The sequence below is a fragment of the Papaver somniferum genome, chromosome 5 (assembly GCF_003573695.1).
Source record: "Papaver somniferum cultivar HN1 chromosome 5, ASM357369v1, whole genome shotgun sequence".
In the NCBI taxonomy this organism is placed as follows: Eukaryota; Viridiplantae; Streptophyta; class Magnoliopsida; order Ranunculales; family Papaveraceae; genus Papaver; species Papaver somniferum.
In genome coordinates this window covers 180,199,197-180,271,285 of record NC_039362.1, presented here as the reverse complement: position 1 = coordinate 180,271,285, position 72,089 = coordinate 180,199,197, and the positions used below count along the sequence as shown (strand labels likewise).

The 72,089-nt window shown below is 37.9% G+C and overlaps 1 protein-coding gene, 6 long non-coding RNA genes and 1 other non-coding gene across 50 annotated transcripts in view; 3 read left to right on the top strand and 5 right to left on the bottom strand.

The window, feature by feature from the left end:
• LOC113283839 overlaps positions 1-3,118 on the bottom strand; it is a 5,793-nt gene extending 2,675 nt beyond the window's left edge. For 2 of the 4 annotated variants that reach the window (XR_003327701.1, XR_003327699.1), the window contains exons 1-4: positions 2,705-3,118; positions 2,269-2,458; positions 1,176-1,510; positions 1-782 (exon numbers count right to left, since the gene is read on the bottom strand). The exon at positions 1-782 is cut by the window's left edge. This is a non-coding gene — a long non-coding RNA (uncharacterized LOC113283839). Of the gene's footprint in view, positions 783-1,004; positions 1,532-2,268; positions 2,459-2,704 lie in introns of those variants that run through there. The other 2 variants (XR_003327700.1, XR_003327698.1) reach the window with 2 other exon arrangements.
• Positions 3,119-4,170: 1,052 nt separating this feature from the next.
• Positions 4,171-7,484, bottom strand: LOC113283838. 2 transcript variants are annotated; one of them, XR_003327697.1, is made up of 4 exons: positions 7,119-7,484; positions 6,768-6,960; positions 5,402-6,407; positions 4,171-4,683 (listed from the first exon to the last, which is right to left on the bottom strand). It is a non-coding gene; the product is annotated as an uncharacterized LOC113283838 (long non-coding RNA). The 2 variants fall into 2 exon arrangements; XR_003327696.1 differs by having other exon boundaries at positions 4,171-6,407.
• An 18,461-nt stretch (positions 7,485-25,945) lies between these two features.
• LOC113278257 lies at positions 25,946-28,522 on the bottom strand. Its single transcript, XR_003325394.1, has 2 exons — positions 27,797-28,522; positions 25,946-26,465 (listed from the first exon to the last, which is right to left on the bottom strand). It is a non-coding gene; the product is annotated as an uncharacterized LOC113278257 (long non-coding RNA).
• A 322-nt stretch (positions 28,523-28,844) lies between these two features.
• Positions 28,845-30,161, top strand: LOC113278256. The gene is made up of 5 exons (XR_003325393.1): positions 28,845-29,008; positions 29,136-29,205; positions 29,482-29,543; positions 29,641-29,699; positions 30,051-30,161. It is a non-coding gene; the product is annotated as an uncharacterized LOC113278256 (long non-coding RNA).
• Positions 30,162-31,492: 1,331 nt separating this feature from the next.
• On the bottom strand, positions 31,493-35,176 carry LOC113278255. Of its 2 annotated transcripts, XR_003325392.1 has the most exons (6): positions 35,020-35,176; positions 34,779-34,851; positions 32,844-32,917; positions 32,418-32,552; positions 32,133-32,224; positions 31,493-31,831 (listed from the first exon to the last, which is right to left on the bottom strand). It is a non-coding gene; the product is annotated as an uncharacterized LOC113278255 (long non-coding RNA). The 2 variants fall into 2 exon arrangements; XR_003325391.1 differs by having other exon boundaries at positions 32,133-32,552.
• A 14,249-nt stretch (positions 35,177-49,425) lies between these two features.
• LOC113283837 lies at positions 49,426-55,667 on the bottom strand. 38 transcript variants are annotated; one of them, XR_003327670.1, is made up of 14 exons: positions 55,160-55,667; positions 54,738-54,794; positions 54,519-54,641; positions 54,242-54,289; positions 53,563-53,717; positions 53,354-53,447; positions 52,835-52,860; positions 51,900-52,726; positions 51,705-51,762; positions 51,476-51,585; positions 51,223-51,306; positions 50,629-51,067; positions 49,810-50,279; positions 49,426-49,641 (listed from the first exon to the last, which is right to left on the bottom strand). It is a non-coding gene; the product is annotated as an uncharacterized LOC113283837 (long non-coding RNA). The 38 variants fall into 38 exon arrangements; XR_003327672.1 differs by having other exon boundaries at positions 50,629-51,306; positions 51,900-52,004; positions 52,190-52,726; XR_003327673.1 differs by having other exon boundaries at positions 50,629-51,306; positions 51,900-52,004; positions 52,565-52,726.
• A 2,924-nt stretch (positions 55,668-58,591) lies between these two features.
• On the top strand, positions 58,592-58,663 carry TRNAD-GUC. The gene has a single exon. It is a non-coding gene; the product is annotated as a tRNA-Asp (tRNA).
• Positions 58,664-60,470: 1,807 nt separating this feature from the next.
• Positions 60,471-62,061, top strand: LOC113280226 (cation/H(+) antiporter 15-like). Its single transcript, XM_026528876.1, has 2 exons — positions 60,471-60,911; positions 61,000-62,061. The coding sequence occupies exons 1-2, from the start codon at positions 60,471-60,473 to the stop codon at positions 62,059-62,061; spliced, it is 1,503 nt and encodes a 500-aa protein (XP_026384661.1).
• The last annotated feature ends 10,028 nt before the right edge of the window (positions 62,062-72,089 follow it).

Here is a 72,089-nt window from a genome sequence, read left to right as displayed (position 1 = left end):
TGCTGATCGTTCGAAATTATATAAATCCAATTTCCGAGTACGCTCTATATTATCCAAATCTAACACAATTTTTTTTCCTTTTCTTCCTCTTCTTGTTATTCTGAATCTGAATCACTAAGAACTCAAATTTAACAACTTCTTCTTCTTGTATCTTCATCTTCCTTCCCTTAATCAACAGATCATCTCTAAATCGGATTTTGACGTTTCTACTGGAATATCAATTTTGGAGGAGCAAATCGCAGAGCAGACCTAAATGGAAGAGGGGTTCCTTTTGGGATTGGAAAGTGAAATAGGGTTTTGGGTCGATTGCATTTACTATTTACACCCCAACTTGTTTTGATGGATGTTTAGTTTACATACCCGATAAGGGCAACTCATATGGTATCGATGTAGATTAAAAAAAAGAAGTCCCAACTAGCCCATGGAGGACCGAATATTCAGTAAGTTGATACAAGAGTTGTCATGGACTCATGGGGGCTGCATAGTTCTGACTCATCTTTTTTTTTGATACAAAGACAGAAATTTTATTAAATGTTGGAAATAGTTGCACCATTCATGTCAGCATGTAATGCTTCCATTATAAAGTTTGGTGGATGCTGAATCCAACTTCTACTAATCTGGAAATAACCAAGCTCTGCAATTCCCATCTGACTTGCTGGTAGTCTCCTTTAGCTGCTGCCACTACATTCTGAGCATCCAACTCAAAACACACATGTTGCAAGTAGAGTTCTTCCGCCCATAGCATAGCCTGCATAGTTCTGACTCTCTTTGGTAGTATGGATCTGGATAAACGAGTTGTCAAGTCATAAAAATAGTTGAAGTATCTAAGCGCAGAACTAGAAGATTATGATGAAATGGAGAATACGTGTGTGTCGTCGACAGATGTTAAAAACAAAGAGCACATTCATCTTGCAGAAGGTACGGATGAATGTAGAGTCTTATAAAATTGAATTTGCAAAAGTTGTGAAAGTCTGTAAGATAATGTGCAGCAGATGGTTACAGAATAAAACGAGAAAAGGGATAAAATTACTAGCTAAAGAAAAATTTACTTGTTACTTTTCTACACAATTCAAATTACTTGTTATTTTGAAAAATTTACTTTTCTGTCAAACAATGTGCAGCATCAGGTCTCTCTCCTTTAAGTACTTTTGCACATCAGCTATGGAAGTAGTAACCTGAATTGGAAATGCCAAGTGAGGAGGCTTGTAGCCGTACAAGGCCTGAAAAGGTGACATCTTGGGACTTGTATGGTAGTTGATATTGAACCACCACTCTGCCAAAGCAAATAAGCAATCCAATTAGTCCACCGCTTTGGGGTACTGCTAGTCATGCATCTGAGATATTACTCCGGACAAGCACTTGTACTTTCAGTCTGCCCTGTGCTCAAATGTAGCTGAGTACCCAATGTCCCAAAAAGCTCCCGCCAAAAACTGCTCACAAAGATTTTGTCCCTGTCAGAAACAATTGAGCTGGGCTCACGCTTCATGGTTTGAAGGGTAGGCTCTTTCACCTGCAACCACCACCATTATAACTGTAATGATACAGATAAAGGATCAGGCTTAATGTAATTGTAATTAGTTAGCATAACTGTTTAGTAAAGAATTTAAACAAGTTAAAACCAGAGATTTCAAGTTGAAAAGTAATAAGCTAAACAATCGAAGATGTTTAGTTTAAGATCGAATGTATAGAAAAGGCAAACATGTGATAATTATGCTACACAATATATATGAACCCCATATCCCATAGAATCCAACACACAAAAAGAAAAAACAAGCAATAAAAAGCAGAATTATCCTCTAGTCTCATGCAAAATCAAATAACTACAGCCCTTAATAACTGGTCTTTTAAGGAATTTTAAGTTGGTAGGTAAAGAGAGAATTGGAGGCGCAAAATGCTAAGAGGGTCATGAACCTCTCAAAATATTGTGATGCACCATAAGAAATTGTGACCATTCTTTTATTTGGAACTTACGGCTTCAATGTTTTGTTGGACCCTGTTAACGGGTCCTTCCTCACCAACCAAAGAAATGATGCGCCTTCATGGCGTCATCTACAAAGGAAGTACATGCTGATCCTTCGAAGTCTAACTTACTTGAAAATTATTCAGTTTATCCACAAGCTGGGATCTAAACCCTCATAATTTCAAATTGTGCAGGAAAACACAGGATGTGATTTATGTGGATATGACTGTTTTCCAACCAAAGTTCTTACAGAAAGCTCTTGCAGAAAAACTATGAACATCAAAGTAACATTAGCATAAGATATTCACCTGCTAAAACAGCATAAAGCATCTTTGTCAATATACAACATGTGTGTTTTGAATTGTGCTTTTCCATTTCCTTGTTCTTCTTACTAGTATTAGCCTCAATGACTTGTTCTTACCGCCCCTTTTATGACGAGGACTCCTAACCTTTAGTTAGATTTCTTCATGTATGTGTATAATTAACTTATCCTTGAGCCTACATATATAAATTAGAAAACAATATACATACATCAGAAAAGGCGTATGAGCAATAATCATGTTACTCAAAATTCAGAATCTCTGCCAGCCATACCCTAAATAGAGATATAAGTAAATAAAAGAAACCAAATCAATTTGGCGACTAACTAACTGTTCCATAACACATAAAAAGCTATTATGACAACCAATTTAGCAATCAACTAAGAGCAGAATGAATATATGGTCCAATAACTACAACAATCACCTTATGTTGAATGGATGTTTCTGGCCGACCATTTTGTACAATAAGATCTCGAAATCTCTTGTACCGCAACATCCATCTCGTCCACTATCAGATCCGGCAAAAATGGCGATGGAAAGCTGAGAACATGGGATGACCTTATTGAAACAAGATAGGATTACATAACCCCATTTCCGAGTCCGCTCATACCGATGATTATCGAAATCAAACCACTTTTTCTTATTAATTTCTTCTTGTGATTCAGTATTTGGATTTGAAGGGTTAGAATAATTGAATAACTTTTTTTCTTCTTGTTTCTTCATCTTCTTCCTTGATCTACAAATCATTTCAGAAACTCAATTTTGTAATTTCTACTACTAGAATTTCATCTGGAGGCGCAGAATAGAGACCTAAAAGTGATTTGGCTTTTCATTTGTGTGAACTGTTTTGGCTTCTCATTTGCGTAGCCCTTTTTAAGGGTTAGGGTTTTACCCTTTAGGATAGTTACCTTTACACCCCCCTAGTTTTACACGCTATATTCTTGTTTGATATTTATCACTGACTACCAGATAAGGGCAACCCCTATCTATGGTAAATCAAGCAACGGACAACAGCTGCCTAGGGGTGTAAATTTTGCCCGGCAGCCCGAGGCCCAGTACCGTCCGCCCTGTCCCATGACAGCCCATGGGTGACCGTGGCCCTTTACGGACTGGCCCGACCTAGCCCATTTAAATAAGAGGGCGGGCACATGCCACAATTCAAATTTTCTTTCCCGGCCCAATATCCTCCCTATTATCCCGTCAATGCTACCCGCCATGTTATCCCGCTAGTGTTATCCATTTACCTAACCTAATTGACTGTTCTCATTTGTTTTATCCTAGAATATACTTGGTACATATACTTAATACAGTCAACCCTCATAGTTTTCATATGTATTTCTTAACCTTTATTCCATTGGAGTCTAATTTTGTTAACCATATACAGAAAATATTGAGCAAAACTTGTGTATTATTACCACTTTCTTTTTATTTATAGGAAGTTTGGTTTATCTTATTCCCATCTCAATTCTCGTATTTGATTATTAATTTTAAGTAAAACTTGTGTATTATTACCACTTTCTTTTTATTTTTAACAATATATATGTATAATATATATATATATATATATATTTTTGTAATATTCAAGGCCCTCCCGGCCCTATCCGCCCGAGCCCAAATTACAAAACAGGTTTGGGTAGGCCATGGGTACTAACTGTAGATAAATAACCCTGCCCGCCCGGCCCTTTTAATTTCATGGATAAGAGATGTTCCGGCCCGCCCTATACCGTCCCATTTAATAAATAGGTCGGGCTGCCCGGCCCGGCCCAATTTACACACCTACAGCTGCCTCGCACCATTTCGGCTCATTTTTACCTGCGACCATAAATGTCATTCACCTTGCACGTTTCATGGACATTGAAGAAAATTGAGAACTCAAAGGGATTTACAATGTTTAAACAAATCCAAGCCATTAAGTTTAAACAACGTTTTAAATTCAGTATGCTTCTCCCCACAAGGATCTAAGCCTTGTAATGTGTCTTCATGAATGACTCGAAGAGTTTTTCTTTTAAAGACAAAATAAGGTAACAATTGGATCTCCATGAAATTTACTATTTACACACACATCATAATCTCCATTTTCTCAAAACCCTCCAAGAGCGGCATTTTTACATCCTTGAAATGACAGACAATCAGGCTGGTATTTCTCTTTAGGAAGTATCAGTCGTCGTTTCATTCTTCTTTTCTTGGACTTGTTCTTTCGGACGTAGGGCTGTATTAGGCTGCACAGACGGAGGAGGAGCACATTTACCCAATTACCATCTTCCGCGGCCTTAAAAGTCAGGAGACTTGACAGAACCACCGAGAGAATAGTCTTCAGCGGCAGCAAAAGCAGCTAGAGGCCTTCTCTCTCCTCTCTCCATAAGATCGGATACAGTGTGATCAAAACTTCAATTATACAAACCTCTGACAGGGAAATCTAAAAATTAAGGAAAAACAAACTAACGCAAAATAGACAAGAATTTGAAGGAGAAAAAAAAGGAAAAAGAGCTAGCTTAAAAATTATTTGATGTCCAATGCTAAAGAGAGAGAAACCACCAAATATCCTTCTGAAATTAGATGAAATCTGAGCCAAAAATGTCTAAAACACATTGGTCTATTGATTCTTGGAAGCCGGGACGCATTAGATGAATATAATGCTGTAACCAAGTGAACTAGATTTAGACTCCAATGACTACTGGAGGGAATCCAAAAAGTCTCTGGCGCTAATAAAGTAAATCAAGCTCTTTGGTTTTTTACTACCTTGCTTTATTTCCACTACAAAATTTGGTGACGCATGATTTCCTAGATGGTCAGGTACTATTAGCTCTGGCCATAACTGAGCTCAAATCAATGTACTATCAGTGTATCACCATACAACTATGGTACATTTGAAATCACCTGTGAGAGATGGTTTCTCAGTATTGCATATAAAAAGAGCCACAGCAATCAGATTGATTCCTTAGAAGGGCTAGGCAAAAGATGAACAAAATGGTCCAAATCAAAAAAATTACTAAGTGATTCTTGTATTAGGTTTCCAAGAGAGGTCACCGAATCCCCTATAGTCTGTGCGTATGACTTCCTTTTCTGAAAGCTCTTGAATATGAGATATTAACATCAAGGCATATTGGCATAAGATATTCACCTGTTAAAACAGCATCAAGCATTTTCGTCAATTTGGGCATGTTTGTTTCAATTATGCCATAATGCTAGTTGCTTTGCTTGTTCTTATATGTTCACCTCTTCTGCTTAGCATTACTAGCCATTACAACCCCCTTTTATGACGAGGACCCCTAACCTTCAAACTTCAGGTGTATAATTAGCTTCTCCCAAAACCTCCATGCACATTACAAAGACACACAGATATCCCCAAATTCGGATCCTCCACTAGCCATATCCGACAGATAAAATACAACTGACAGTAAACCACATCAATTTAGCGAGCAACTGTTCACATGTGTTCTAGCAAGATCATGACAACCTAAAAAGCTAAAACAAGATTGCTTCGGGATCGTGTCAGATTAGGTCCTCCCAATGGTTCCTTCCTAGACGATTAAATGTATCAAGTCTGCAATTGTGAACTAACAAGGTTCAATATGACATTGGTCTTGAAGCTAGGGTCCAATCCTAGAAACACTCTTGGGACTCCGCCAAGCATGTTAATCCTCATACTAGCCATTTTTCCGACGTCAAAGATCATTTATCAACATGGTCATCAAGTTGCCACTGCATCGTTTACTTCTAAATTTCGAAAGATACCATTATTTTGTATTATCTATTGTTGTTGTGGATCTGTAGGCAATTACCTAAACATATCCCCTAAAATGGCTTGTGTGAGAGCAAGAGTAATCGAACTAATTCCGTAACATGACTAGACATAAGACGAACAGAGTGGGTCGTATTTGAACAATTACCAAGTGATTCTGCTCATATGTTTGCATCTTCTGCTTTATCATTAGCCTCGACGACTTGTCCTTACATCCCCTTTCACGATGAACATTCTTTCCTTCACCACTAAACCCCGAGACTAAAGAGTTCTTTGTCAGAAGAGTAGCTTCGGCAACAAAGACTAGTTCTTCAAGGGATTTCTTATATCAAGCAATAAATTCACCACTGTAATTCAAGTGCAAGCCAATGAACAGTTTTGGTGCCTGCACAAAAGATATCAAAGAATGCTTATAGCCAATACTTGAATGCATTTTAATGTAAAAAATATGCTTAACGCCTAATCTGACACTTCATAAGGGGAAGTGTTTGGTACCCATTATTTTACTTGACTATGGGTCTTGTAACTGCTCGGTACCGTCATAAACAAAGAGTAACCAAACTGATTATGTAAAAGGACTAGACAAAAGATACACAAAATGGTTGACATGTTACTAAGCAATTTGCATTAGGTTAATTCCCTTGTAGTTTGTGGGTATGATTTCTTTATTGCAACCACACGTTTTACTAAAAGCTTTCATGGAAAAGATATTAACATGAAATTGATATAAGCATAAGATCTTCACCTGCTAAAGCAGCATTAAGCATCATCATTGATTTAGGACATGTTTGTTTGAATTGTGCTATTTCCTTCCTACTTATTTGTTCGCTGCTTCGGCGTTGGTCTCAACGACTTGTCCTTACAGCTCCTAACAAGAGGAGGACCCCTAACCTTTAGCTGTATCCCTTCAGATGTGCATAATGAGCTTCTCCTCAAACCTGTATACATTAAAAAGACACACAGATATCACGAAAGATATACACGCAGACTTGCACTTCAGAACTATTCACGCATGTTCTGGCAATATCAAATCAAGAAAAAAAGGCACAAAGGTTAAGCAATAAATTAATTAAAAAGCGGAAGGAAGAAGAATCACCTGACAAGTTTGACATTCAAATTCTGACAAGTTTGACATTCAAATTCTGACAAGTTTGACAAGAAGAATCACCTGACAAGTTTCGATCAACCTTCAACCTCATTTTCCAGTATTTTCAGAAGACGCAATCTTGAAATCAAGGATGAACTACCACAGGCAAGCCATATGAAAACCCCAATTCCGAGTCCGCTCGTACCAATAGATTTATCACAGTTCTTTTATTTCCTTTTCTTCTTCTTGTTCCTATTAATATGAATTATTAAAAACTTCGATTTAACAACAACTTCTTCTTCCATCTCTTCCTCTTGATCTACAAATCTTCTCTCATCTAAAAACATGAATTTTGTGTAGGAGGTACAGTTTTGCCTCCTTTCTGAATAGAAATGAAATGAGATAGTTAGGGTTTTTAGGTTTATAAACACCCCAATTTTCACTCCTGTGTGATATTTACCATCTTACTAACAGCTACGGGCAACTCCTAAGCTATGGATGGACTAATGGTACGGGCGGATGGCCCATGGAAAGGAAAGCAAGGGCCAACCGGGCCGTCTGAGCGCATATAAAAAGGGATGTTATTCGGCTGTTGCTGGTTATCTTATTTTGTGCTTTCTCGATGCCCAGAAGGACTGGATGTATTTCCTGAATTTCTCAGTTTGATGACATTGGCCGGTGCATGAAAGAATCGAAGAACTCTACTATTACCACGGGTACAGAGCCGGGCCTAAGGGTGTGCAGGGTGTGTGACCGCACAGCGCCCGACTCTGGCCAGGGCCATTTATTTCAAAATCAAATCCCCCTTTTTTAGAACTATAATTTTGGGCATACCAAAATCTTCCAAGGCATACTGAATGAAGACAAAAAAGGTTGTGAAATAGCAAAATCAGATAACCCCTTAACCCAAATTTTTTTAATGGCAAATCTGCCCTTTACGTATTAGTGTTAATAATCTTGATTAGTGATTAAATATTTTGTTTAGTGATTAAAATAATTTTCAGAATTATAAGAGTTGTTTAGATGAAAAATTTGAGGAAAAAAAAAATCAAAGTTTTGGTTTGGTAAGAAGGAGAGAAAGAGAAGGAGAAAGTGAGAAAATTCTAATTCTTGATTCAATGAAGGATGAGGAGGGTCATCATTCATCTAAAAAACCTAGGAAAATACATATCAACTACAACAATGATCCAGAAATGGCTGATTTCTTAGATTATGAGAATGATTTTACATGCACTCAAACTCAAGCTCAAACTCAAACACAAACTCAAGATGATGATTTTTATGAGCCAAATCCTGATGATGAAGACATTGATGAGGAACCCAATGCTTCTAATACACAGGTACACTTATATCCTATACTTAATCTCACCTCTATAGCTCTCAATTATCAAAAATTAGGTTTTTTGAATTATGGTTCGGCGAAACAGGTTGAGGTTCGGCTCACATCTATGAGCCGAATCTACCAATTGATGAACGGTTCGGCTTACTGAATCTGTTTACTGCATGCGCCGAACCTATAATTTCCAGTTACAACCCTTTTGCTAGACACTAGTTCGGCTTATATGGAAGTTTCATAGTAAGCCTAACAACATCCTGAATAGCCCGGAATAGAATCATTACTAATTCGGCTTACATATCCAAAATCGTATGTGCCGAACATAATTTTTTAATTTCTGGGTTGAAATATTGTTACTGGTTCGGCACATATGGAGAATATCGTATCAGCCGAAACCTCTTATGTTCAAGGTTCGGCACATAATATGATTATCGTCTGAGCCGAACATGAATTTGTTAATTTTCGGGTTAAAATATTGTTTGTGGTTCGGCACGTATTGAGGATATCGTATAAGCCGAAACTTGTAAATGTTTATAGTTCGGCACATAATGTGATTATCGAATGCGCCTAACCTTGTTATTATATTCCCTTTCTAGTGTTTAACCTTGTGATATTCTTTGTAGATCGTGCTTAGACCCATGGAAAATCAAACTGATCCAGTATACATAATTCACGAGGATACCAAGGATCACGTCCAAAATGATTTGGTATGTAAGAACCTTTTGTTTACCTTAATGTTGTCGGAATATTCCAAAGTTTTTATTACAAATTACTTGTTTTGGAATGAACGTAGATATGGAAAACTAAACCAGAAGTTCTGGATTGGCTTGAGGAACACGTGATGAAGATAAATTATGTACTAGTTAAAGGACAACAAAGCCGATGGGTGATGAGTGCTAAAAAGTGCATATTTCTATATATTTTTCTTGGCATTTAACTCATCTTTTGTGCATTAATTCTACATTTTATCCCATATTCTGTGTTTTCGTTGTTTTCAAGAATAAATACTTTTCTTAATTAATTTTGCATTTTTAGGTACTAAATAAAGCCTGGTTAACTCACGGAGCGAAAAGAGCAAAGGAACGGCAAAGACTCTCGCTAGGAGGAAGGGAAGAATGATGTTTGCAAGAGCCGGATCAACGAGAAGTGGGCTTGAAGAGGAAGAATTGTTCTTAAAGAAGATATGGGCTTGGCATACCCAAGGCCCAAAACCCTCACCCAAATCCATTTCCTATATCCATACTCGTTTCCCTTTCTAGCTGTCAGATTGGATCATCTCAGCATCCTACGGTCGCAGCATCGCCGTACATCAAAGTCTGAAACTCCTGTCTAACACTACAGCACCTAACTCCATCTGGATCCGTCAGCTTCGTTGTATCACTTAATCCAACGGTCGCTCAGAGCCTTCTTCTATCTTGCCGTCCGATTCATTTCATCATCTCATCATCCTACCGCTGAGCTTCGCAAATCATCAAAATGGATGCGCCCGCTCAACACCTAAGAATCAAACCCATCGACCCAAAACAAACACCCACTCTCTTCTTCCCCAAATACACTTCCCCCAAATTTCTCCTCTTCCCCCGACCATGGCAGACACTGCCATGTCTGCTCCGCCGTCTCCATCTCCACCACGACCACAAGGACACCACCACCATCACCTACCTCTTCCCTAGTCGTGTCTGTCTTGTTCTTAGCATTGATTTTTGATGCTACCAAGAAGACAAACATAACCAGGGTTTCACCACAGTGAAGAGAAGACAAAATTTGGGAGAAATTCGAGTAGAGGATTAACAGAGGAGGAGAAGTACAAGCATGGGTCGAGTCTATTTGCATCAGAGAGTGAGTTAATTTTATTTATCGAAACCCTAATCCTGCTGATTTGGGGATTTTCAAATTAGGGTTTGTAGAAATTTAGGGTTTTGTAAAATGCTATGCAGTGAAATGCAAATGCTATGCAGATGCAAATGCAAAAATAGCTAATAAAACACACGAAAAACAAAGCAAAAGCAACAGAAAACAACACAAGAATGAACCAAGACCTAAGGCCAAGGGCAGGGTTGTGGAGAAACTGACATGAAGCAATACTAAGGCAAGAATACAGGCAAACATATAGAATGGGAAGAGAACTAGCTTGCTCATTGTCACTGATGAGCACTAGTTTCTCCCCACTACTCAAATAACACTATGCAATAGAGTTAAGCAATTAGATGGAGTGGGAAGAAAATTAGCTTGCTATGAGCACTAATTTCTCCCCACTGCTCAATCAAAACAGTGCTTTAAAGGCTTCTAGCCTAGCATTCCATCAAACTAACATCACAAGACAGTGAATTGGAACAACAAATGAACATTTAACTAACAGTGACAACAACAGTGAGCTAACATGACAACATTGCAATACTAACAGGAACAATGAAAATGAACAGGAGCATCACACATTAAAGATTAACAGTGCAATGAAACTAACAATATTGAGCTAACTGAACATCAAACTATGAAACATCAAGACATTAACACTAACAGTGAACAAGGAGAAAAATATGCAAATGGTTAAAATTGAAAGTGAAATTAAAATCAAACCTAACCCAATTAGGGGGAAACTTGGCTAGTCCAAGAACAAGTTTTAACATCTCATACACATCCCCTTTTATACCCAAATTAGCAAATTAGGGTTTACACCCATTTTCCCCAAATCAGAAAATTAGGGCAATTTTAAATTACATAAAATTTACCTACAAACTCCCAAAATTTGCTCGACCCATGCTTCTTGATGTCCCTCTGATGCTCTTCCTGCTCCTATTGTCCCCTAATTTCTAGCTATTTTACTCACCCCAAAACCTAGGGTTTCAGAGGTTGTGAGATGAAGAAAATAGCTAGGCTAGGGTGTTGTCGGGTGTTGGAGATGGTGGTGGCAGTGATGGAACTGGTGGTGGTGAGGGAATGGTTGCGGCAGAGGAGACAGAGGAGGAGGTGGTGGAGTTGCAGAGCTCTGCAACTGTCGGGTGAAGGAGATGAAGTCGAAGTTTTGGGAAGAAGGGAGTGTTTGGGTGGTAGTATAGGCTTCGGTGCTAGGGTGTGAAGCGGGATTATCTGAAGTTGATGCGCAGCGATCTGGTCCGTAGGATGTGACGATGGTAGGTGGATCCAACGATGAAATGGGAGGCTGTGGGTAGCGACCGTCGGATGGAGGAATGCAACGAAAAGGACGGCCCAAGATGGAGATGGGCGTTGCGATGTAAAGCGGGAGCTTCGGAGTTTGATGTGCGATGATGGAGCGACCGTAGGATTCTGAAATGCTTCGATCTGACGGCTGAAATCCGATACGGGCTTGGGTAGTGGAAATGGGTTTGAGAAAGGGTTTTGGGCCTTGGGTATGCCAGGCCCATAACTTCTTTAAGAACAATTCTTCCTTCTTGAGCCCACTTCTACCCTCTTGGTCTTGTGCACAACATTCTTCGCGGCTTCCTTGCGTAATTCCTCCCGTCTTTTCACTACTTTTCTGCTCTTTTTGCTCCGCACTTCATCCAGATTTTATTTGTTACCTAAAAATGCAAAATTAAGTAAGAAAAATATTTATTCTTGAAAACAATGAAAATAAAGAATATTGGATAAAATGTAGAATTAATGCGCAAAAGATGAGTTAAATGCCAACAAAAAGGGATAAATATATACAATATTTGGCACTCATCACACCTAACTCCATCTGGATCCGTCAGCTTCGTTGTATCACTTAATCCAACGGTCGCTCAGAGCCTTCTTCTATCTTGCCGTCCGATTCATTTCATCATCTCATCATCCTACCGCTGAGCTTCGCAAATCATCAAAATGGATGCGCCCGCTCAACACCTAAGAATCAAACCCATCGACCCAAAACAAACACCCACTCTCTTCTTCCCCAAATACACTTCCCCCAAATTTCTCCTCTTCCCCCGACCATGGCAGACACTGCCATGTCTGCTCCGCCGTCTCCATCTCCACCACGACCACAAGGACACCACCACCATCACCTACCTCTTCCCTAGTCGTGTCTGTCTTGTTCTTAGCATTGATTTTTGATGCTACCAAGAAGACAAACATAACCAGGGTTTCACCACAGTGAAGAGAAGACAAAATTTGGGAGAAATTCGAGTAGAGGATTAACAGAGGAGGGGAAGTACAAGCATGGGTCGAGTCTATTTGCATCAGAGAGTGAGTTAATTTTATTTATCGAAACCCTAATCCTGCTGATTTGGGGATTTTCAAATTAGGGTTTGTAGAAATTTAGGGTTTTGTAAAAACTATAAATAGGAAACGATGTAGAATGTTAAAAGGGTTCTTGGGTCATCCGAGAAACCCCCTAATTGGGTTAATCTCATTTTTCAATCCAATGCATATCTTCTTCTTATCCACTGTTAATGTCTGTTGTGTTAGTGTTCACTGTTTTGTTAATGTTTAAGTTTCAAGTATGTTCTGTCATGTGTAGTTAACTTTCTTGTGCTATTTCATTATGTTCTAAATCACTGGTGCTAAGGTTGAGATGAAATTTAATTCCTGTTAGGTGGTAAAATATTAGGAAGGAATTCTTGTAGTGATCAGTTGCCTAGGGAAGTGATGAACTTTGTATGTAATATCACCTGTGATTGAGTGTGCCTTAAACAGACACTCAATGCTAGGGGTGATTGAGTAACTTAGCTCATTAACTTTCCACAAATGCATACCCTGGACTAAGGAAGGCATGAACCTCCCCCTTTTTCCATTAGGGACAAGAATATGAACTAGAATTGCTACTATCTAGCTAGGTATAAGATGGATTCAAGACCTTAGTGTTTTACTTCTTTGTCATTGTTTTACTTAGAGAACTCACTGCTCATTGCTCACTGTTATTCATTGCCTTTGCTTCTTTGGCTCACTGCCACTGTGACTTATTGTCACTGCTTAGCTTAGGAAACTTCATAACACCCCAAGTCCCTGTGGAATGACCCTGTTCTTGCACACAAGCTACAACTGACCCTGTGCACTTGCAGGTATAACATGTAGGCTGTCTTTGCTCTTATTTTCACATATTTAAATGCCTACCAAGTTTTTGGCGCCGCTGCCGGGGACTTGGTGTCGTGTAGTGAAGTCTTTGCATATTAGTATAAGCATTTAGTGCATCATAACTTGCATTTTCATCTTTGCATAATTTTTCATCTTTGCATCATTTTCCCTTGCTGTTCTTGCTGTTCTTGACAGCTTCTGTTGAGCTTTCCAGGTGCTCCTGTTGCTGTGCTGTTGTGACTCTGTTTTGCTTGGCTGAGCCCTTGCTGTTGCTGCTGATTGAGTTGCAGCTGGGCCTGCCACTTGCTGCTACTTTCTTCCTCTTTCCTGTTGCTGCTGCCAGCCTCTGCTGCTGCCAAGACTACTGCTGTAGCTGTTGTGGTGCTCCTGCTTGTGCTGCCTCTGCTGTTGCTGGTGAACTGGTGGAACTGAGGCTATTAGTTTCCGTGTTGCTGCGTGCTGCTGCCTTCTGCACCTGTTGCTGTGTGACCTGACCCAAAGCCTGCTGTTGTGCTGCTGCTGCTGATCTGCTCCTGCTGCTAGGCCTGAAGTGGTGCTGCTGCCATTCATAAGCCAAGCCCAACTGGGCCTCAACAAAGACAAAAGCTTAGGATGATCCAAAGCCCAACTGGGCTTTTGCAACCAAACTGAGCAGCTGGGCTGTGCTTAAGCAAGTAAGCCTAAACCCATTAAGAGAACCCAACCTGTGAGCTTCCATTTTTCTTGTGGGCTTGTAATATTAAACCCAACATTTGGGCTTATATTTTCTTTGGGCTTGTAATCTTAATTACTTGTGGGCTTGTTTGTTTAATTGTTTGTGGGCTTGTGGTGTTAGATTGATTTGGGCCTGTAGTTTTAAATTAGAAAAACTGAACTTTTGAAAGCCCAACTGGGCCTCAGACCAAACAAACAACAGTTGGGCTATTTCAAAAGCTACCTTGGGCTTCAGTTTGCATACACATTGTGGGCTTAGTTCACCTTCCCTTGGCAAAGCAATTTCTCCCACCAATGTGGGCTTGCTCCCAACACTAAAACCAAAATTCTTGCTCCCAATACTAAAACCAAAATTTTTGCTCCCAATTAAAAACCAAATTTTTCTACCTCTTTAAAACCAAATTTGCTCCCATCAAAACCAAAAGCTCCCAAATGGGCTTTGTCTTCAAAGTCTAAAACCAAAGTTTTCAAAACCCAATAAACCAAAGTGTTTTCTTTTCCCATTAGGTCCAAATTTTTTAAAACCCATTAAAAACCAAATTTCTTTTTCAAACCCGACAAAACCAAATGTTACCCATAAAAACCAAATTTTTCCCAAAAATCCAAACCCATTAAAAACCAAATTTTGGGATTTGTAACATAGTTACTTAGCTTTTGAGCCAAATCATGTCTGGATCTTGGTCTACAGTAGGGGAATACAACAAACCCCTTAGAGAACTTGCGTATGGACATACTCCACGTTATGAACCTCCCATAGACCATGATGTCAATAGTCATAGGAATTATAATGGACATTTTCAAAGTCCCGAGCCTCAATACATGAACCCTAATAACTATTCACACATGCATCATTCGCCACAACGTGAAAATGAACATTTTGCTAGTGCCTCACTCACACAATCATCACTGATCGATCAATTAGAAGCTCGAATCGCAGCTTTAGAAATGCAATCACATGAGGAATCTGTCACATCTAATTTTCTTAGGCAACCTGAAATCTATGCATGTCCCGCATGTGGTAGTTTAGACCACCCTGTTGAGAATTGTCATATTTTGCATAATTTTAGGCAATCTAGAGAAAATCCAAGGTATGAAATGCCCATAAATTGTGAGAATGGTAGTCATTGGGACCATAATCAATCCTTTGAGGGTTGCGATCAATATTTTGTAAACCCTAATGACCATGCACACATGTACCATTCACCACAATTTGAACATGAAGAATTTTGTACTCCCATGAATTTAGACTCCACCACAGAAGCTTTAAGACTCAGTAAGCAAAACTTTGATAGATCTACATCACGAATTCATGCATATTTAGATCAGATTTTGCTTCACCTACAAAAGGAGGAAATTCATGAGGAAATGTATGTTGTCCCTAATGAAGTGTCTAGTCCCATTCATCTAAATGATGTTGAATATGAACCTAATTTAGAGGAACATGAATCAACTAATGACACCACCACTGTTAATGAGGACCAATATGCATGCTACCATGATGATGATTATGATGATATGTTAGAAGAACATGAAAATATTGTGGAACCTGTTGGTTCAATAACATATGGCTTCTCGCCCTCGACCTTCATGAATGTTGTTTTTTCTAATACTCATTGTAATTCATATGATTTTGATATTGACATGGGATTCGTACAATTATTCTGCGAAGATGAGCATGACATAGGAATAGTTGAATCTTCTGTAGACACTAATGCTAATATGCATGAAAATATATTTGATGTGTCTGATTCTCTACCTAGGTCACATTGTGATATTTCTCCTGATTTGCCGATGCATGAGAATAAATTTGTTGATGATGTTGATGACTCTGATTGTGATCTTGCCAATTTGTTTGATGATTGTGAGCATGTTGTGACACGTGTAGAAGACTTAGGAGATGTTGATGTGATTAGTAATGATGTGCCTATCGTCCTACATAAGTCACAATCTGATGGCCTTCCACCCAACCTAGATTTGGTTTGTACCCATATTGTCAAACCGATTTTTCTGAGAGTCCTAATCTAGGTTTGGAACTGTGTGCTTCCCAAGTCCTTTTGGACTATTTTGCATCTAAGTATAATATTTGAGGAACCACAGTTGGAATTAGCATGTTTGCCCGTCCCTAGCACGTTCATTTGAGTTAGACCTTGTACATGATGAACCCCCAAAACTGCGAGATTTTGTTTCCAAAATTTTATCCGTTGAAAAATCCATTTGGGGGTAGCTCATTTTGTTTCACAGTTTCACTTGCATGCCTATCATATTATATGTGTGAAGCTGTTGAAACCTCTACACTTTGTCTTTTGGGTTGATCCTCAACTCTTTAGATTGTTAGTGTATGGTGAATTTTTGTATATAATCCAGTAGATAAAATTTCTTAAAAACCTTTTGTTCCTTTTGTATATATTTTGCTAATCCAATATGATCTCGGCTGACATATGTTGGATTCTTGCCTTGAATAACGGAGTTCTAATATTGCTTTCGCCGAAATCGGGTATTCTCTTTCCTTTTTCTCTACTCAACATGATCCTCTTCATATGTTGTATTATAATTTTGTTCATATTTGAAACATTGAGGACAATGTTTAGTTTAGGTTTGGGGGTGAAAAGTAGATACTTTGATAATATGCCATAATTGAAAACAAGAACTCCTTCTTTTTGAAAAAAAAAAATGAAAAAAAAAATTAAAAAAAAAAAAAAAAAACATAAAAATGGAGCTCATTTACCTTGAAATGTTGACTCTTGTGCAAATATGTAATTATTAGGAGTCTTAGTCTAGATATTTAGGCACCCTGATTCTAGCACAATTCACATAGTGATAAGAAATTTGCACGCGCACGATCTACCAATACATGTATAGCCTCGATCTTCAAGGTGTTTGATAGGAAGTCACGATTGCCAATCACTTTAGAATACTGAACGAAACTTGACTAGCTTGTTCTTTGGTTGGTTGGGATAGAAGGTGGAGGTTACATTAAGAAAGACAACCATCGAATTTAACTGGGTGCATCAAAAAGGGCTACCTCTTGCAAAGTGTCATGTAATCTTTTGTTTCCTTTTGTATATGTATCAAAAGTGTTTCCTTATTCAAAAAAAAAAAAAAAAAAAAAAAAACGATGTATAATTCAGAAAAATTCAGAAAAAAAAAAAAAATCAAGTATTTATCAATTCCATCCTCTCTTGTTCCAAAAATAAAAGAGAGTAGTCAATGTAAATAAGAGTCATGTAAAGAGTCATTTGTGTGTTTCATTGTAATAAGCAAGGAAGGGTGTATGCCATTGATGTACAACGCGAGTAATTGTGAAATACCTCCAACTCATTCACAATTCTCGTAAAGTCCGGACAGCTAGCTAGATTTCGACCTTGGTTCTTAGCCTGAGAAACTATCTCTTGGTGATTAGTAGTCATAACATCCGATCTTTCTTTACACATGTGTAGATACACTTTACACTCTTATCACATGTCTTTATTTGTTATCAGTGCTAGGATTGTGCCTTCGATAGCTAGATTGACATCTCCATTTTGCTGTGAGCTTCTACTGACTTGCGCATGTCACATTTGATGGAATCTGAGCTTATATTTTGTCCTAGAACTTTGTAGGTACGTTCTAAGCAAACCTTCACGAGACTTCACTCGTCCACTAGGGACACTTAGTGGTTTAAAAGGCTTAGTGCATACGCTAAATGCATTCGAGAGACCAGCGACAGTGGTATAGGTAGGATTTCCTTAGTTTTGTTTTACTTGAGGACAAGTAAAATTCAGGTTTGGGGTATTTGATGAGTGCTAAAAAGTGCATATTTCTATATATTTTTCTTGGCATTTAACTCATTTTGTGCATTAATTCTACATTTTATCCCATATTCTGTTTTCGTTGTTTTCAAGAATAAATACTTTTCTTAATTTTTTGCATTTTTAGGTACTAAATAAAGCCTGGTTAACTCACGGAGCGAAAAGAGCAAAGGAACGGCAAAGACTCTCGCTAGGAGGAAGGGAAGAATGATGTTTGCAAGAGCCGGATCAACGAGAAGTGGGCTTGAAGAGGAAGAATTGTTCTTAAAGAAGATATGAGCTTGGCATACCCAAGGCCCAAAACCGTCACCCAAATCCATTTCCTATATCCATACCCGTTTCCCTTTCTAGCCGTCAGATTGGATCATCTCAGCATCCTACGGTCGTAGCATCGCCGTACATCAAAGTCTGAAACTCCTGTCTAACACTACAGCACCTAACTCCATCTGGAGCCGTCAGCTTCGTTGTATCACTTAATCCAACGGTCGCTCAGAGCCTTCTTCTATCTTGCCGTCCGATTCATTTCATCATCTCATCATCCTACCGCTGAGCTTCGCAAATCATCAAAATGGATGCGCCCGCTCAACACCTAAGCATCAAACCCATCGACCTAAAATAAACACCCACTCTCTTCTTCCCCAAATACACTTCCCCCGACCATGGCAGACACTGCCATGTCTGCTCCGCCGTCTCCATCTCCATCACGACCACAAGGACACCACCACCATCACCTACCTCTTCCCTAGTGGTGTCTGTCTTGTTCTTAGCATTGATTTTTGATGCTACCAAGAAGACAAACATAACCAGGGTTTCACCACAGTGAAGAGAAGACAAAATTTGGGAGAAATTCGAGTAGAGGATTAGCAGAGGAGGATAAGTACAAGCATGGGTCGAGTCTATTTGCATCAGAGGGTGAGTTAATTTTATTTATCGAAACCCTAATCCTGCTGATTTGGGGATTTTCAAATTAGGGTTTGTAGAAATTTAGGGTTTTGTAAAAACTATAAATAGGAAACGATGTAGAATGTTAAAAGGGTTCTTGGGTCATCCGAGAAACCCCCTAATTGGGTTAATCTCATTTTTCAATCCAATGCATATCTTCTTCTTATCCACTGTTAATGTCTGTTGTGTTAGTGTTCACTGTTTTGTTAATGTTTAAGTTTCAAGTATGTTCTGTCATGTGTAGTTAACTTTCTTGTGCTATTTCATTATGTTCTAAATCACTGGTGCTAAGGTTGAGATGAAATTTAATTCCTGTTAGGTGGTAAAATATTAGGAAGGAATTCTTGTAGTGATCAGTTGCCTAGGGAAGTGATGAACTTTGTATGTAATATCACCTGTGATTGAGTGTGCCTTAAACAGACACTCAATGCTATGGGTGATTGAGTAACTTAGCTCATTAACTTTCCACAAATGCATACCCTGGACTAAGGAAGGCATGAACCTCCCCCTTTTTCCATTAGGGACAAGAATATGAACTAGAATTGCTACTATCTAGCTAGGTATAAGATGGATTCAAGACCTTAGTGTTTTACTTCTTTGTCACTGTTTTACTTAGGGAACTCACTGCTCATTGCTCACTGTTATTCATTGCCTTTGCTTCTTTGGCTCACTGCCACTGTCACTTACTGTCACTGCTTAGCTTAGGAAACTTCATAACACCCCAAGTCCCTGTGGAATGACCCTGTTCTTGCACACAAGTTACAACTGACCCTGTGCACTTGCAGGTATAACATGTAGGCTGTCTTTGCTCTTATTTTCACATATTTAAATGCCTACCAATGGGATCGTTTTAAAATAATTTGTGAGCGTAGTGGAACCGGCGCTAGCAAGGTTAAAAAGGGTACTGTATACGTTGGGAAGACCGGGAGAAAGAATAGGACGAAGACGAAGAAAATAAATTGCCCTTTCAAGATCGTTTTCAACCTCAAGAATAAGTCCATGAACAAAGAAGATCAATATTGGATAATGAATAAAGATATGGATTGTCTTCATAACCACCCACGTCCCAAAGACCTTCATGGACATGCGAAAGTAGCGCGACTCAAACCCGACGAGATGCTAGAAGTGGATAAAATGACACGGGCACGTTTGCCACCTTCTAGGATTCTTAGCAAATTGAAGGCGGACAACAAAATAACAAGTCGACTATGCAAACTATCTACAATGCAAGACAAAAGATTAGAATACTCAATTTGCAAGGTAGGATGGTGATGCAACAAGTAATGTGGTTAGGGGTGAAGAATAACTACGCTTGCCAAAAGAAGTTGGATGACTTCGGTCAAGTCACACACCTTTTCCTTGCCCACCCGGAATGCGCCCAATTGGCTCTATGCTTCCCACAAGTTATTATATTGGATTGCACGTACAAGACTAATAAATATGAGATGCCGTTGATGAACATTGTGGGGCATACTTCGACAAAGGCACCGTTCACCGTGGCTTTTTGTTTCATGAAAAACGAGAAGAAAGAGAGTTATGTTTGGGGGTTAGAACAATTGAAGTTAATCTTCCGGGAGGGTGCTCTTCCTAAAGTGTTCGTTTCCGATCAAGATTCATCGTTGATGTATGCTATTAAGAAGGTATTTCCGGATGCATTCAATTTTCTTTGTACGTTTCACATATGGTGCAATGTGAGGAAAAAATGTCAACCGATAATTCAACCACTTAAGTTGAAAGAATTAGAGAATATTGCTAAGCTACCGTTGGAGACACGAGTAAAGAAAAAGAAGGAATTCTTGAAAGCATATGAACATAATGAGATGTTGTGGGCTTCTTTCCAAGGCGAATGGGAAGCTTTGATATGGTCAATCACCGAGGATGTCTATGAAGAAAATTTTAAAATGCTTATTAAGCATTGGAAGACCGCCTACCCCGATGTCATTACTTACTTGGTCAAAGATGTGTTGGAACCTAATAAAGAAAGGTTCGTGAGTTGTTTCACAAATCGGCACAAACACTTCGACAACCAAGCCACAAGTATGGTAGAGTCGGCTCATTATCGGTTGAAGAAGAACCTTTTTGGTTGTGTTGACACTTTTGTCACGGTTTTTGATGCAATTGATGAATATTTCAAAAGTGATGTTGTGAGAATTAAAACCGCGTTCGAGCATGACCTTATGTTTAGACACAAGAATTATGGTACTAATTGGCTACGGGAATTAACTTATAGAGTCTCCCATCTATGCATCGACTTGTTGATGAAAGAAGTGGATTTGATTAAGACATTAGGCGCCACCTTGGAGGAAGAGTGTGTTTGTACAATGAAGAAATCTATGGGACTTCCATGCCGCCATGACCTACTTCGGTACAAGGATGGTATCATACCATTTGAGGATATTGATCATTTTTGGAAACAATTAAGCTTCGATCCTCTCCCAACCGAAGACGATGAGGATGATCTAGAGATATGGGACACGACAAATGGGAAAAAATTGGCGGAGATGTATAGGAATATGTCCCGACCTCCAAAAGAAATTCCTATGGGACAACATGATGCCGGTCATGTATCCTTTCACCCAAGAAAATATTTTGGAACCGGAGAAGAGTGACCCGAAAGGTAGGAAGAGTAAGAAAATGAATAATTTTCAAACTAGACAAGCCAACAAGGAACTATTGGCTAATAAAAGGAATCCATCCGGCGTTGAGTACCATGATGCAAGGTTTGAAAAGGCAAAGAAAGAAATTGAGAAGTTGATGAAGGAGGAAGAAGTCAAAGTTCCAAAAAAACGAGGTCGCCCGAGTATTCAAAAATCGGAAACAAGTAACAAAGAGGTGAATGATAATGATTGTCCGTCACAAGCTAAGGATAGTAAAGAGGATGTCAAGGGGAAGGCTAAGATGTATCCTTCACAAACTAAGATAAAGGAGAAAAGGACCGTACATGAAATTGGTAGGATGAGAGGACCCAAAAGAGATAAGTCCGGTAGGTATATGAGGCCTATCAATTTTATATACGATAACTACTTGGAAGATCTATCGCCAATAATTCATGAGCATATTATAGCAATGGACGACGTGCAAGGCGATGGAATTGAAATTGTGGTTATTACGTCACGGCGGAACAACTTGGTCCTTTTATGGAAGGGAATAATGGTGCCCCCTGAAAATGAAGTGAACTATATTCGGCAACGATTGTTACAACCCTACGTAAAACAAAGAATGTATAAGACAATGATGAGAACAGGTCCAAGAAAAGATGCAGGGGTGGCAGCGGAGTACGTTGCATTCGAACGTCGTTTGCATGGGGATTTTATCATTACCGAAGAACATTGGATGGCAATTCCCATTTGTGGGTTTTTAATAGCGGAGACATTCAATTGCGTTGTACATTGTTTCGCATGGACGGGTAGTAGCTTTACTTACGCTCCTCCAACAAAACCTTGTAATGATGGTGTAAAGGATAGAATACTTGTTCTTGGATTTGTTCAAAATTGTCATTTTATCGGCCTCAAACTTAGACCCGGTTGCCCATTACCACCCTTGATGAGTGCAGCCTTTTGGCCTAGATTTGAAAATAATTTTGCGATGGATTGGTGTGCAAATTATGCGACAGAAATGGATCTTTGGAAATCTTTGCATGTGCAGCCTCCAAGTGGACAAGTAATTACGTTTTCAAGTGATGAGGATGAAGATGTTAAGCAAGAGGTCAGTGAAGATGATGAGAATGAGGTCAGTGAAGATGATGAGAAAGAGGTCAGTGAGGAGGATGAGATTCGTTTAGGATCTCCATAAAAAATGTTTCATGGATTTATCCGTTTATTTTGTGTCAGGTTCGGCTTATAAGAACAATTCACTGAAAGCCGAACCTGACAACAAAAAAATACCAGAGTTTTTTTGTCAGGTTCGGCTTATAATATTATTTCACTGCAAGCCGAACCTTGAAACTTTAAAAAACCAGAATTACTTTGCTAGGTTCGGCTTGTAGTATATTTCTGAAGAAAGCCGAACCTTTCATGATTCATGAACACAAGAATTATTATATCATTCCAAATAGACTTTTCAAATTCATAGAAATTGTGGATTACATCCCTGCTACATAGTAGGCTTGCAACTAATTTCTAATATCCTAAACGGGTAATGGGAAACCTTCTAAGAATGTGGTAGTGATCTTTGTATTTGAAATTCTTTCCCTTCCATCGTCGCCATTCCTCTAGAGCTCGAACTTCAATCTCAAAGTTTGTTTCACCTTTGAGTCGATATCGACTCACAATCCGAACTAAAGCTATGAAGTCTGTGACTTTTTTGTTAATACTTATAATTCGGCAAAACAAGGACGCACTATCCCGGTTGTGAGGATTACCTGTTTCCGTGCTGAAGGCTTCATGAATTCTAACCAAGTAGTACATACTCATCAGACCATTTACTCGTCGTTCTTCACCCTTCTTTGGATAGTATGCTACATAATTAGTGCAAAGAGATAAATCTTCTTCTAGAGTAAACTTAGGAGTTGGGGGTGCCATTTGTTGAGCATATGTGGTTAAGAATATGAAAAAACATGTAGGTATATATAGAATATAGTGTTACAACGACTATATCTTTCAAAAAAAGAGTCGTTCCTAGATTTTCGTGAAAAAAAAGTAAAGGTTCGGCTTATAGAAATTTTAGAACATAAACCGAACCTATATAAGTAACGGCTATTTTTTATCTAATTTTGAAAATTTTTACAGATTCGACTCACCATATTGGTGAGGTTTAAGCCGAACTATATACTGGATTACACCAATAATGATTTTTAAGGCTCGGCTTATAACTCAAATTATAGAAAAAGCCGAACCTGAAGGACAAATGATTAAAAGGAAGTTGGAAACATAAAAGGGCATTTAACCACGACCCCTCTTCTTAGTGGTAGGCCTTTGTTCGGGTTCCTCGGGTCCTTGTCCTTTGTTGATGATTGTATCCCACTTGTTGATGAGGTATTTTTGTTCTTCCACGGTCATTGGTGTTTTGCAACCAAGTTTGGCCTTCATTTTTTTCAACATCTCCCTACCAGCGGCATTGGTCCTGACACAAGTATGAAAGTTATAAGACTAATTCGGCGCAAGTATGAATCATGTCTTGAAATTTTTATTAGCTTACACAGAGAGCGAATCGGCTCATATTACAAAATAATTATAAGCCGATTCTATATATTCGGCTCACAACCGATACCGTCGAATAAGCCGAATCTATGATTATGAACTCAAACACGTATTCGGCGCAACATGATATCATATAAATAAGCCGATCCTATACACTTGTAAAATTTATGAAATTTTAACAATGATATTCGGCGCAACCCTAATACTATCGAATAAGCCGAATCTAGACTTATGAATTGAAACATTTATTCGGCGCAAAACTAATACAACCATACAAGCCGATCCTAAGCACATGCAAAAATTCTGAAATTCAAACAACATTTATTAGGGACAAAACTAATACAACCATACAAGCCGATCCTAAGCACATGCAAAAATTCTGAAATTCAAACAACATTTATTCGGCACAAAACTAATACTACCATACAAGCCGATCCTACGCACATGCAAAATTTCTGAAATTCACAAAACATATTCGGCACAAAACTAACACCATAGAATAAGCCGATCCTAAATATAAGTCTCTGTGTCACTAAGTTCGGCTCAAAACGGATTTCAGATATACGCCGAGCCGTTCATATGCACTTTCAGGATTCAGTTTCAAGAACATCTCGGTGCACATCTAAGATTTGTTTTGCGCCGAACCATACCCTGTAACCGCCGCAGAAACATGATTTTGACGAATTAAATCGACCAAACCAATCTAAAACGTCAAATACGAGATGGGTTTGTAGAACTAACCTTCTTATTCTCATTTCCGGAGTTGGTTCTTCTTCAATCTCTTCTTCCGGTTGATTTTGAGTTTGTTCTTCACTCTCTAAATCTTCTTCTTCTTCAATGGGTTGTTGAGTCGATCGATTTGAACGAGATACTGGCTTACGACGACCCATTATATAGATGAGTTTAATCGTCGACTAAATTTTCACGAATCGACGATTAAATTTCCGCGATGAAAAAAAAAGAAAAGGAAGGGTGAATGAGTTCGGTTGTGGAGAGGAAGAAGAAGAAGGTGAATGAAACTGATTTTAGGTGTAGTTGATTATAGGTTTTGTATTAGGGCTAGGGATAGATTAGTAGTAATTTAAAGGATTTAAGGGCATATAGCTAATTGAACCACCCCATAGGGTACCCCTTATAAGGTCACCCAAGTTAGGACTAGTGCTTTGTATGCCTAAGAAGATTTTGGTATGCCCAAAATCAAGGTTCCTCTCTTAAGTTGATGAAAATATTCTGGCTCAAAAAATATATTAGGCCTATTTCAGTTTTATTCAAGCCCAATAACCAAGCCCCATATATTAGGCCTATTTCAGTTTTATTCCAGTTTCCCCTTCGTCCTAACTAGTCCATTGCTCATCTATACCGTTCCACAAGAACTTACAGAAATCCTCAAATTTTGGTTAACTAACTCACAGATGGGAGAATTTGAAATCATTTACAAAAATAGGACGGTAAATACTAGAAAAACAAGTAGGCAATCTCTTTTTAGACCTTTTTTTTGTGTTGAACTAGACAATATGTATAAAAGTAATGCTTTATAACGATAAAGAACTTGTTATATTTATGCTAATGCTATATATATATGTTAATCGTCTTAGGTGCATTTTATTATTTTGCTATTCGAAATTGTTGGGAGAAAATTTTTTTATCGCACAGGGGCCTAATACACACAGGATCGGCTGTCTGTCGTGCAAGAAGAAATCTCAGTTTTCGTAGTATTTTTTTACTGGATATTCCCAAACCAATGGTGGTCCAAAGATTGTACCAACTACAAACACCAAATTTCCACAGTAAGGTTGAATTCAAAAAAAATCCTCCAGCATCAGAAAACATGCCTATTTGGGACCCAACCAAGTACCAGAAAGAAGGTGAGATTTGTTTTCATAACTAAAATTAACACCAACAGAATCAAAGAAAATCTCACCCTTTTTGGCATGGATTAATACTTGGTCACGTGAACACCTATTATACACATGAAACGGATTATAGCTTACACTGACTGCAAACAATTGATATGTTTCTCTATAAAAATATGTGCAGCATAAGGCAAAAAGACTTTCCAGATTGGGAACCAGCAGAGCAGGTGTCAAGTTGTTGCCGTGGAGTGGTTATGGGGTATTGTTTCCTTCCCCTCCTGTCTCTAGTTTATATCCTTCAATGTACTTGTGAGCCTGAACCCATCTGCACCCACAGCCTGGCCTATCCCTGACCAATAAGTTATAGTCCCTCGTCTCATTGTCAGTTCTGCGAATATTAGTTTTTCTAGATTCTAACTGAAAGCAGACATTGTGGCTGAGGAAATGGAGGACAGGGCCAAGTATCTTGCAGTTTTGTCTTTCATAGACCCTGACCTGCTGTGCTACTTGCCATCAAGTGTTTCTGCCGGTATGGTCATTCTTTCAGCCTTTCCGTCCAATCAGGATTCCTCCTGCCAATTCATCATCACGGAGGTCTGGTGTTATATCCTCTTAATTACAAATTCCTATCAGAATTAAAATATACTCAAAGTTGAAAATTGAAAATTTATTTATGCCTGTGTGACCTAAACAAAATAAAGAACACTTAATGAATCAAGGGTGTCGGTGTGGATTATTAAACACCCACACACACAAACAAACAAAAAAACAACCTGTTTTTTAGATGTAGTAATGTAGCACTGACTTCGTGTGTGTAAACATATAAACAAATTTTTGCAGAATGGTTGGTGAAGTAGTTACCAGAAGGGTTGGTGACGTATGTGTGTTAGTTAGAATGATCAAACCTACATACAGTCACTAGTGATTCATACAAGAAATAGCAAGTGCATACAGCAAACTAAAGATCATAATCCAGTTACATTTTAATTTTACTAGTTTTTCTTCTTCTTGTTGTTGATTGTTACCTTTGTTTCTTAGTATTGATACGAGAAGACTTCAACTAGATCTTCCATTATAGGTTCAAAAGCTGATGGCTTTTGGCCACATTGTTTTGATCATTCTTTTCTGTCTTAGAAGATAACTCGAGGGGGTTTGCAAACAGAAGATGATAATAACGTTTTAACGCAGTAGATTCATTTTCTTTATAGAACGTACAATTATGTTTGGAGTGGCTATCTAGGGGCACATCAAATGTAAAACGACAAGCTAAGTATGGCTCCAGATTAGAGTTCGTATGCAGTGAATCCTGGTCTCAAGACTAAGTTCAACAAAAGCTCTTTCCAAGCTAAGATAACCGGAAATGAGCTGCAAAATACAGCAAATATTCCTAGTATTTTTAACACCCAAAAACAAGATAAGAATCAATTAAACATCCAAAAGTGAAACATATCACAATTCAGCAACACAAGATGAGATCATGGGAATTAAACTCCGCTATCACTGTGAATAGACAGAATCACACAATTCCCTAAAAACACAGAAAATAACTCGCTTCTTGTTTTCAGGTTTGGGGAACCAACGAAGTGGGTGTGAAGGATTTTGTTGTTCTAATTTAAAATACATGAAAGTTGGTACCAAAAAAAGTTCTTTTGTTGTTTGTTGATATTATATCCGAAACCCCTTTTTAACTCACATAAGTTGCAGTGAATGGATGTCCTTATAATCTAGTCATGAATGTAATAGAGAACACAAGCACATCATCAAGTATATCCCCTAAAGCTTGATACAGAATTACAAACTAGTGTCCCCAATCTTAAGCTAACGAATTCATACACCTAGAATGACAAAAATGAGAAAATGCAATTACGGCAGAAACATAAAAGTGCTATAAATATGTACTTACAGGGTCGAATATCGCATCATCTCCATATTCAGAAGTTGTGAGAAATATGGAGGATTTACTGTAGCAGCGTGCATTTAACTTGAAGGACTTTCCGCCGCCTTACAGCATCAATGAGCTTCCTAGTTGTGTTTGGCAAAACACTAGAATCATCTCCAAACTCATCGTTTCTTCTTCTTCCAGATGAATTAGACGGTTGCAGTATGAATTAGATGGATGCGATATGAAATTAATTGAGTCAAAGTTTGGTTTAATTGTTTTACCGGATTTATTAATGAAGTTTTGAAGTATGATTTTTTTACTAACAATGGTGGAATTTGATTTCAGGGGTTAATTGAAGTTTTGGTGTTGATTAATGGTGAAGTTGATGTTGGATTGATAGGTGCTGTTAGCTTCAAGCAGCAACAACAAAGCGTTGTCGAATCAGTAAGGATTTGGTCGTATTTGACCTGAATTGGTATGCCGGAAAATTAGATATGGTGTTAATGGAAAACGATTCGACCGGAGTAGAGAAAGAAGAGTTGATCTGATTCTGATACGATGAGGATGGAGTTTCAATGGTGTAGTCTGTAATCTAACTCTTCCGTTTTTCATCTGTTTTTTTTTTTTGTTCAAGAATGGTGGGATGTTTTGAATTTGGGGATAATTGTTATAAATTCAGATTAGGTTTTGATTAAAAAGGTTAAGGAAGCTGTGACGGAATATGGAGACATGGTTATGTTTGATTTCGGAGACGGAGAAGGTATAGTCCTGAATAGGGCTGCACAGGAACCGTCCCGTCCCATGGAACCGTACCGGAACCGCAGGAACCGTACCGGTACTGTCCCGGAACCGTGATCATACGGGACAGGTACAAGTACCAAAAACTGGTACCGTGCCTAGAGTAGGTACAAGTAACGGTTCTAGGCTATTCCCGTCCCGTCCCGTAGTACCGAGGATCTGTATCCGTTGATTTTAGGATTAAATCCTGGCCGTTGATATTAGGGGTTATACCCTTTTCTTAGTCTCCATCGTATTCTCGGACATTCTCCTTGTTTCCTTCTCCTTCTTCCTTCTTCCCTCTCTCGTTTTTCAGTTTCCTCTCAGAGAAGAGAAGATGCCAAACTTTTAGTTTTGATTTCCTTTCCATCATCATCATCTGTATAAGACTTCAGTATCCATTTACGTAAATGGATCTGCTCTAAAGAACTGTTTTTCTTTTGTATCAACAAAGAGGTGAAGAATCTGAAGATCGTTTAATCCTCTTTGTTCTTTGGTCTTTGTGTATATTTTTTTTGGGGTTTATGTACTCTGAAGAATAAGGTTCATGTTCTAATAGATTTCGTTTTGAATAATACTGCAGTTGGAAGTAGAGAACGGAGATTTGAGGTCATCTGTCAGTGATAATTCTTCAGTTGCTACTGAAAATCGAGGTAAGGTCATCTTTAATCTCTAGTTTTATGTTTTGGATTCAATTTTGGTTTTTATTTATTTTCGATTTTGATTTTGATTTTGTATGGAACTAAGAAATCATGATAAGCTTCAGTTATGTTTGGGTATGAATGAATTGAATTTTTTGTGAGAAACATATCTCAATTTCAGGCATTTCCATAAGTAAGTCATTGTTATAATCTAAGGATGTGTAATTTCTTTTGAAATTGAAAGAATGATATACAACATGGTTATGTGAAATTGCTTTTGAAATCCAGATTAGCTTTCTGTAATTCCTTTGAATTTGTGGTGCTAACCAATAGTTTCTTTGAAGAAGACGGTGAGTTTCATTTCAAACCCTAGTTTCATTTACCTAATTTTACTTGTTTATCTCATCTCTCTTTTCTTCTCTAAGTGAGTTGTTGTGATTGTCACAGAATCCCGGCGCCAATTTCCTTCTAGTCGGAGTCTGATCGTGAATTTTCTACTCTATTAGGTATGTTAATATGTTATCTCGTTATTGTTCTTTACTGTAGTCTTGTTACTGTTTTTTCTTTTTCTGATTTTTTTAGTTTAATTTGTTCTAAATTGGTTGATTAATCAGTTAGGAAGAGAAATCTAGGTTACGAGTGAACCTAATTTATAGTGGATTGTTCGTAATTATGATATTTATTAAGTATTTGTGATGATTTTAGGTTTATTTACGGTATATTGGTCATCTTTGGTTTGATCTCTTGTTGTGGAAAGATTATAGTTCTGACTCATTGTGTTACTCTTATCTGCACTAAGATGCAGGTGGCCCTGGCCCTGTTTTATTTAACACTTTAACTTTTGTTTTTCATTTCAGATGGATGCAAATACAACTCAAAGTGAAGCTTCAACTGAAATTAGTTCCTCTATTCACCCTACATCTGTACCTGCACCTTCTGCTGATGCTCAGCAAGCTGCACAATCTGCTCCAACCGAAGCTAATTTAGAAGTTTAAAGATTTTTGTTAATGTATGAATTCAGGTCTTAAGACTCTTAAAAGTTAAAGTTTTTAAGCTTAGAACTTTCAAGTATTTTTGTTTTTTTTTTTTACATAAGTAGATATGCTACGGGTAAAGAACCGGACCCGTCCCGTCCCGTCCCGAGTTAAACAGGTAGAGGTCCCGTCCCGTCCCGTACTGCACAGGTACAGGTACAAGGTACAAAGTACAGGTACCGGCCATAGGGAGGTACAGGTACTGAGTTAGACAAAAACCCGTACCGTCCCGTCCCATGTGCAGCCCTAGTCCTGAACAGGGAACTGAAATGGGTTTTGAGAAGATTAGAAGAATAGGAGATGGTGCTGTTTAAATCTCCACCATTCATTATTTCATTTTGTCAACAGCCGTTAGATTACATTAGTATATAAGGGTCTTTCAGGTACTTCCATTTACACGTGTACACTTTATACCACGTGTGCACAGGTGCTGAATCAGCTAACCAAATAATGGATGGAATACTTAACGATGGGAGGAAACACTAATTTCCATCTATTTAGGGAGGAAATGCAAATTAGCCATCTTGAAAGGGAAGGAAACACAAAATAACCCTAACTTTTATTCTATTTTGGATACGACATATCTAAATTTGACTGGATACGACATATCTAAATTTGACTGGAGAAATAATGTACGTTTGTTTTGTTTATTCTATTCTGGATATGACATATCTAAATTTGACTGAAATCCTCTCGTGTTTTTGAATCTGACTTATTATATTTGCCTTTTGAGTCAGACATGATTCAACTGGCTCAAAAATATACGGGGTCAATGGCTTGATCTTATGAGTCAGGGGCGATTGTTCCCTTACTCACACTACACCATTTTCGCCGATTAGAAACAGATTTTATATGTTACAAATCGGGGTTGTAACAGGCACATTCTGTTTCAAAAGGTGGTGTGACAAATATTTGTAACGGCTCTGTAGCTGTTACGAATTTTGGGTTGTAACAGGTGTTGTAACAGCTGGCTTCTGTTACTACGTGTCATTTTGAAACAGTGGCTCCTGTTACGAAATTTTTGTAACATGGACGTCGTAACAGGTCTCAGCTATTACTACGTGTCATTTTGAAACAACTTAAAGCTGTTACTACAAGTCAGATTGAAACAGCTTGGAGCAATTACGAATGTTTTAGTAACCTCAAAAAAAAATTGACCTGGTCAATATTGACCACGGTCAGTACACATTCAGCCGGAAATACGCCCGAATTCAAAATAACTTGCATATCTTTCATTCCATCCATCCCATAGATTTAATCACACATTCAACAATAACTTCCTTTATTAACACTAAATTTTGTTCTTTCTACATTTTTATTTTATTGCATAATTTCTAGGTTATATTCCTAGAGTATATGAGATAAGAATCAACCAACAATATTCCTAAGTATATGAGATAAGAATCAACCAACAAAAACAGGACTCACATAATCAGTTGCCTTCACATTTGAAGCAGAATTTGATGAAGTTGATGAATCCAATGCCGCAGCAGCTATGCAGTAACTTCAATGCCCATTGCTCTTGCACGAGTCATCTCTTCCAAGAAGGAAACATTCTCAAGCCATCATCACATTCGATCCATCCCACAGACCATTCACCAAACCTTCAAGTCACGACGAGAAGTACAAATAGTCAATGAAAGTTCAAATTTGCAGGAAACATATATTGAATACGCCATACAATAAAATGTATTGATCCTTAAAAAAATTGTAACTAGCATTCTCTTGTCCACGGTCATACAATCTGACATTAGTTTGCTAAGGATTTCCTTGAAAATGTATAAGATTACACTCAACAGGAAAATGGCAGAATACATGTATGATGTCGCTTAAGAATGTCATAGTTTACTGGGATAGCAGTTACATGACAAGGTGAATCTTGTTGCTAAGAAAAAATCAAGATACCTCTGAGGCAAGGGGCGCTCTTGAAATGTGTAAGAACTTAGCTTGTCAGTCAAGATCATAGCATCACGAAGACCACCCCAAAGTAAAGCAAGCTTCCCCACCAGTCGTAACATTGTTACCAGCATGTACACAGAAATGAAGTGATTTTAGGTATATACAAAATGAGAAAAAAAAAGTAGGGAGTTGTCGAAAATACAAGTACCCCAACCTATCCTGATCCACATATTACATGGTTCAGATTGATACAACAACAACACAATGGTCCTAAGGATATCAATAAAGTACCTTAATTCCACCTTCCACCTCTCCAATTACACTGCAGTTCCCGCTAGAGTATTACCTCGCAAGTACAAACTCAGTTCCCGCTAGACATTTCCCCGGCTGGCTACTACTGCTTCAACTGACGTTTTGTGAAGTCACCTGCATTCACATATAACATAACAAAAAAAACTAATGTATAAACACAAACTGAACTGAAAATGAAAATATATTCAAAAGTCGCTTCGTTTTTACATTACACCAAAAAAAAGCTACATTAAACCAAAAAAGGTTGATTCGCGTAATGCACAACTGCACAAAAGTGTGTGAACTGCACAAAAGTGTACATACACATACTAAAGAAGTAATAGACACCATAAAAAGATATATATACTATGCACATACGAGGACAAAAACTTTAGCACTCTAACCTCTCCACTAGAATATACTCACTCAAGCCAAACGTAGTACTCGCCTTCCTTTTCCTTTAGTTCGTTCTAGCCTTCCTTTTCCTTTAGTTCGGTCACCTGCCATTAAGATGAAAAGTAATGAGCAAAGTCCACTGGAAGCTTATAGTAAAAATAGTAATTACAAATGGAATTATTGTTTCAAACAACTAAAACTTATCAGTAGAAGTTCTAGGCTAACCAGTCGCAAAAGTATCAAATTTACTGGAACCGAACTGGCTGGAGCGTTGAAAGCAATTACTGAGTTAAATACAACCCACAACATGTAATTCATACAGGAACACTTAACATCACAATAGATATGACTTGCAGAGAACTAATTTTCATGAAAAGAAATCCCAATTCAGTTCATTATCTAAAGACCCTAAAATCTGAGCCTAAATGTCACCTAGAATTCTGAGGTGCTTGCTGTGTATTTCAGTTCAACCAATTTTCATCAAACCCAAATTTACGGTATCATGAAGTAACACAACATGTCTAATTCAAACCCTAGCATAGTTCTATCCCAAATCTTGAACCAGCAGAAAGAAATTGTAAAAAAAAATAGCTTCAGAAGAACCCTAAGTAGTTCAAGCATAAATTGACGAGAATAGGTAGTTATAGATGCAGTTGAATTACCAAATACAAAACCCGTTGGCCGAAAAATCATTGGAAACAGATTCAATTAGTTGTAACAAGATCAAAGAAACGTGAACACACACTTATATTTACAAGACTTGCAATCTCTACAAAGATTAAGTGAACTAGACTGGTAGGTTCTGTTGACTAAACAAATTTTGCTTGGTCTGGTGATCCCCTGTAGCAGCCTTGGAAATTTATAAACTTAGAAAGCAGTTTAGATGAGCTTTATGATGAAAAAACGCAAATGCAAACAGGCATACTCTTGGGTTATACTGCATCTTTACTAGTATAAACTTAGTGAGTAGTTCAATGGGCAATCTGTACTGCTTGTACAGGGGCAGAATTAGCAAATTGCACGGCAATTTATAATAAAGCTAGGTATCACGAACCACAACACAATATCTCATCAGCTATATTTCTGTCAAATGCGAACACTGTCTGTTTTTCAACATTTTATTACTCCTAGAAGCCAAGATTTAGCAAAAGCATAAGCTAATCTCATCATTCAAAATGGAGAAAGAAATGATCTAACATTAGATGCGAGCAATTGCAGGTGTAGAATGATTGACACTTCTGACTACAGGGGAATTTAATAATAAAATGCTATGAGGCATAACAAAACATACTAATTAGATATTGATGCACTACAGTAGTATAGTATAGGAGTATGTGCAACTAAAGAGTCCATTAATCTAAGATTGAGGCACTGAATATATATAAATTTATAAAGTACCACCCTTTAATGATACTTGCCTTAAAACTATATCCCAAGATGAGTATTCCCTTTCTTACTGACCCTTAGGCCTTAGCCTTAAAAATGAATCTCTATTTATCCGATCCCACTATCCCTGATCTCTGTGTGAGAACCTAGTTGATTTGGTCCTGAAATAGCTGAGTCCACACATCTTCGAGTCAAGAGAATGTGATTATGTGATAATGGAGACAAGAGATCAATTGTCAAAGAAATGAAACATGTGCTAGACATTTTGAAGACTTTCAAATGGAAAAAAAAAAAGAGTTAAAAGGAATCTGTTCAGTTTGATAGAAATATAGTTGATAGTTCAAAATTGAATGATGAGATTAGTTTATTTTAGAAATAGAACTATCAACGCCAAGATTTAGTAAACTAGAGTTGATAGTTCAAAATTGAAAATCAAAACAGGAAGGCATCCACATGAATATTTCAAGCTTAAAAAAGCTGAGCAACATCAGTAGAATGATAAACGATTAGACTTACCAAATTACCTACATATAATCAAACAGAAATCCTACAGCTAATTCTATTTCTAAAATAACACACCTTTATTTAGTAGAAGTTGGAACCCAGTATCATCTTCTTCTTCCAAGAATCTCTCCAACTCCAGTTGTTCCTACTGCAATCAAAATCATGTCAAACTTCATAAACGTAGTAAAAAATCGAGACCCTATAAAAAATACCAAAAATCATCAGGTGAAATCGAAACCCTAATTGAAAATAATATCTAAAGGAACAGATCGAAGCTTTAAACGAGCAGATCGAAACTTAAATCGAGATTACTTACATCTTCTGCTTCAAACTGAAACTTCAAATCGAAACCCAAATCCAAATCCTCAAACCCTAACAGAGAACCATTTTTTTTGCAGAGATGAAGAAAGAGAAGAAGCGGATAAGCCGAGACAAAAATGGAGGGGAATGACCGAGTCATGTGACCAAGGAGACTAATGGCTAACCTCGTGTGTGAGTGTGTGACCAAGGGAGGAAATATCCTCAGGTAGAACTGGCTTAGGTGGAAAAATGATGAAGGTGTGACCACCCACGCACACGGATGGCACGCTCGGACCATATCCAGTTAGGAATTCGTAACAGCAAAGGACAGTTACGAAATCTGATACGATTTGTAAAAGGTTCCACCTGTTATAACCGATTTGTAACAGGAATTTCCTGTTACGAATTCGGAGCTGCTACGAATTTCAGTTACTAATCCAAGAAAATGGTGTAGTGTCAAATAGGTGTGCATCAAGGATTAGGTTTGAGTCAGGCTGCAAGTTAAATTTGACTAAAATTATTAAACAAACGGACTGACATTTGATTCACGTCGAGTCATGGGTTGACTCGGATATGCAGATCGCCAGTCAAGTGCATTATCCGATTTTATTGAATATATTATTTGTTTATCAGACTAAGGTTCATTGAAGGAGAACTCTAACTGAAAAAAACTCCAGCCAAAACGGAAAGAGTTTGTTAAAAAAATGATTAAATTTGGAGCTATTACGGGTAGTGGATAGGTCCACTTTTACCCAAATTCACTCATTGTAGTTGCAGGAAATCCTACACTACACCCCTTATATGATTTCATTATTAATCAACTCAATTTTAGGTTTACACTCTTAATTTTATTGGTCAACCTTTGAATATTCTTACAAGAAAAGATAAAGAAATCAAGAATGATTTCTGCTCTAGACTTTCTCTCTCCTATTTACTTTTTTCTTAATCAAAAAAGATCCCTCCATTTCTTTACAACTTGAACGACTATTTATAGGGAAATACATAGTGGATAACAGCTAATATGTCCTTTATTTTCGGGTATGATCTGCGACATTCTCGCAACCTTACAAATATTAATTTCGCAAGCTCTCTAATTTTCGCAGGACTATCACATCTTTCTCGTGATCTTAGCTGACGTCATTTATTATATTATCCCTGAAATTGTTCTGCGACGCTGTTATATTGTGTTGTTGATAATTTCGCTGAAATATTGTCGTTGCGAGATTCTGATCCTACATCTTCCCTCTTCTCATATCTTCTCTGCAAAGTAGAGAATGATGTGAGAAATGCCGCAGCTGTTCATCTTTTCATTTTCTACATTTATCACACGTATTCTTTCTTCCATTTGTTTCTTAACACGTCTTCTGTAAACGCTGCTTTTCAACCGTTCACGTCTTTTCATCTTAATGGTGTTTATTTCTTCGAGTAAAAAAATCTCCTTTATATACTCTTCTTACTCTTCTTTCCATTTTTCTTTTTTACTTTCTCTTCTATTTTTATTCTCTCATCTCTGCAACTCTGTTATTCTTCTGCAAGTTCTGCTGCTGTAATTTTTTCCCCCTTCAATCCTCTTACTTTTTATTCATTCCCATAATCTATATTCAAATATGGATCCAAGTGGTCATAGATATGAGAAGAATTTACAAGATGTCCTAAAAGATCTTGTTGATAAAGGTTTCACACTCTCCACCATTCCTGGTGAAAATGCCAAATCAATTCTTTCTGTCAAACATTTCTCAGATCAGTATTGTGATGATCAATCAATCATAATTTCTCTAGGTCAGATTCTCGCAGGTCTCCCTATTCCTCTTTATAATCCAGATCTTCCTTTATTTTATGAAATTCTCGCTCACTCGGGATTTTCGCGAGCTATCTTCCAACTGAGTGGGGACTGCATCCGTCTGATGCTAGAGTTTGCTAATCGTGGTGCTGGTAGAGGATCTCTGTACTCCAAAGAACTTAGGGATCCTAAATTCCAAAACCTAGAGATAATTGCTGAGAAATACACAGTAGTGAATTTCTTTGAGAACTATGAACTTATCTCCATGAAGAAAGAGAATACTCGCCGGGGTATTCGCTTAAAAAGGAAAGATAACATTGATGAAGCCAAAATTCTGATGCAAGATATTGACTGGCATTATGGTAAAAACACAACTCCTCGCCAATCCAAAGATGATAAATGGTGTGTTTTTCCTTTAATGCTAAAAGGACCCTACATTGCTGGGTCAAATGTCCTTCCTGCGAATCTCGCTGCTTATCAACCTTGGGTTTTCTCTTGGCCCTAGAAGGAGAAAGAGGTATGTTTCTTCCCATTTAACTCACTTTATACTTCTTTATTGATTTTTATTATTCTGTTCGCTAACTCTTGCGACATTCCGCAGATCCAAAAACTGAAAGATAGTTATAACAGGACTGGGAAAGCTAGTACTCTGTTAGCTCTTAGCTCATACACAGATGAGGTAAGAAATTTTCTCTTATGATTTTAAATTTTCTTCAATTTTCTCTTATAATTTTGAACAGTATACTGTTGCTTCCATGCTTCCATTTCTTATTTCTATATGTGTGTGAAGATTATTGCTGAAGTAGAAGAATCTGCCGATGTTGCGAAGACTGGTGATAAAGGTAAAGGTGATCTTCGCATGGAAAAATCAACTGGTCCTCCTCCAAAGAAAAGGAAAGTTCGTTCTTCTTCTCCTTCAAATATTCCTCCTCACGAAAATTCCGAAAGTGACAAGGGTGATGAGGACAATGATGATCTTGCTGCAAGTGAAGATTCTCCACCTGAATCTTCTATGGCTAAGCTTTCCGGCCTATTTTTTGATTCTCTACAAGGAATGGGAGATAGCCAATTCGCAAATACTTGCAAATCTCTTGCTACCCTTTGCGATGTCCCTTTACTGGATGGTGATAGCTCTCTTCGTGGAGTTTCTAGATCAGTGGCTCCCGACTTCTTGCATTCTCTCATTAGTCTGGTATACTTTTATCTTTTTACTTCTTCATTGTTATAACTCAAAATTTCTTTCTATAGTAATATTTTTTATATTTTCTCGCAGGCTGGAAAAGCTTCCTTTGTTGTTGCCTAAGATCTAGAGAGAAGACGTGAAAATCTTGAAAAGAAGAATCTTCAATTTCGCAAAAAGAATGAAGAATTGGAAGCTGAAGTTAAAGGTCTTCCCGAGAAAAATAGACAATTATAAATTGATTCTTCTTCGTATAAGAACAAAATCTCTAGTATTCAGCAAGCTAATTATTTAAATGATCCTTTTTGCAGACATTTATGGTCTTTCTGATGAAGCTACCCTTCTTCGTTCATTTCCTAATGCCTTGGATAATGATACCCTTCTTGAGCGTCTGAACAATTCCTTAAATAGCTTCTCAAATGATAGAATTTCATCTCTTTCTCTAAATGAGCTTAGATCTAAATTTCGCCTCTTAGAAATTGATCATAGATCTAGTTTAGGCTTAGCCAACCGATTTAAGCGTCTCCTTCTTGATTCTAAATAGAAAACCAATGAGTTAAGAACCAAAATTATCGGTCTCATAGATGATAAGGATCGCATCTCTGATCAAGGTGCCAAGGCTTTGGCGAAATTCCAAGAGGCTCTTTTTGAAGTTCAACTTGAACGAGATGAAGCTAACCGCAAGAACATCGAACTCTGCGAAAGGGAAAATCAAATTCGTTCTCGTCTTCTCATAAGTAGTGAGGATGAATTTGTTTGGGTTGCGAAAATCTTAGATGATGCTAGAAAAGATTTAAGTGTAAATGTTAGTCTCCAAGTTGAGCATACAGCCTTGATTAGAGATATGATTTCTGACAGAGAAGGTTACTAACTGCTCTTCTTTACTAATCTTTTGCTTCTTATGAATTCTCATCAAGTTAATAATTAATTGTCTTTTGCTCGCAGATTCTGAAAATAGATATCGTGAAAATATTGAAGAACTCGAAGTTGAAAAGGAGGAATTCGCAAAGAATCTTTCTTCTGGCAACGACAAGTATTCTAGATTAAAGAATCAAATCAAGATCACTGTTGCGAATTTTAAGAATGATGCTATGCATTTTCGCAATCAAACTATCCAAATGGTTTGTGACGATCATAATATCCCACATTCTGATTATCCTTGTCTCTTGGAAGAAATCCCACAAAATACACCCAGTTTGATTATCTCTGATAGCGAAGCTGACGATGAAGAATCTGATAGTGATGGAGGTTCTGATGGTGATGAAGATTCTGACGCAGACGAATAAGGGAACAAGTCTTTCTTTGATTCTTTGTAATACTTGTACATTTATTTTTTCTTTCTGTATATTTGTGTTTCTTTCATTTTAACTTGCATTCATTAAAACAATTCTTCTTTGCAATACAGTTAATCAATATAATCATTAATTCTTGAATTTTTGAGCAAATCTTTCATGTGGAGACAAATAACATTTTCAAATTTCATACATTCCCATACTTGCCTCTGTTACTTGAATTTTTCTTATTTTATGTCTCAATTTCGCGGTTAATTATGTATATCTTCGCAATCTTATGCGAAGTGAATTTTGATTCTTTTCAAAATCTCATTCCTGTGTGGTCCTAATTAAAGGTCTTATTATGCCACCTCTTGTCATTGCGACAAAATCGCAGGACGTCCTTGCACTTTCATGCAAAAACCCATTGATCTTGCCTTAACTTTTTCTTTTTTATCATGGCCTCTTCAGGAATGTTGCGACAATATGACATGCCTAAATATTCTTGCGAAAATGAAGCCCCATGACATTGCCGTCTTGCGACGAAATCGCAGGACGTCTTCACAATTTTAAGAATGATGCTATGCATCTTCACACTTCAGGAATGTTGCGACAATATGACAGGCCTAAATATTATTGCCTCTTCAGGATTGTTGCACAAATATGACAAGCCTTAATATCCTTGCGAATAAAAAGCCTCATGACATTTGCGTCTTAAGACACTTATCATCTCCCTAATGGAGGGTGCCGCCCTTATCTCCCCCTGGTTGCTCCTTCAAGGAGGCGTACTTCTACCATACAAGGTTAGCTCCTCCCGTCCAGTCTTAACAACAACCAGTTGTTTTCGCATCCTCTTATCCCTTTTACCTATAGGGCTTATGGTTACGAGACTGCACCCTAAGTGGGGTTTTCTTCAGGCCGAGTGCAGTATAATCCAAAACTTGTCAAGAATGGAAAGATACGCTTCAAACGTCCCTGGCACTCTTGACTCAACCGTGTACCTCGACGCCTTGATCAGATCTGCACTCCTTGGGAGAATCCAAGGTTCCTCTCCCGGATGGGCTTCATTGACCCCAAATCTCCATGACTCAGGTTCCGGTGGCGGTGTAGCCTTTCCCTGAGCCATGCAACAGGTACCCCCTTATATGACGTACTTTAGGTCTTACATTTGCCTCTTGCGAAATTGTATTCGCGAACTAGGGTGTACGCCATAAAGTTTCGCCTCTTTCTCTTTTGTCATTTTTCTCTGATCACTTTCTGTAAAATTCATTATCTCTGCGAGAGTCTCGCAAATCATCATATTGTATCTGAATTTCGCAATCTCAATTTTGCCATTCTATCAAATGTATTTTTGAGACTTTTGCTTATTGAGAGAGTATCGCAACAACTTAATCATTCATACATTTCTTCTTTTTATTACCTTTGTCATCCTCTGCTTATTTATTATTTTCTGATACTGCTTCCTTAGTAGTGGTATATTCATCATTTTTATTCTGAGCTACCATTAGTTTCGCAACATCTCTTCTCCTTTCCTTTCGATTGCATCCACCATCAATCTCTCACTTCTTTGTGTATCTTTGATTTTTTGTCGCCAGTTTTCCTTCTTGTTTGCTTTTCCTTCACAAGATTCTATCTCAGTTTCGTAACACCTTTTTCCCAATCTCCCTTTATGATTCCTATACCACTGGGGTGAGGGAATTTGATGCACTGGTGGAAAGTTGAAGCTACACCTAGAATCCCATGTAGCCAAGTGATGAGTGCCAAATAATGTATATATTTATCCCTTTTTGTTGGCATTTAACTCATCTTTTGTGAAGTAATTCTACATTTTATCCCATATTCTGTATTTTCATTGTTTTCAAGAATAAATATTTTTCTTCCTTAATTTTGCATTTTTAGGTAATAAATAAAGTCTGGATGATTTGCGGAGCAGAAAAGTAGTGAAAAGCCGGAAGAAATTACGCAAGGAAGCCGCAAAGAATGGAACGCACGTCCAAAAAGCTAGGAATGGGCTCAAGAAGGAAGAATGGTTCTTAAAGAAGATATGGGCTTGGCATACCCAAGGCCCAAAACCCTTACCCAAACCCATTTTCTATATCCATACCCGCCTCCATTCTCAGCCGTTAGATCGGATCCATCTCATCATCCAATGGTCGCTTCTTCATCGTTCATCAAAATCTGAAGTCCCTGCAAAACACCATAGTGCCTAAATTCCAAGCCTTCAGATTAGATCACATTTAGATCCTACGGTCGCTTCTTTGCCTGTGCATCAAATATCGATACTTCCGCTTAACACTACAACACCTAACCCCATCTAGAGCCGTTAACTTCGTTGTATCAAGACATCCGACGGTCGATACCAGCCTCTTCAGGCGGAGCCGTCCGATTCACCTACCAGCTTCGATTCCAGTGGCTCAGCTTCGCCAACATCTAACTTTGATGCGCCCGCTCAACACCCTAAAAACGGATACCCTATACCCTAAACTGTCGACCCATTCTTCTCCTCTTTCTTTCTTCTTCTCCTCCACCCGACAGTTGCAGAGCTGCAACTGCAACACCCATTCCGCCACCATACCTCTGCCACAACCACACCACCTTCTTTATCATCACCACCACCTACCGCACATGGTAACTTTCAATCAACTTCATCAACATCACACGATTTCAGTGACGTGTGGAATTGATGAGAATGATTGCATGTTATCAATCGAAGCTAGAAAAGGCATGGGAAGGAGCAGTGAAGTCAGAGGAAGGATGGGTCAGCGATTGATTGAAGAAATTGCGCCATCAAAGTAAGATTTTACGAAACCCTAATTTCTCAATTTTTGGGATTTTTATAGAAAACCCTAATTTCTGTTAGGAGAAGCAATGAATTAGTTATGGGTTCAATTTGTACTGTCAAAAATTAGGTAAATCATATACCTAATTTCACTGTTTGAATTTGGGTATTTTTCTATAAACCCTAAATTGGGTATTGGGTATAAAACGGAACTGTGGGTTTGTGTGTGAGGTTTTATGCCTGGGTTAGCCAGTGTGTCACCCAAGAGCACTGGAATAGCCAGTGTCTCAAGGGTTAGTGTTTAATTTTCAACTATTTTTATGTTTATTCCATTACTCTTATTCAGTTTCAATTCAGTTGCTGTTTTTGTGTTTCAATTCAGTTCATGTTTTTGTTTTATGTCTTCTGTGTTTGTTTATGTTCAGTTCAATGCTCTGTTTAGTAATTGTTTTGTTGTTGTTGCTGTTATGTGAGTTCTCATGTGTATGTGTATAGCTAGGCTGAGATGATGCCTTAAGTCACTGTTAGTGGTGGAATGCTAGGTTAGAATTCATGTAAATTGAGCTGATTGAGAAATGGAGGAATTTAGTGCTCATTAGCAAGCTTCTTCTCCTTCCATTCCATTTATGTATGCCCTGGAACATAGGCAGGCTTGAACCTTCACCTAGCTCCATTAGGGACAGGGATTTAACATAGAATTACACCATCTGGTTAGGTCACAAGGTGGATTCATAACCTAGTTGCGATGTTTACTGTTTTGTGTGAATGTTAGGCTAAAGCCTTTGAAGCATTGGATTGATTGAGCAGTGGGGAGAAACTAGTGCTCACTAGTGACTGTGAGCAAACTGGTTCTCTTCCCACTCTAGTTGTATGCCTAGGCTCCCAACTTTGCCTTTCATTTTTTGTATCTTGTTCTTTCTTCACTCTTGGCCTTTCATAACTGTTTTGTGCCCTGTTCTTCCTTTGCCTTTGGCCCTTGGCCATTGCCTTTCTTTTGTCACTGTCACTGCCACACCATCACTGCCTTTGGCCATTGGCCACTGTTTTTCTTCATTTTCCACTGTCCATTTTTCCTATATCAATTTTCACTGTTCTTGGCTTAGTGCCACCATTACTTCACTGCCATCTCTTCTTTTCTCCTTGCCTTGCTACTCAGCTGCCTTGGCCACTGCCCTGCAACCCTGCTGCTGCTGCTGCTTTCCTTCCTCTTGCTACTGCTGCTGCTACTTCTTCTCCTGTTGCTGCTCCCAGCTCCTGTTGCCTTCACTTCTCCAGCCTTGCTGTGCTCCTGCCATGCCCAGCCTTGTTTGCTGCTACTGCTCCAAACCCAGTTCAATACAGCCCAGGTTCAAACCATACCCTAAGCCCAGTCTACTGTGGACTTAACCAAAGCCCAGGTGAAAGGCTAAAAGCCCAGTTCATGCTTAGGGAATAAGGTCAAAACCCAAACTCAATTAAAAGCCCAGTGCACTTCAAGGGCCAAGCCTAGTGCACTTCAAGACCAACTGAGCCCAAGCTCAGTTCACTTCATTATCAAACAAGCCTATAATCCAAAGGTACCCTAAGCCCAAAGCCCAAAAGGCTTCATAGTTAACCAACAACAAATTAGAGCCCAAAATAGCTAGAGAACTCCAAACACACCCAGTCTCTGTGGATCGACCCGTACTTTCACGAGCTACAACCGACGACCGTGCACTTGCGGTATTACTGTAGGCCCGTTTTCATTGCTCTTCAATTTTAGACGCTTTCCCGGGCCCACCACCAAGGTCGACCAATTAACGCATTGTAGGGTGATTCTACATCAACGACACAGAATAAGATTTCAGAAGATATTCCCTTCAATGGAATTCGCATAGTAACCTCCCCTTTAGGCTTGTTAGTAGTACCATTAAAACCATATATCTTATATGTTGATGGTATAAGATCATCATCTCTTCCACCCATGGTTTTATAAATATGATAAAATACGATGTTCACAGAGCTTCCAGTATCAATTATAATTCTATTAATTGCCCATGTATCTTCAGCTTCTTCATCTTCTTTCGGTTTTGGATTAATTTCTACTTTTACTACCAATGGATTGTCATGCACCTCTTCTTATTCAGGAATTTCTTCTGCGGTAAAAGAAATGATCTGTTTCTGCCATTCCTCTAGCGGCGAGATTTTTGCAATATTCATAATTTATCTTCCATCATTATCTCTTGCGAACACTCTACTCAAAACATTATCATGAAAATCTTCAATTTTCTTATATGAATGTACGATAGAGTGACAGACTAGATTTTTTGCTTTTGCACCAACTTCTATGAAGAATGTTTCCTTCTTTTTCATCGTATTCACTTTGTGATGCTCTGGTGGTTGTGGCAGTGGTTGAGATTGTGGATGCCCTACTAGAAAGTTGTTTAGTTTTCCTTGATCTATCATTCTCAAAATAATTATTTTTACATTTATGCAATCATTTGTTGTATGTCCATGAAAATGATGATAAGAACAAAACTCATGACTTCTGTGGTTTGGAGGTGGTTCCGTTCCCATGTTCCATGGTGTTGGTATATTCTTCATCAAGATTATAGCTTCCTATATCTTCTCCACACTTGCATTTAGAGGTGGCATCTTGATTTGTTCCCATACTACCTTGTGACCTCCTTGTCCTCTATTATGGTTTTGTCTTTGACCTCCATAAGTTTCTTGTGGTTGATCGAGTCTTTGAATCTTTTTATTTCCACCACGATTGTAGAAATTTCTTTCTCTTTCATACTCTTCTTGATCTCGGCTTCCCATAGCCACCAGTTTCTGTTGATTGTTACTTGTCACCTTCTCTTGTTGTACTTGCGAAGTATTCGCCACTGTGTTTATTAGCTTGGGTAATAAGCTTGCATTTGCTGTTTGTGATCTGGTGTTCGCAACTGGATATGATTCTATTTCATTTTGCCTTTCCTCTAGAGCAATGTATTCTTCTTGAAGTTCTCGCAATTCAGTCATTGTGATCGTATTCTTGACTCTGAAAATTTGAACATACAATAGGTTTGTTGCAAACATAGCATTGATAAATGATAATATAAGATATCTCTCATCTACACGGCCAGCCATTTCGCTACACATAGTTCTCCATCTTTTAGTCAGGTGTTTCAAACTTTCGCCAATCCTTTATTTTAATCCAAACACATCTTCTATACCAGGTCGCGAGGAATTATTACTTATATATGCCCCCAAGAATGTAGTCTGCAAATGATTGAAGGAGGTTATTGTGTTCTTTGGTAGACCTTCAAACCATTTTAATGCCTCTCCTGCTAAGCTGGATGCACAATATTTGCACAATACGGCATCATGATTTTCCCATTGTAACATGCACCTCACATAGGCTTTAATGTGTTGAATTGCACAAGTTGTTCCATCAAAAATGCTGGTTAATGCGGGAAAATTGCATTTCGGTGGTATTCCTCCTAATTGTACTTCCCTTGTAAATGGAGTTTTCGCAGCTTCTTCTATTGCTTCATCCAATTGTCTTCTGCCTACTTCTCCTCTACTATTTAGCATTCCTCTCATTTCTTCTAATTCTTTCAAGATCTGTTTATTTACACCTGAATCTTGATCCATTGGTCTTTTTAATTTCGCCTCTCTTCTTCTATGTTCATGTCTATCTTCTCTCGCAAAATTTTGCATTTCTTCTTCATTATCTTCATCTCGTCTTCTTCTGCGATTCTCTTCCTCATCTCTATCTTGAATTCGCATATGATGATGCGTTTCATTTTCCCCTCCATGATTTTGTTCATTTCTTATCAATTGAATTCGCTGTCTTTCAGCCATCCTCTTTACTATATCATACTCCTCATTGAGATTATCGTTATTTCGGTTTTGTGTACGCCTTCTTTCTCGATTGTCGTGATTGTTCTGGCGAATTGTCTCCTGAAGCTCTTGTTCTTCCATTTCCGCTCTCAATCTTTCACGTTCGCAGATTAAACGTGCTTGTTCAGTATAATGTCTTTCAATTTCTTCTTCAATTGTTTGTTGATTTCTTTGAGTTTCTCTCTCATATAAAATTCTTCTTCCTTCCTCTCGATTTCCTTCGCCATCTTGGTCATTTCGTCCCTGATGTTGTCCGTTCTCTTGATTTCCACCATTTTTCCTATCATCAAAAGTTTCATTTTGTGGAACGTAACGATCATCAACTCTTTCTTTATTTTCGCGATATTCTTCATTAGGATTTGATATTTCTTCTTGAATATTGTTTCCAGTATTGATTGTAAGCGAGTTTCGCCTCATTTCTCTTCTATTCGATCTTGAATATGATTTTTTAATACTTCTCGATCTTTTATTCGTTAGTCTTATATTCTCCATCCTTAATTCGTGATTTTGCCTTGTTAAATTTGCACGTTCTTCTGCTTCAGCTCTTCTTTTTTCATGTATTCTTTGTCTCAACGTTTCTAACGCTCCAATTTCCTCATCTCCATGAATTATTCTTTTATCTGCTTCTTGATTTCTCTCTTCCTGTCTATAATTTCTGTTTTGTTGCTCTTCTTCTACTTCTTCTGCCGAATTTGATTGCCAAGTGTGTATGCTCACCCTATCATAATCTGTATTCCTCCCTTGAACTAGTGTTTGTTGAATTGGTGGTTGAATTTAATTTTCTATATTACTTCTCATTCTAGTAGATTCTCCCATTTCCCTTCTTTCTCTTCCAGCAATTCTCTTGCTACTTCTAACAGTAGTCGGTTGTTCGGATGTATTTCTTCTTCTAGCCATTTCTTCAATGTTAACAATATTGCAAGAAATTATGGAAAATTCTTAATCAATCACTCTAAATTTTCACAAATCTCAATATCAATTTTCAACTTTTTCTAGAATAATCTTCAATACCTCCCTGTTTCTAGTTGCAGGAAATCCTACATTACACCCCTCATATGATTTCATTATTAATCAACTCAATTTTAGGTTTACACTCTTAATTTTATTGATCAACCTTTGAATATTCTTACAAGAAAAGATAAAGAAATCAAGAATGATCTCTGCTCTATACTTTCTCTCTCCTATTTACTTGTTTCTTACTCAAAAAAGATCTCTCCCTTTCTTTACAACTTGAACGACTATTTATAGGGAAATACATAGTGGATGACAGCTAATATGTCCTTTATTTTCGGGTATGATCTGCGACATTCTCGCAACCTCACAAATATTAATTTCGCAATCTCTCTAATTTTCGTAGGACTATCACATCTTTCTCGTGATCTTAGCTGACGTCATTTATTATATTCTCCCTGAAATTGTTCTGCGACGCTGTTATATTGTGTTGTTGATAATTTCGCTGAAATATTGTCGTTGCGAGATTCTGATCCTACATTCATATACTTCTTTACATGATGAAGTATATCATAGTGGTGACTAAGAAGCTGAAGATTAGATGTTTAGAAACAAAAAAAATTCGTGAGAGGTTGGTTTTAATTGTTTCTGGCACATCCAACTTTTAACAGTTATCAATTACTTTAACACATGTCTCACTATTGCAAATAATATACAATTAAACCGAAAGATATCCTGAGCGGATGATCATCAGCCTCCCAAGCATCCTTCAATTTTTTAAATAGTTTTTGATCGCTTTAATACGATCTCATTATTTCATGTAATATAATTAAATCATAAAACATACTCAATTAGATGAAGATTAGCCTCTTAGTGTGATGTATTTTCTTTCTCATGGTCCAAAAATCACTCCTTCACCAAGCTCCTCATTAGAATCGAGAGTGAATTAATGTTTCATATTTAATGCTCAATTCGCAGCAATTTCAATCAATCTTATTTTTCCCAATGAGTCCCAATTTGGCACACAATGAGAAATGGACGCAAATGTGCTAGACTTTATCCAACAACAATAAACATCTTTGCATCATTAGATCAAACTGATGAAGATTCAGAATAGCCACCAACACCATGCTATAATTATATACATGGCAAATACTTAGCCCAGTTACCTATGGGAAACTACCATCTAGGTCTATTCCAACCAATATCAGAATAAAAACAACGATATCGGTGGGCTGGTCCAGACCAGAACTAAATTGGATAAAGATCAGCATTGATGGTAATGCTAGGGGACACCCAGAAATGGAAGGAGCAGGTATTGTTTGCAAGGATTGGAATGCTCAAACTTTGATGGATACAAGGACGATAACCGATAGACAATGGCCCAAAGTTATCTTTGGACGTCGGAGAATCTGATGCGCTTCATAGAAACGATGGCTGAAGCTTTGTGGTATATTTCTGGAATAATTACCAAATTACACAAAGAATGTGCCAAATTTCTCGTTGTCGTATATAACACAATTACAGGACAAGGAATCATGCAACATATGGTTTGACAAACTATGCCGCAGATGGAGCCAAAGAAAGAAATTTAGCTTACATGGATCAGACCGACTTCTGATAATCTTGATTAGAAGATTTTGATCACCGATATGCACGAGTGAATTAACCCCATATTCTTGACAGTATACGTATCCAATAAGTATTTTGATCAACCATTTTACCCGCACCAAATCCGCCCACCCACCACCTTCGGCTTTGTATGCACTCAATTTTATCTTTATAGTGTCCCAATCCTGGAAAAGTTAAACATTTTGGGCCAACCAATTTGAGGCCCAAGTAAATCCAATTCTCAACTATACGAAGTTGGTTTATATTTTGTATGGCGGCTTAATCCTGAAAGTATTCAATTTTGGACAAGGTCCTGGGGTTTTTCTGCATTTGCGGTTTCATCGTTGTGTCTTTTACTTTTTTATTTCCGCAATTATAATTGTTTTTATTATAACTAGATTTTGTGCCCGTGCTACGCTCGGGCATTTTTGTTCTTTTAGCCATATCTTTTATTAGTTGTCGTGGGGTTTCGTCCCGTCCCATCACGATATATTTTTGATTAGGTGTGGCTCGGCTTCGGCTTCGCCTCGCCCCATCCCGATGCATTTGATTTGGTAAAGCTCGGCTTCGCCTCGCCCCAGTCCCGATATGATTTGGTAAAGCTCGGCTTCGCCTCGCCCAAGTCCCCATTTGATTTGGTAAACCTCGACTTCGCCTCGCCCCAGTCCCAATATGATTTGGTAAAGCTCGGCTTCGCGTCGCCCCAACCCCGATATGATTTGGTAAAGCTCGGCTTCGCCCAAGTCCCTATTTCTTGTAATCTTATTAAAGTTGCTAGAACTATGAAATTCACGTTGTGTCTTGATGAGAGTATAATCATTCTTAAGAAATTATGTGTTTTGATTAGTTAGGAGTCAACTATTCTTCATATGCACTTTCCCATTTGACAACAAAATGAACACTGGCCTCGCTAAACTACTTCTCAGATATCCTACTCATCATGTTGTTGAACTGCCGTTAAAAATATAAACAATTATAATATGAAGAAGCATATAAAAATGACATTTAAGAAAACATTGAGACGATGAAAAGCACCATCATAATGCAGTTATACTCTGTCTCTTCAACTGAGAAAGGAAGTGGTTCAATAGAGAACGTGAAATTATCCGGTAGCTTGATTGAGTGGTTTTACACTGCAAAGTTCTCTAAATGATAGTGCCATTGCAAAATCAAATGCTTTGGAAACTGGTACTGCCACCTGAATCCCCCACTTGTGTATACTGAAAATTGATAAAAAAGAATTGTAAAAGCAAATATGTTGTGGTAACTACATGAGATAAGATTATGAAGGTCCGACTCTGCTTCTCATTAGGAACAAAAGGGCACCACAATCTAGTATACTTGGAAACTACAATGTGCTTTCTAAGTTGAACAGATACATTCAGTACCTACGTATGATACATAACATGCACCGCAACAAATATGAAGGAAATTGTACGCCAAAACCAAGAAGGTGTGCTTTGTCACAAACTCTGTATACAAAAAAATAGATATAACTAAATGTCATATAACCGAAAAATAAGAAAAATAAGCTCACATTTAGAGCATGAACTAAAACATAATGTGTATACAAGAAATAAAAACAATAGATATATATTTGAGTTAGATAAAACCGATTCTCCGCTTATGTTAACCTCTTTCATCAATAATGTTTTTTAGGATTCATGAATGTTGGGTCATGAACATGTAACAGCTACACTGAGAAGGCTAGCGCCATATGTTGGTGCTGATTTATACATAGTTTCTCATAGTTCCCATTCTTGATGCTGCATAATGCTTAAGCTTTATTATAGACCTCATCGTTCCTTTGTATCTCCCTTTACTGCTGTCGGTAGGCGTCCAGAAAAATTGAATATACCTACAACATTCCAGTTCACCAAATATATATGGACAATGAAACGAATGACTGCCACATAAATTACTCTTGGAAGCTAGCCGAGCAGCAATATGAACTGGAAAAGCATTAGTTTTCCCAGCTGGAATTGGGTTAGAATTAACACGTCTAACTGGATATAAGGATTTTTTCAAGGAACCGTAGACGTACAAATGCTAACCAAGTTCATATATGAGCAGCAATTTCTCCATTTATAGAATGAAAAGAGTTCAATAACTATTCCTTTTTCTGTCCTATAAAACAGTTAATAGTGATTTACAGTTTGCATAAGTAACATGACATCATCAACCTAACCAATGTAAAATACGCATACCTTAGTTCTACCCTTAACTTGAAGGTATTGCGCAATTCTTTGGCTTCCACATCATGAGACTTAAAATTTGGAGGGCCTGATCTTGAGATTTTGTTGATTTCAGCTAGCTTGAGAACTTTCTTAAGCATTTACACAAAAATATCCTTAAATAAATTTCCAGATTTAATATACTGCCAAGTTTATTAGCTGAACGACAGAAGCTAAACATACACACAATCAATGAAGAAGAAAATTGGTAACAACTTACTATAAAGAATTGATAGTAGTTCATCTACAATATCTGGTACAGAGAGAAAATTGGGAGGCACAAGTAGTTTTTGTAGAATGTACCACTCCTAAGGAAATTATCCTTTTGCATAAAGCTTTTGTTTTTTCTTTTATCCCCGCGGGAATTCCTTTTAGGATTTCCAGAACCTTGCAGTAAAGATTGCTGCATTAACTGTTTAGGGTTCTATTAAAAGTTGCAAAAAAAAAAAAGAAAGACTATTCAAACAAATTCATTATGTACAAATTGAATGTAGTCTAAGCAAATAAGATGGAGTAAAGAATAAAAACTATTGAAGAGATGCTTTAGACAGTATATAAGCACAAAACCTATATTTTCTGCCTTGTAGACTTGTTGTCCATGTTTTCAGGGATCTTGTGTAGTGGAATATGCCAAGGTCCTTCGTTCATCACCTATGAGCACATAAACAATAATACTTGGCTTAACCAAACATTTTCCATAGACATGCTATGGTACATAAGGGTGCTTTTGACAGGGAAAAAACTAATGAACAAAAAGGAAAATAGGAAGAAACCGTGAAGCATATGATCACTTGACTTGCAAAATCAGAATGTAGTTTACCTGTACGTCCTTCTCCTACGCTCGACGTGTTAGCTCTTCTTGTGTCAAAAGCTCAGCAAATTGAGCGGTGTCATTAGCATCATAAATTGATCCAGACCTCATTCCATCACCTATTGATAAATCCACCTCAATATTGATTACGGATGTCGAGGATATCATCTCAGTGCTCATAAGAGAAATTCTCCCTGTAATAAGCCAAGCACCATTTTGGTGTGACGAAAAATCGTACCTGATGAAAAAAAAAGTTGCTTAATCTATGCGCCTCACTTCTTTGTACTGTTTATAGACTTAGAGAATCAAAGAGACACAAACAAAAGGGTTAGGGTTCGGTTCGCAAACAGAAAAATCCAAAATAAAACGAAATAAAAACAACTATAACAAAACAAATAACAAACAACTAAATCTTCTTCATCCATCATCTTACCTTGAATACCTGTAATCCCTAAGAATGCATAGCGCCACAAAGTTCATCCTTCAAGCTTGATAAAGTCTAACTAATTTCTACTTGATCCAGTTTTGTTCATCTCAACTGCACATGGAACATAAATTAGGGTTTACGTAAAGGGTTACTGTGATTGTAGAACATAAATTAGGATTTACGTAATTACTGTTCCAAAATCTATAAAAGAACCCACTACCAACAATCAAAAAAATTAAAAAATAAAGGATAACAACGATGAATTAAACATAGAGAAGTAGAACAGGGAGAGGTACATAATGGAAAGCCTTAAGCTTTTGTTGATAAGGTAACCGAGGATCATTACAACATGAATTCTGACCAAGTAATAACAGGCTAGGTTCACATAAGCTATGACACTTTGCCATCCAACACCAACAACAACCCCTGTAAGTGAGTTTTAATGTATCGAATCAATAAAAAGTGAGTTTCAAAGTATTGGATCATAGTATCTGGACAGAGCCGGGGCCTATGGCACACACTAGAATCCATTTCCCCATTGCTGTAATTTCTCTGGTATCAACACCAACAATAGCTCTGCAACTACCCATTGCCCCATTGAATGTATAAGTAATTTTTGAAATCGAAATTCAATTGAAATTGACAGGGAAAAAATAGAGAAATATTTGAACCTGGAATATTTTTTCTCGATTGATTTCTTCATCTGGTTTCAAATCGATCTCAACCAAACTCTCATCATCATCCAAGAACTCTCAAACCCCCATATCCGATTAACCCACTCTCATTCTTACCGATTTAGACTCATTCTCAGTTGCTCTTCCCAAAACCAAACCCTAGATTACAATAGAAATCCTTAGATTAAACCCTAATAAAATCATCAAAATCTTGAGCTACAGTATCAAGATCAAAGAAAAGAGGATAGGAAAAAATCAAATTCATACCTGGTTAAGAGTTATCGTTTGTGTACCTGTTGAGATCGAAAGAGATCAGGGCTGAATTCAATTTACATGTTGATTCGAAATAGAACCCAATCCTCCTCGAAACAACTACTTGAGATTGACGCAAGGTTAGAGATTAGGGCTAGGTTGTTGAAATCAAAAGATTTACCCAAGTTTAAAGATTCAGTGAAGGAGACGAAAATTTTTTTCGAAATCAAAAGACAGAGTTGAGGAAACGAAGAGTTATGTTTTTTGTTTTTTCTTAGGGTTTGGAATGTGTTTTTTTGGTTTTATGTTTTGTGGGACCAACAAATATCACCTTGCTGGTCATCCCCACCACCCATACGCTTTTTTTTTATTTGTGTTTCATTCTCATATCCTACAAAAGATAAAGTCTCCAGTAGAATAAAAACTCGAATTAAGAAGTATAAAAGCTTACCCGACATTAGTTTCAATCTCTCACAACAATTCAAAATACTTATGATCAACAATAACACAACTATTCAAAGAAAAAATACTTACCCGACTGGTGATGAAGAGACACCGCTTTGCATCCTAAAGCACAGGAGACTCATTCCTTGTATTGTACCCAGGATTAGATGTCCATGCAACCGTACTGAAAATTCAGAATCACGTTATATTAGTTTTTTTAGATATGATTATCAGCAAGGAATGCTAACAGAAAAAATAGTTAAAAAGATCTTGCAAAATTTAATTCCTTTAGTGTTTACATTCTTTTCGTTGAAACAGAAGCTCCAAATCTTCACAAACGTTGAAGCACAACAACGAACCAAGAACAGCCAGAACAGTCCCAGATTTGTGGTTATTAACTGCCATCTTCATCCCCTCAACATTGAACCCATTTGGTGTATATGAAATAGACAGACTGAAATCAGATAATGGAACCCCAGTTTCACATACATTGTCATGGATTTAGAGCTAATAACTATAATTAAGCCAAATTTATAATATTGAACAACCAACTGACAAAAGAAACTAAACATCTGTGAAATAGAAAGAACAAAAGCATTACCATTATCAACCCTAACTTTCAAAATCAAATCGCTCTGAATTTACAAAAATCATCCGTAACTTATATCAACCATTAATTAATTACTACAATATATATTCGGAAATCAAAAATTAAAACAATCATAGGTTCACATGACACAAACATGGCATTCAACATGAGGAAATCAAAAATTAAAACAAAACCTTTGCAGGAGAAGTGTAAAGGAAAGGTATTAGGAAAGAATCTATACAGGATAAACTGACCAAAGGGTTCACATCAAAGGCACAAAACACGCACAATTGCAATCTAGAATGTTCACAATAAGGGTCCTATGGACAGTAAATTCAATAAAAATTACAAAAAAATTAAAATAATGAAGCAAGAGATTTTCAACGTACCACCGATATTGAAGAGAACCCCTCCAGTTTGCAGGTAAACGACCTTTTCTATATAAGAATTAGAAGTAGAATTAAAGTCCATATATATACAATTATGCAAACAGATAACATTGTTCAAACTATAAAGAACTACAACTGTTTGATTTCACATCATCATTTCAGTTCTGAAAGTGCCATTAATTCCAATTGTTTAGCAGCCAGCTTGCAAGGGACAAATCTAATATACCCATGCACTTACTGGAACAATAAGATAAATTGATTCATCTGGGATTCTTACCATCAATCTCCAGCGTATTACCAACCGAATTTTCTACACCTTAGTTTTAAGCATCAAGCCCGTTGGTGCTTTTGAATCCTTGGTCATAAGCTGAAATGATTTGCACTCCTTGCTCCTTAGGACCTAAAAAATCAAAAAACAACAAACTCTATATTTAGTATCAGTGACAAACAAATGGAGTCTATGTAAAACTCATGGTTCTACGACAGAATTAATTACCTCATGGTTCTACGACAAATCAAATCAGAACACCCATTCTTAAGACTCCCATCACCTCTAAAATCAAAACAAAAATAAATCATTAGCAAATAAATCAAAGAAACTGGTATGGGTGACGCGAATCACTAAACACCGATCTTACTTAATCAAGCAATTAAAACACCAGCAGAATCCTACTTGAAAACAACTACAACATGTATAAAAAAATTGAAGCAAAGTAATTTAATTCATTATTTCTCCCAGATAATAAATCAAAAAGCAAAAAATTAACAGCAATCATAGATTCAATCGTACAGTAATTACAGCAAGAGAAGTAACACTAATGGGAGAAAACCAAAACCCTAACCCTAGATTTTTTTATACCTGTTTTTGTAGATCGATTTGAAATCAGAAATTGAAGGAAGAGATTCTTTTTTTATTACCTTGATCAAAAATTGTTGATGAAGATCGGGGAAGGAATTTCAGGGCTGGGAATGAATCAGATCGATTTTTGTTTTTTGTTTAGCTTCCCCTGTTAACTGAGAAGGCGCTTCCCCTAAATCACGTTAGAACTGATAATCCTTCACCTACAAAATCAAAACACATCTAAATCAAACCTTCTAATATGATTTCAAGGTAAAAAAGAGAAGAAAAAAAATCAACAGAAAATCATGGGAGAACGGAGAATCAAAACAGAGGGGGAGAGGTGGAAGTGAAAATGACATAATCACACAATTAGAGTGATTATTACAAAAACCCTAGACTGTAATCAGAAAAATTAACTGCAGTAGTCTTCCTTCTCAAAAAGAACTTGAAAAATAAGGAGCGGAGAAGAAAAGAGACGCGATGGAGAAAGATTTTTTTTTTTTTTTTTTGCGGTGGATAGGGGAGAATAGAGGAGAAGAAGGAAGAAGACTGAAGAAGAATTTCTCTCGATTTTTTTTCTCTCGATTTTTTTTCGTTTTCTTTTTTCAGGATAAATAAAGAAATTTCTTTATTTTGGGAAGAAAAACCTTGTTTTTCTCTTCTTTGAGAAAAAAAATGAAATGTTGCAATTCTGTGAGAAGGTGACGGTCACCGTTCAACGTGGAGCCTAAGGAGCTTAGGATTTTAAAGGAGTTAGATTAGATGTAAAATACGCAAACGTTAATTCCTAATTATAATTGTTTTTATTAATTAGAAGTAAAGTACACAAACGTTAATTCTTATTTACTTGATAGCAATACTATTGTGTATGGTTAAGTCCGAACCTATTATCAAGTAAACATACTTCGTTGTTATATTGTCTCGATCTTGTATATATAGTCAATCACACAAGTTATCTTGCTGTCGTATTATCTCGATCTCTTATCCATAGACGATCACACGAAGTGTGAACCGATTAGTTGTATTGTCTCGACTTATTCCATAAACAATCACTTTGGGAGAAATCCGCCCACCGACCACCTTCGGCTTTGTATGCACTCAATTTTATCTTTATAGTGGCCCAAGCCTGGAAAAGTTAAACATTTTGGGCCTAACAATTTGAGGCCCAACGAAATCCAATTTCAAGTTCATCGATCATATTCCATTTCAACGTATTCTCTGGTTCCTCATCTTCGTCTTCATCATGCCATCCATCTGTAGGCATATAATCGAAAGGTTTTTCAGGACCACCATTGGCTCTAAGACGTTCAACCAAATCTTTCATAAGATCCGTTTCCAGCATGTCCAGCAATCTTTTGTTTTCTCGTTTGCAGAGTCATTACTATCTCCCTTGTTTTCGGACCAAGCATCTTGATTTTAGGTCTTCTTCTACAACAACCGACAAAGAGAACATTTTATGGAGTTATAGGGATTCATTTAGAGAATGAACTGTGTTAAGGGCTTAAAGCCCGGATAATACGCTCCATACATGGCACGATCACTCACACCCCTTTAGGCCCGCTTGATCAAATAGTTGCCTTACACCATCTTCTCTCCTTTTCCTTTATTTATACGGTTGTGGACATCTTGCCTTTACGGGCCAAGAACTTTGTATCTCTGAAAGATGTCGCAGGAGGATTGTCCCTAGAAAGGAAGGCCAGTTGAACGCATCACGTATATGTATATATGTTTCCCCAAAATTCCAACTCTCTTGTTTTTCTTTCGTCAAAACATGAAGTTTCTACTGGTGATTCTCTCCTTGTGAATTTTACTTGTACTAGGTGTTGGATTATTTTCTTTGTTCAGCAACATTACAACAGGTTCATCTCTCTCTACTTCAACGAATGATACTTTGGTTAGCAACATTACAGGAGGTTCGTCTATTTCCTCTAATGATGCTAGTCCTTATTGGCTTTCTCCCTCGGGTAATATTGCTTTTGGTTTCTACCAGTTACCGTGTACACGTTCCTCGTGCAATTGTAGTGACCGATACGTTGTTGGTACATGGTTTGTTAAATCACACCAACAAACTCTAATTTGGACCGCTAACCGTAACGATTTTCTACTGCACAAGACATCTTCAATTATCTTCACTGACCATGGAAAGTTAGTACTACGTATAATATCAGATAATAAAGATTATCTCTTGTTACCCGATGTACCTGATCCAGCTGCATATGCAAAGATCCATGATGATGGCAACTTTGTATTATATGGTTCGGAATCTCAAGTTGTTTGGGAAAATTTTGACCATCCGACAGGTACAATTCTGGGAGGTCAAAAGTTAAAAGCTGGAGTTGATCTAATCTCTGGTAAAGTGGTAATCACAGGTTATCAGTTAGACAGACGGACGGTTTAGTTGCTATATACAATATGGATTCTCTTCATCGGGGATATCGAACTGAAGAGATTTTGAAGGTAGTGTCAGATGAGATTGCGGGTTCAGTAAGTAGTCCACTAACATTGAACTTGGACACTACTGGTAACTTATACATTGTTGATTCTCATGATGTAGTACTAAAATATCTTTATCGAAACAAGAATCAACAAGAAGAAGAAGGAAGTATTCTAGGGGATGAGGAGGAGGTTCATATGTATAGAGCTACACTGGGTTCATGAGGGAGTTTTAATCTGTACAAGGAAGAGGAATTGATTGGATTTGAGGGAGCTGCTTCTTCAACGGTTTGTGGGGTTATGCAGAGTAGTTGAATTTGTTGTGTAGTTTTCTCTTTGTTTTACTTTTTGAAGAATATTTTCCTTTTCATCTTTGTAATATTGGTGCATAATGCTTACTATTTTTCCTAGCCTCTCCCAATTGATTAAGTTACAATAGGACCCAACCCAGTGTTTATCTCTCGCCATATCTGACACTGTGTGTATGAATTTTCAAACCTGAGCACTTCCATGTCATCCCTCTACTAACTTCGCTTATTTCCGTGCAATTTCTTTTGACAGAAAACATTTCTAGCTTCGACACATCATTCTTTAAGTTTATTACAGTAAATTTTCTCCTGGCGTTCATTTCGTTTTCTTTGTTTTATGGATAGCATCACTCAATGCCGCCACTCACAGATGCCATGAAGAGGAAATAACGGCTCTCTTAAACTTTAAGTCATCTTTAGTACAAATATGACTCGACTTAAGGTATTGAATTTGTCCCGTAATAACCTCACAGGAGTTGCTATCCTATCTTGCATCTCCAAGCTTGAAAATCTCGTTTACTTAAATTTGTCTAACAACAAACTTGGACAGTCCTCTGCCTTTTCCACTATCTAGTTATAGCTACATAGCTCTAAATGACAATCAACTTTCAGGTTCAATATGTTGAGAACAAGTACCAGCTTCTATTGATCTCTCTCAGTTGGACATCAAAGGCACCATGCGGCAGTTTGAGCAACTGAATAAGTATGTAGTTGAGAAATTTTTATTTTTTCTAATAAAATTATTTCCATTTAAATAAGGACAACTTGGTCGTTGTAGTATAGTGGTAAGTATTCCCGCCTGTCACGCGGGTGACCCGGGTTCGATCCCCGGCAACGGCGTCTTTTTTTTTTTTTTGGTTGTTTTGCTCTGAATTTTGCAACTGCGTGGTTGGAGAGGGCAAGGAAAAGATAATTTTTCAAGATTCTCTTTTAGAGAATTCATGTACGTCTTCGCATTCTTCTATAGTTTTACCACCATATATATGGACTGATATTTCCTGAAGCTGTACCTAATAAACATGAAATGAACTTACAAGATGAGGTGAATCAAGTTTTGGCAACTAAGACTAGTTTTTTAAGGGATTTTTTACACGAAGGAACAAAGTGACCACTGAAATAAAAGTGCACGCCAGTGAACAGTTCTGGTTCCTGCAGAAAAGATATCAACATCCATGATTATTGAGTCCAACTTCATAAGGCTCTTCATGGACAAGATCCACTGCTTTAATCCTGCATAGCAATGCAAATTGCATTCAGACAACATAATAAAGTGGCGTATGTTGCATATGAAACCAGTTCAATCTAAATCAAGATTCATTGTTAAACTGATGATATGCAAATGCAAGAATAAGAATGTAACTATGGGAACTTACAATCCATTTTGAGAACCCATTTCCAATCTAAGATGGCCTTGAGCACCAGATATATTAGCTTTAGAGGTTGCATAACGTACTGTTGCAATGGTCAAAGCTACAAACTAGTGTAGTGACTAGGTTACTATATATGGTGAGATTAATTCACTTCCCCGCAAATTATTCTTGTCCTAGCAATAAATCCATTCCAACATTTTCCACAGAAACCAGTCTAGTACTTTTTCTCTGAAAACTCAATTTTTCTTTTGTACTTATTTTTGTCTAATTCAACCATGAAAAGAAGTTCAGTGAGAGCGCATGGTAAACTTTGATGAGTCTGGGTGGCACAAGGTCAGGGAGTAGTTTTTTTTTTTTTGATCAGATCAGGGAGTAGTTACCATACGTTATACTAGTGATCGGTGCCGAGCAACGGAGAAGATATATATAAATCAAACCAGGTTGAAGGTTAAGAAAACAGGATGAGTGATAAACCAGGTTTCAACTGCCTGCCAGTTAAAGGAATTTTTGAGCATGGTTCCTTTCCTGTACTAACGGTGCATATCGGTCTTTGTATATTATTAATCGGAACCTTCCACGTTTTCCTTGGTCAATTAAACCAGATAAAATTTGTTTCATCAGTCTTTGTAAGGTTTCCTTGTTCCTCTCGTTCATTCACTAGATTTTAAGATTACATAACTTCAACAGTATTTAAAAACAACTGTAACGTATATGTCTTTTGCATGTTTCAGGCCGGTATTGTCTTAGGCCCGGCGTTGCTGGGAGGTACGGAAACATTTCAATACATATTTCGTGATTCAGGAGGAATGGCCTTAATGTCAGTCATCGAAAGGATTGGGGGTGTTTTTCTTGCATTCCTTATTGGAGTAATGACAGACATGGATATGATTATGAAAGCACGTAGATCAACCATCGTCATAGGTTTTTGCACGTTCCTCATCCCTTTAATTTTTAATAGCATTGTTGAAAGCGTGGTACGAAAAAACTTAAACCTGGAAAAGGATATGAATGCGTCTCTCTTATACGTTAGATTGTTAGTGTCTCACTCCTCCTTTTATGATACTGCTTGTGCCGTTGCTGACCTAAACCTCCTCAACTCGGAGATTGGTCGTCTAGGCCTGGCCATTTAGATAATCACTGGATTGAGCAGTTGGTTGTATAAGTATGTACTAGAATTCTATATAGAAGCCACTATTTTGAAGACCGATGTGATGCTATTAGCATGGATAAGTAAAATTTTCTTAGTGACTTTCATCATGTTCATTTTACACCCAATAATGTCATGGATGAATAGAACTACTCCGGAAGGAAAAACACTTAATGAAGGTTATGTTTCCTCGATCATTATCAGTGTTTTAGGAGTTTCATTTTACTGTCAGTCCATTGGTATAGACCCTTCGGTTGGACTAACGGTACCTGTTGGGTCACCTATAGCAACAGCTGTTCAAAAAAAGTTAGAGTGCTTTGTTACCTTTGTGCTCGTAACACCAGTTTACATAATAGGAGGCTATCATGTACGCTCATTCGAATTCATTTGGAAAGATTTTGTAGTTGTGGAGATAATGATGTTCCTTGCATACTTCGCAAAGATTGGTTTTGTAATGTTGTCTTCCCTCTACATGCTGATGCCTATTCTGGACTCCTTCTGTCTCGGTCTCCTCTTAACATGTGATGGCATAATCAATATGTGGTATGCAATGGCAATGTATGAAGCTGAGGTTAGTTACATGGTACTTATCTCTGATCGATATATACGAATATATTCCATCAGTGCACACTAATATTAAACTGTTGATTGATATGCAGCTGATGGGCCAACAGACTTACACCATAATATTCTTCACAAATCTTTTGATAACCATGGTTATCACACCGACGGTAAAATATTTATATAATCCTTCAGGGAAGTACGCGGGCTACAAGAGACTATCTATCCTAAATTCTGCTGTCAACACTGAGCTGCGCATATTAGCTTGTGTTTACAATCAAGAAAATGTTCCCAGTTTTTTCAATTTCTTTGAAGCCACTAATCCGGTTACAAAAGATAGCGTTGTATGTATCTATGTTTTGCACCTCGTTGAACTAGTCGGTCGTGCGACTTCCATTCTCGTGGAACACAAACAGCATAAAAAGACACGGGCTCGCACCAGCAATTCGTCAGATAAAATTATCAATGCCTTCAACCAGTTTGAACAACAGAATCAAGGCTTCACAATCGGGTCATGTTTCACAGCCATATCACCGTTCTCAAGCATGCACAACGACGTATCTCAAATAGCATTGGACAAGAGGACCAATCTTGTGATTATCCCTTTCGGTGAGTTAGACAAACACCCTTATCGAGTAGTCAACCAAAGTATTTTAGATAAGGCACCTTGCTCGGTGGGGATTCTCTTTGACCACAAGAATATCTCGGTTGCTCCTATTGATGTTTCTGTAAGCTTTCATGATGTTGCCGTGATTTTCATTGGAGGCCCTGACGACCGGGAGGCATTAGCATATAGTATGAGAATGTTGGATAATCCCAATTTAAATCTCTCAATTTTCCGATTCACGCATATAAAATCAAATAGAAAAACAAAAAAAGATGGTGAATTGATAAGCGACTTGTGGGATAAAATTATGAATACTAACAACATTTTGTACAAAGAAGAAGAAGTAACAGATTGTGCAGATACAACAAGTAAAATCAAATGCCTGGAAGACTCTTACGACTTCATAATTGTCGGGAGACGACATGATAGTAACTCACCAATTGTGCGTGGACTTGATGAATGGTGTGTCTTCAAAGAACTTGGTGTTATTGGAGATATTTTCGCTACTTCTACTTTTGAGGGTAATTTTTCATTTTTGGTATTGCAACAGTAGGTTTTTAGAGTGGAAATTTCTTTTGTTAACACAAGTACCAACCGAAGAAGCAGAATGTTTTTGCAGCTTTGAATATTATGATGTACATCGATGTAAATGCATGGTTTCAGGTATGTAAAATACAACACGAGTTTCAAATTTGGTCATTCTTTTTTCTGGTTTTGTAAATTTCTTCTTCAAAGATGAAATTATCAATTTAAACCCTAGATTTCTCTCCATGCTTAATCCAACCGATAGCTATAAAAATATTCTGCACTTGAACAATGACTATCACTTCAAACTTAACATCATACTACAAAATTGAGCGTGGTGTGGATTCACTCTTATAATGTTATCTAAGTTTTCTAGTTTCAAAGATAAACACTTGATTCACTTTTTCTTCTTTGGCTAATGAGTGCCTTCCTTTCTTGTCAATGTAGGATGAAGATTGAAGATCTAAGATTTAATATGTTTCTTAGTTGTGATAGATCACATATCTTTATTGGACCTGAAAAAGCGGGGTACAACAACCACACCCAATATTTCAATTAGCAATTTGTATGGACTAACTCCAATATACTTTCAAGAGAATCAACTAGACTCAATCTTAATAAAGTATAATAAATAGTTATATCTCTCTCTTGATTCAATTCTTACTCAAGCAAATAAACATCCACGAACCTAATTGAATACAAGAGAAATCACTTGTACGGTACCAAAGACCAATGTTCAAGGATCAATCAATTTCAATCAACAACCAAAGGTCGGATTTCCAATTGATTGATTCAAACACACAACCTGGGATATTTCTATTATATAACAAAATATAATGCGGAAAAGAAATAACACAGACACCAGAATTTTGTTAATGAGGAAACCGCAAATGCAGAAAAACCCTGGGACCTAATCCAGATTGAATACACACTGTATTAAGCCGCTACAGACACTAGCCTACTACAAACTAACTTCGGTCTAGACTGTAGTTGAACCCTAATCAATCTCACACTGATCCAAAGTACAGTTGCGCTCCTTATGTCTCTGATCCCAGTAGGATACTACGCACTTGATTCCCTTAGCTGATCTCACCCACAACTAAGAGGTGTTACGACCCAAAGTCGAAGACTTTAATAAACAAATCTGTATCACACAGAAAAGCCTACGATAATAGATAAATCTGTCTACCACAGAAATACCTACAAGTTTTGTTCCGTCTTTTGATAAATCAAGGTGAACATGAACCAATTGATAACCCGGACTTATATTCCCGAAGAACAGCCTAGTATTATCAATCACCTCACAATAATCTTAATCGACGCGGCGAAAGAGGATATTGTGGAATCACAAACGATGAGACGAAGATGTTTGTGACTACTTTTATATCTTGCCTATCGGAGATAACAATCTCAAGCCAATCGTTACGATTGTACTCAACACGATAGAATCAGCAGGATCAGATCACACAACTACAAGAAAGTAGTATCGGCCTGGCTTCACAATCCGAATGAAGTCTTCAAGTCGTTAACCTACAGGGTCTCGAGAAGAAACCTAAGGTTAAAAGAGAATCGACTCTAGCTTATACAACTAGTATCACACATGAGGTGTGGGGATTAGGTTTCCCAATTGCTAGAGTTCTCCCTTATATAGTCTTTCAAATCAGGGTTTGGAATCAATGTTAGCTTAGTAACAAAGCATTCAATATTCGCCGTTAGATGAAAACCTAATTAGATTCAAGATAATATCTTTCAACCGTTGGATCTAAAACTTAGCTTGTTACACACAAATGAAATGCACGATTTTAGGTTAGTGTAACCGTACCCAAACATGTACATTTGTTGGTTCAACAGTAGTTAACCAAATGGTTATCCATATGATCACTTTCATATCAACCATATTCTTCTTTACCATAACTAGTTCAAATGACTCAAATGAACTAGTTGGAGAGTTGTTCAATTGTATAAATCTTATATAACTATACAAGACACAATTGAAGCAAAAACGATTTGATTCACTCGAATCGATTCATGAAATTTATAGCCACGGTTTGCAATTTTCATTCCTTAGTTAATATGAATATAAGTTCACAAATAATTGTCTTTAGATATAACAAACTCAAGTACGCGGACTTAGTTCGCGGACTTAAGTTCCCGGAAGGAGTTCACAAACTCCATCAGATATTCTCGGGATGAGAACCTCCTCCAGTTCGCGGACTGGGTTCGCGAACTGAGTTCACAGCTCTTGTTCCGGTTTTCCTGATCAACAAAGTACGCATACTTTGGTTCAAGGAATAAGGACTTATACATATATGTGTTGCCGCACAATGCTTATATCCAACATTGGTTATATAATCTAAACTCTCATTTCAATCATTGAAACATTCTTAGAGGACGTTATGTAATTGTTATTCACAAAGAATTTTTCGTCAAAGCCATTTTCAAAGTGATTGAAACATAACATGACTTTCGTCACTAGGTAAAGATGAACATGGACAAAGAGAAAGCTTACCAACACATATTTCGAGAAATAGATAAGCGAGATAAACTCGGGTCGAAATAGCAAATGTGTATAATCAAAGTCTATATAGAAAAATGACTTTTGTCTTAATATAGGAGATAGAGTACATAGAATTTTTAGTGATAGATAAGTTCAATTTTCCACATACCTTTTAGTCGATGAAGTTCCACCAGTTCCTTGAGTAGTTGTTCGTTTTGTATGATGATCGCCATGGATTTCTTGAGCTCAACTACACTTTCTATCCTATTCTGAGACTTAGCTATAGTAGGCTAGAAATCAAGACTTATAGTTTTGATCACTAACATTGACAAACATGCTTGAGATAGCAACGCATGCGATTTCGACCGAGCAATGCTCTAACAATCTCCCCCTTTGTCAATTTTAGTGACAAACTATCAATACATATGGAATACAAAAATAAATGAATAAACTTTAGTAGCTCCTATTCCACATGCCTAATCTTCAACACTACTCGAAATCTTCGTCACTTCTAAGTACTCCAATTATCCCAAAGGTTGTAAGTTCAGCATCATCGTTGTTGAAAATCCGCAGCTATAACAATGAGAAAACAAGTATTCTCAATCATTGTTATACAGTGTCATAGTATTATTACACAGCGTCAAAGTTCAATTGTATCACAACTTCAACAACAATACTATGGTGATATGTATCACTCCCCCTTAGTCAATACTCCATCTCACATGGAAACCGCTCCCCCCTTACATAATGATACGAAAACCATATGTATTTGTAGTGTGAATTACATATTAATTCTCCCCCTTTTTGTCAATAAAATTGGCAAAGGTACGAAAACTGGATGCTAATGAAATTTCCAAAAGAGACATTTCATGACCAAAATAAAGCAATATCAACTTGTTTAGATGCAATCATAAATCCAAAGCTAAATACTTTCATCAAGGAGTTCATAAAGATACAAGATAACTCCTATAATATTCCACAGCCGCACTCCCCACAAAGATTTGGCAATTAAGCAGAAGTTCAATTAAGAACTCTCCCCCATAATATGTCATTCCCGAAGGAACAACAAGAGCGACCTTAATTTCAAAAGAAAATAAGGATTTCTTTGGACATGACAAATCACATACGAATATGAATCTGATTCCAAAAATACTCAATTAGATTAATCACAAGATTGACCCACAATTAATCTAATCGTAAATATACAACCAAGTTAACCACAAAAAGTGATAAATTTAATTGGTCATGCTCGACATAGGAGAACTTACGGAGCCTCACAGTATATACATAAAAATGTGGATCAGGGAAGATCAATACTGCGGAATATACAAGGATTCATTATATCTTCCATCACTATTCGCACAATGACATACAATAGACATAATCTTTGTCAACAAAAGATTTTAACCTATCTTCCATCAATAAATGACATAATAGGCTTAACTTTTATATTTGTCAAAAGTGCATTCATTCTTTTATCAATACATGCATATCGACATATGAAAGACTTAACTTTTGACAAGGTATGGGACAACGCAAACACACATACCCCATAACAAATTGCAATATATGAAACCATAAAGATTAATACTACAAAAATCATCTTCCAAACAATTTTAGAATTTAAAAAAATAAACCTAAAAACATGAAGATGAAAACGTTGGACATAGCTATGTGTAATCACAATAATGGCTATTACAAACTCTAGTTATTCTTCTAAACAAAAACAAGAGAAAAGAAGATTTACTACACGTTAAGACCTTTGAAGAATTATTTATCTTCCCCGAACTCCTTGTCGTCAACAGCCATTGGAACATAAGGTTCATGAAGATAGGAGTTAATATCAATAAGCCTTCTTGAATGATGTCGAACCAGGGCCTTCTGAATCTCATGAGTCTTAAACACAAAAGCCTTTATTTGTTGAATCTTCTTTTGCATCACCTTCAACAATTCAAGAACATCAGAAAACTTCTGAGAGTTTTAAGGAACAACTCTAGGCTTCCTCACATTCCTTCTTTTTCTTTTCAATGTCGGAGCTAATGGAGATTTCTCTTTTTCCTTCATGATTGATGGCTTGACAATCATATTAGCATCTTTTCCATCAGAAGACATGATACTCGGAGTATCCATAAACATATGGGTTTGTGAGAGTAAATCACAATCTCAACAAGCATTCTTAAGATAAAAAGAGGTTTCAAGGAAGGAAAAAGGAATGTAGGGTTAATCTTTAACAAGTTCGTGCACGCCCAATTCTGAACCCTAACGAAAGTAGAATTGTCGAGAATAACCCTTCTTTATTGATAGACAGGGACTTCAAAAACAAATTAAGAAAAGAAGAGAGCAAACTTTTCCTAAAGCCTGAGAGGTACAAAATCTTGTCTCTTTTGATCAGGCACATGAGATAAGATTTACAAATCATGTGCCGGCTGCAGACCCGACAATTGAGCCTGAGCCCACTCCAACTCCTGGGATACCTGGTTAACTCTCCGAATCCTCTCACGTAATTCTTGATTAGAATTCTCAGTGGCATCTTTTTCCAGCAGAATCCGCTTGCGATCAACATGCAAATCTCTGATTTGAAGCCTCAATCGTTCACACTAGCTTTCCAAGTTATCTACTAATAATGTTTTATCGGCGGCAACACCATGGACCCGAGAAAGGATCGCCCGTAGATTGTCTATCTCCTCGGGCACATACTCAAACCTTTGATAACGGAATAGCTGCTCGGAGACGGTCAATCTCGGTTTCCTGACGATCTATTTTATCATCCTTATTGATAATCTTCTGTTGAATGGTACTGACGTGATCCTTCTCAATGTCCAACTTCCTCTTCATTCGGCGATACTTTGAACCAGCGTCTGTATCTATACTAGACACTCGGCTAGGAAGACAATACTACACTGAGGATATTGGCACTACATGCAAACGAAGGTTTTTCGCGGCAGCTAACTCCTTCTGATGAAGGGCACCTTCAAGCAATGCCTGATTTGCAATCTAGGATGACCCAATTCTAATTAGTCAGCAGCAATACCATCTTGCATATCAACTGAACAGTCGAGTAGAAGTGACTTACCATGGCATTAAAGACATTCCTCAGATCGACATACTGGGGCACGACCTCAATCATCTCATCAGCAGAATATGAGCTAAAGTCTGGAGAGGTAAGAGCCCACGGTGAATCGCAAACGGGGACCGAGACGATAAAGAATGTACTTCCACCCGAGCTAGGAGTGGAGGAAACAGGGGCAGGGGCGTCATTATTACCCAAGGAAGAGTCCTTTGTGTGCTTCAACTCCTCTTCCCCGATCGCATCATCCTCCTCACCAAAGATTTCCTTCTCATCATCATCGTCGGACATGACAAAAACAATATCATCAACTATGGCAAATCCTTTGCTAGTAGAGGTCCAGTAGACTGTGGGGGCATGTTCTTCCCCGGGGCAGCCTCGTCACCCCTTGAATCTTTATACTTCCCGTCAGGCTTACCACCTACAACGTCAGACGAAATATCAAAAATTTTCTGAGGCGACTTCCTCAGGAAATGGGATAAGGGTAGCCGATCATCGGGATCCTCACCATCTTTTCCGGAACCACCCCCAACTTCTCCTTTGTCAGCCATCGACTTCTGCACATGAGTCATCGTCAGAACCATTCAAGGAAACAAATAGGGGAAAGTACATGTATTGTGAATAGAGAAATATATTTGTTACCTTTCCTGTCTCCTCCTCGATTCCTGTGCTAGGACCCCTATCCCTCTTCTGAAGGTTTGGAACCTTAGGTTGATTACTCTGGGACTTAGGATGCAAAAATTCGAACAAATCAAAACATTATCCTACTGGTTACCCGGGCCGGCCAACTAAATAAATGAAAAAACTTACTCGATCAACATTAACCACCCAGAACGGATAAGTCTCGGCCGAAGGCGGAAACTTGCCATTAAAAGAGGACCACAAATAGCAAGAGGGACCTTATCCCAAGCTACATCACTGGTGTGATGGGAGTGTTTATTAGTAGTTCCTCCCTCAGGATGCTCATCCAACAACAACTTCTTAAAACCCTTAAGGAGAGTCTTATTGCGATGAGGACTAGCATCAAAACCAGCAAGAACACCATTGGTAGCAGTCCCACTTTGATAATTGGCAACAAAACTGGCAGGAGTGTAGTCGCCCTCCTGGGAAGAATCGTAGGTCAACCAAGCAGTAGCGGTGCACTCGCCTCGCCCTCGCCTCTCCCATTCAGCCATGATGTGAAAGGTGTTACTGTTCCATTGAGCTAGGGCACGGGATGGGCGAATCTGGGACAAGACTTCATACATAAAAGGACGGCTAGGATTATACAGCGGAAAGCGTAATCCGAGCTCTAGCTGGCCTTTGGTGATAATGGTCGCCTCAGGTGAGTGAGGAAACTTTAAAACCTCCTCCTTTTTCAGAGTGCCCTTTTGGCCCGATAAGAGTCTAAGGTCATAACCATGGAGGTCATAATCAATTTTCAACTGTCTGATGAACTGTTCATGCGTTACATCCTTAGAAACTTTCTTGTCATTCCTACACGAAAATGGGGGAGAACCATCAGAAAGAATAAAGTTAAGAGAGCGATAATCATGATGCGAAGGGCTTTCAACATTAAACAAGGAATTAATAGGAACACCATCATCATCAGAAAAAGTATAACTCACACACTTCTTCTCAGTCATGGAGGGAGTCGAAGAAGCCATTGAGGAATTGGAGAAGAGACTCGAACTGGAATATATGGAAGAAGGTAACAAGCAGAAAAAATCACAGCAGCGGCAATAGAGAAACAACGGGAGAATTGAAGGATGATTAAGGTTCTCAAAATAGCGGAAAACAGAGGGTTATTCGAGCAGCAGTTAAAGGAAAAATAACCAATGAAAGAGAATGTTATTCTTTGAAAGAAGTAAATGAGAGATCAAGGTTTTATCCGTCGAATTTATAGTCTCAACAATTTCAACCGGAGAAAGAGATAACGGGTCATAAAGGCGGAGGTATTGGGGAACAACATGGCGGAAAACACGGCATGGCCAGAGACGTGGGAGGCGAAGCGATTTCTTCCCCTCGTGTCGAACACAAAGTGAAATAAGTGGCATAGATGTAGGTGTAAATAATCCACAGATCCAGGTGGAGGGATCTGGGCCATGTTGCACCAACAATAAGAAGAGCGCGAGGTACCGAATCATCCTCTCTAAGTCCAGCGCGAGAAAAGAGACACCAAAAGAACCCGTGAAGCTAATACGTGTAAAGGTAAAACTCGGACGTGATAGAAGTGATGCCTGTCAAGTACTAGGGTAATAAATATTCTGACAAGACCGTTGAAGAAGATAAGGAGAATCTATTCAAGTAAGACTCGAGACTAATGACGTCGGGCCAGGATAAAGGACGATGTCGGCCTCATTTCACTAAACAACTGATATCGGGCAGAGGAACTCGGGAGAAGATTCCACCAAGCTCGCCTCAACATCTCGGGAGGAGTGTCACTCATCGCCCGAGAAAGACATCAAGGAAGATATACCACGACTCACACTGTAACTTGGATGTATCATCATGTGTAACTATAAATAGAGATCCTTGTAGAGAGCTAAGGGGAGAAATTCAGGGAAAGAGGAGAGAACACCAAGAACTTTGTAGAGTGAGTGAAAGAGTTTGTTAGTGATATACACCCATCGATCTGAACTGGTGTTAGGTTTCCTAATCCTCGTATGTTAGGAGCTAAGGTTCTGGCTAACCCTTCGCTATCTGTAGGATGCTACTAAACATGAGTAGGTTCCAGTAATGGCATACCGTAAGGTGGTTGTATTCCAGATGTTTGTCCCATCCCCTTAAAGGTACCAATTCCTGACACTAAGATATCAAAGATAGGCAGATACATCAGGATATATACGATGGACTCTAAGAAATCAAGATAGGAAGAGTAGCAAAATGGAACGTGTTGATCAAGCAGTTCCAGATAATTTTTGTAACAAGGAAGGCTGAGAAATTGCAGATACTAGCGGACTTTTAGGCGGACTTACCCCTCAATGACGAAGCGGAGGTGGAGGATATCCCAAGAATGAAATAAGACAAGGAGGACCCGGAGGACTTTCTGGAACTTCAGAACCTACGAAGGTGGGAAATATTCGTAAATGGATCCTCCAACGGAAAAGGTGTAGGCATAGGGATTGTGATAACAACCTTTATGAGAGATCAACTCATCTATGTGTTACGGTTAGAATACGAACAATACACCAACAACTTAATGGAATACGAGGCATCAATTCATGGCATACTCTCAGTTAGTCAATACACACATTGAACTCAAATACCAAACTTTGGATCCGGTACTGCTTGCGTACCTAAATCTAGCTCAGTAGCACACATCCAAGATCAGTAGCGTAATATTCAGGCATGTTTGTCGAAAGAACAGTAGGCATGCGGATACCTTGGCATACATATCTTCTGTGCTAAGGGACATGAACACCACAACTGTACAAATTGGAAGGATATACGAACCTTCGATAGAAGGACCAGTCTCATGAGAAGAGGAAGCATTGTCCTTAAAAGGATCAGACGAAGAAACGAAAAAGTCATATGAATATCAACCCATGCCGAAAAAAGACGAGGGAAACAAAGTAGAAGATGATTGGAGAATATCCATCCACCAAGACCTTGACAAAGGTACCTTCCCAGCAGACGTGAAGGAAGCAAGGAAGATCATATCTAAGGAAGTCATGTACGATCTTTGTGATGGGATATTATATAAAATGTCATTCCTCTGACCCTTGATGCGATGTCTCTCAAGAACTAAAGGTAAAAGAATACTTAATGATATACACTACGGAGACACTGACAACCATAGAGGAACAAGGTCACTAGCAATCAAAGCAAAAATACAACAGTACTACTGGATGTACATGGACGAAGATTCAAATAACATGGATAACCAATGTGAAAAATGCCAACTCTTCGCCAAGAAGATCAAAGCGCCATCAACAGAGCTCAATTCGGTTATCAGCCCTTGGCCATTTGTCAAATGGGGGTTAATATAGTTGGACCCTTGGTAGAAGGGACATTGAAGAGGAAATACCTCATCGTAGCTACTGACTACTTCACTAAGTGGGTAGAAGCTAACCCTTCATAGAAGAAACGAAGATTACCTCGGGAGGCATTTCATGCCATGAAAGTCTCCATGGTTGGTAAACAGCGAAGTGACTATGTTCCGGATTAGCACCAGTACAAATATTTCCATCAGCTTCAATATTTCATACCCATGGAACTTCGAGAACAAGGGGGTACATCAACAAATCTTCGTCATTAGACCAACGAAGACGGTCATTATTCGTGTAACCACTGGGATCAAGGTCCAGAAGCAGAGACTTGGAGGAGTATTCCAAAGTATTTCGCATAAAAGGAATATCTCATTCTTGAAATTTACGGGTGTTTAAGGTTTTGACGCTATAATTGGCCACGAAGGAATCAGCAGTATAATCCGAAGGAGTATAATCTTTCTAGACTAGAGGAATTTGAGAACGCCTTGTGAGCGAAGTACGAACTCATTCAAGATACGAAT

Coding starts and splice junctions, on each gene's coding strand:
- LOC113280226 (XM_026528876.1), top strand. CDS start 60,471: ATGTCATGGATGAATAGAACTACTCCGGAAGGAAAAACACTTAATGAA. Junction 60,912..60,999: donor TGGCAATGTATGAAGCTGAG/GTTAGTTACATG, acceptor ATTGATATGCAG/CTGATGGGCCAACAGACTTA.